This window comes from Gossypium arboreum, chromosome 13, assembly GCF_025698485.1.
Source record: "Gossypium arboreum isolate Shixiya-1 chromosome 13, ASM2569848v2, whole genome shotgun sequence".
NCBI lineage: Eukaryota > Viridiplantae > Streptophyta > Magnoliopsida > Malvales > Malvaceae > Gossypium > Gossypium arboreum.
In genome coordinates this window covers 110,125,401-110,197,489 of record NC_069082.1, presented here as the reverse complement: position 1 = coordinate 110,197,489, position 72,089 = coordinate 110,125,401, and the positions used below count along the sequence as shown (strand labels likewise).

The window sequence follows — 72,089 nt, the reverse complement described above, 5'->3', positions numbered from 1 at the left end:
ATATGTCAGGGATGCAATGGTTGCAAACCGTCGGATGGCGAGGTCGATGAATGTAGAAGTATATTCACGACGTAATGAAACGTTTCGTGTTACAGAGACCATCGGTCGTCAACCTGGTATACCACTTAGGTCCTACGGAGTTGATATCCGAAATAGACGGTGTGATTGTAGGAGGTTCCAGACACTTCATTATCCTTGTGCACATGTTGTAGCAGCTTGTGCTAAAGTCTCGCTCAATGTAGATCAATTTATCGATGAACTGTATACCTTCGAACGCACGTTGCGTGTATGGGAGAATGAGTTTCCCGTATTTCCTAACCTATCTACTTAGGAGGTTCTTCCGACGACATTCAAGCTTGTCCCAGATAAAAGGTTGCGTAGGAACCCAAAAAGTCGTCCGCAATCATCTAGAATCCGTAATGAAATGGACATTAGAGAGAAATCCGATAGGAAGTTGTGTGAAGTATGCAGATTACCAGGCCCGCTCCGAAACTACCATATTGGACAATCGTCACGATCAGATAGAAATTAAAATTTTGTTAATTACATGTTCGAAGAAAAAGTCCCGCCAAGTAGCATTAAATGGATTTTTTAAGCATTTTAAAATTGATTGTTTTTAATACTTCTTTTTTTTTTTTGCAATTATGTACTTCAACCCAAGCAAATCCAAAATTCGCCTTCGAAGTACATGTTTATATACAATTTACATACTTACTCCGGGTGAAGCATGACTATTTGTGTTCATACATACTTAACTCAGATTTATTATGTATTTCATTTACTATTATAATAACGTTATTCAACCGGGGGAATGATAACTATCCTTTGTAATTAAATGATAAAAAAACTCATTACATAAATAGTCATTACATAATTTGCCAAAAATAAATTAAATTGATAAATAAAATGCCAAAAAATTTATTACATAAAAAACGAAGTTATTTATATTACAAAACCCCCTAAAATTAATGGTTTGATGGTGTAGTTCTAGGGGTATATTGTTGTGGAGCCCGACGTTCACGTTGCGGACAACTATGACGATCAACGTTCTCTTCATCTATATGTGGGGGTGTGTGAAACATAGACGAAAAATCATATGTCTCAAACGCCATCGATGAACTTGAGCCGAGAGGAGTAGAATATGGAGGTGGATATGGGCCGGGAGGAGTAGAGTACGGCGGTGGATACTGCTCTGGAGGAGTTGAGTACATGGGTGGATACGAGCCGGAAGGAGTAGAGTACTGAGATAAATATGAACCGGGATGACTGGAGTACTGAGGTGGTAGTGGGCTAAAGATATCAAACTCTGAATGATATCCGTGGCCTGAAGAGCCCGAGAAATAGTCATCGCTCCCTAAATCTAGTTGATAAGAACTACCTCCAGAGTGTAGTTCTGGCTCTGGCTCCTGCTGTGGCTCCGGCTCTGGTGCATGATGCGGATCTGGAAGATGTTGCCCAATTCGTGTCGTATGCGGGGGGACTACCATCGACCGCCCACCAAACAAATATGGTTTCCCTATCTCACAGTACCACTGTAGGTACTGTAACGAGGGCTGAAGATCCAAGCCACGATCCATCTGAGGTACCCTCTCAAACTGGTTGTTCCACATCGTAACATATTCTTTATGCTCATCTCCCCAATCAAGCCCATGCCTCTCCCTCCTAGTCATCCCATGGATATCCCCCAATCGTACTGGTGGACTCGGGATATATTGAATGCAACCAAACTGCCGAAGTACTCGATCGCCATGATACCACTCCACTATCTGAAAATTAATAACGGGTACGCTAATGCACCATAAGTTTGAGTCGACGTGGGCAGACGAGGGAATAACCACCATAATTTCTAGAATAGAATACGGCATACAAATGAACTGCACAGTTAATCACATTTTTTATATTAAAGTAAGTCGAGTGAAATAAAATAATAAAATAAAATTGATATTGGAAAAACTTACCCCCTCTCCAGAATGATTCTCGATTATCAGGCGGTATATCGAAACCGTGTATGACCTTCCGATACCCGGATTTGTGCTCCATCTATGAAAAAAATTGTTAGAACAACATAATTCAAAAAAAAAAGTCAACTAATTGTTACAACGCATAAAAATTCATCACCTATTAACGAGTGGAAATATAAAAGATTGGTGACTAATTGATGCCAAGAATGGTATCCGGTAAAGTGCCCACGACTGCAACAGTATGAGGCATCCGCCTATGTCCATCGCAGAAGGATCTGTCGTCCGACAAAGTTCTCGATGCAACATGGCTAACACTGCGGACCCCCAACTGTATGAACGAGTGTTATGCAAATTAGATAATAGGGGTAAGTACATCAAGTGAACAGTACTGCCGTTTGATTCCGTCATAAGTACACCCCCTATAAAGTGCATAATGTAAGCTCGAACGGCCTGCATCACCTTCCGTTTATTGGCAGTACTCGACAAATACTCAAAATTGGCCTTTAGCCATGACAACCTCAAACTGGCAAATTTCCCCTCACTTGGCGAGCGTCCAAGTAATTCATATCAAAGGGTTGACGGCCTGGAGATTGAACTTACACCCGTGATCGCGTTCCTGTCGATGGGGAGCCCGAGCTGTACTGCAACATCTTCTAGAGTGATGGTGCACTCCCCGCACGGCAAATGAAATGTGTACGTCTCCGGACGCCATCGCTCGACTAAAGCGGAAATCAAGTCATATCGCAGATCAAAAGTCCGGATCAATGCTGCTGATCCAAACCCGGCTTGTGACAACCCGAATTAGGGCCTAATCGGAATAGTGGTTTCGTGACCACAAATCCGAGATAGAAATAATTGTTTTATAATTATTTTGGGGTTTATGATATGATTGCATGATTGTGTGAAAATTTCGTGATGAAATTCTATGCCTAAAGTGCTTAAATTGAAAGTAGGGACTAAATCGAATAAGTTGCAAAATTTGCATCCCGAAGTTTTAGTATGAAATTGTTTTGGAATATTAATTAGGAGGTCTTAAATAGCAATTTGACCAATTTTAAGTTCATGGACAAAATTAGGACATGGAAGGAATTTTGAAAGTTTAGTAAGGAGGGCATTTTGGTCATTTGGATATTAAATGAAATAAAATGGGAAAAATAACACAAAATTGGTCATCATCCTCCTTAGTTGCTGCCGAATTCTCCTCTCTCCATAGCTAGGGTTTCTTCAATTTTCAAGCTCCATAATCAAGAAAGACGCGGAATTGATCTCGAACGGGGGAAGGAAAAAGTTTTGGATTAAATTGCAAAATTTTCACATTTTGCACCAAGGTAAGTTTGTATGTAAATATTACAATAATTTCATGTACATTCTTATATTTCAGCCTATTATATGTATATACTAGCTGATGTTGAAGTATAAATCGACTATTGGAAGAATGGAAATAAATAATAGAGAGAGATCCGGTTGAACATTCTAAAAATCGAATAAAATAGATGGAGCGTAGCTAGGTCACATGTATGATGCCGAGTGCACATCATGTGTACAAGAAAGCTACGAGACACCCTGTAGTAGCTAGGTCACATGTGTGATACGAGATGTATCCCATGTAGACAAGAGAGCTACGTGAAAGATAAATGTAGCTGGGTGCATGCGTGATTCCAAGTGAAGGACACCATGTAGACAAGAGAGCTACGTGAAAGATAAATGTAGCTGGGTCGCATGCGTGATTCCAAGTGACGGACACCATGTAGACAAGAGAGCTACGAGACAAATCGGCTAGGTCGCATGAGTGGTACTAAGTGTTCACCATGTGTACAAGAGAGCCGAACTAAGCGAAGTATGATGGTGGGGTGTGTCTTTGAAACCATTAAATATCGAGGATTGATCCGAATTGTTCAACAGGATGGTTTTGTGGTGACATTGTGGTTTGGACCTATACTTATGGTGAATGAAATATGGTGAAAATGATTTGTGGTATATACCAATATAAGATAAAATGAGGTTAGCATAAAGAATTTGTGAAAGAGTGAAATTAGCATTAAAACTGTTTTTAGATGGTAGCAGTGACGTGATTTTGAAAAATCACCACAAATAGGAGGAATATAATTAGAGGTTGAATGAGATGTGAAATTAAAGTTTAATGAGTCTACTTTCATATAAAAGAAACAGAGCAAGCAAAGGAATTCTATATTTTGAGATATTTACAATTGTATGTGACTTGCTCAGGATGAATACGTGATCCCCTGTTCCAACTTTGAAAAATCATTAAAAATTGTACAAAGCAAATTAAGAAATGTAGTTTACATGCCTAAATTCCTTATTGAGACTATTTTTAAATGAAACAGACTTCAGGGTTGTTTGAATTGTGTACTGAGAGAAATTCAATTTGTAGTGAACAGAGGTCAGATCAGTCGAGCTGTGTAACAGGGAAACTTTAACTAATAAACTGTACTAATCGGCTGAACCAAAATTATAGGAAAAAATTAGCAAAAAGCTTGATGAGTCTAGATTCAGGGAAATTTTACGGATTTGAATTTCGAGTTTGGTAACTCGAGTTATGATTTATTTAGTGAATATGACGCAGCAGAGACAAATTAATCAAAGTGGAATGAATAGTGAAGTTAAAGTAGATGTACTTGAATTGTTGTGTAAACATGTTAGATTTTTTTAATTAGTATTTACATACTTACTTACTAAGCTATAAGCTTACTTTGTTTCTCTCTTTTGTCTTATAGTGTTCTCCGGCTTGCTCAGGAGTTAAGGATCGTGAAGATCTATCCGCACTATCCTACTTTAGGGTATTTGAACTAAACGTTTTGAATTATGGCATGTATAGTAGGCTTAGTTATTTTGTTACGTGTCATATTTGTCTAGGTTTAAAATATTAGTTACTGATTTTCGACCAGCTAATTTGTACAAACCATTAAAGTTGGCTAATATTGTTCAAGACATATTTATATTTCGATTATGTTTAATGGTAGGTATTATGTTCTGGTAATACCTTGTATCCTGTTCCGGCGACGATAACGGGTAAAGGGTGTTACATTTAGTGGTATCAGAGCTATGGTTTAGTCGGTTCTCGGACTAATAAAGTGTGTGTAAAAGTCTAGCTATACATGCCATAAAAATATTGTGATAGTGTGGTGACTCTGATTATTCTAAAGCGTGTTTTGTTTTAATATAGTAATGGATCCTGAAGGAAGCTGCGGTGATGATCTTTAGTAATGCGCCGGCTCCCTTTACAAGGGACCGCTTTGTGGAAAGTAGACCTGAGACATTGAGACAAGGAGATGAGGCTCGGGATGCCTTTCTCCAAATGATGAACAATTGGTATCTTGAATTTATTCGAGCAAATCCAAATGCTCAACCTCCTCCACCCCTCCTATACCTCGGGCGATTCTGTGTAGTCTGCTCAAGGTATAGATTTGGTAAGAATGAACAAGCCTCCGGTTGACAAGATTCGAAAACAAGGGGCTGAAGAGTTTAGAGCAAAGATCGATGATGATCCCGAGAAAGCGGAATTCGGCTTGAAAATTCTACCCGTGTATTTGATGAGCTCTCATGTACACCCGAGGAATGCTTAAAGTGTCTTGTATCACTTTTGAGAGATTGACTTACCACGGTGGAAGACTTTGGTTGCAGTGGTGCCAAAAGAAAAAGTTACTTGGGATTTCTTCCAGAAGAATTTAGAAAGAAATACATAAGTCGGCGATTCATTGATCAAAACGGAAGGAGTTCCTTGAATTGAAGCGGGGAAAATGTCATAGCGAGTATGAACGCGAATTTGTAAGACTCAACAAGTATGCCCGAGAATGTGTGTCCACCGAGGCCATTATGTGTAGAAGATTTGAAGATGGGCTGAATGAGGACATTAAAGTGCTTGTAGGAATTTTGGAGTTGAAAGAATTTGTAGTATTGGTTGATCGAGCTCTTAAAGCCAAGAATTGAACAAAGAAAGAAGAAAAGTGCTATTGAGGCCCGAGATGTCGAAAAAGACAGATAAGCAAGCCATTTCAATCTCAACCAAAGAGGTCCAAAGAGACAAACCCTCGAATGACAGTTTCAATTGGGGATTCACACGAGATCGTGGTAGTGCATATTCGGGTCTAAAGCTCAAGCTACTTGGTGGCAAGTGTGGGTAATGTGCGACCTAGAAAGCCCGAGTGTCGACAATGTGGCGAGCAACATTATGGTGAGTGTTGGGGACCGAGCGAGCTTGTTTCAAAGCGTTCTCGCGAGCATTTTATTAGAGATTGTCCGGAGAAAGTTAAAGAAGAAAGATTTCAGAGTGCTAGATGAATACCACCGCTAGTAGAGGTAGACCACCGAGAAATCTTGGAGGTGGGACTAGTAGTAAAGCTGTGATGAAAGATTTAACGGCAAGATCGGAAGCTAGAGCACTGCTAGAGCTTATGCTATACGTGCTCGAGAAGATGCATCATCTCCGATGTTATTATTGGTACATTTTCTCTATGATACTATTGTTATTGCATTGATTGATCCCGGTCCACTCATTCCTATATTTGCATGAATTTAGTATCCAATAAAAGTTGCTGTTGAATTTATGAGTTTACAATTAAAGTGTCGAACCCTTAGGCCAATATGTGCTAGTTGACAAGGTTTGCAAGAATTGCCCATTAATGATTCAAGGTCACTGTTTTCCGACCAACTTGATGTTGTTACCATTTGGTGAGTTTGACGTTATCTTGGGAATGGACTGGTTAACATTGTATGATGCTAAGGTAGATTGTAAACAAAAGACACTAGAATTGAAATGTGAAAATGGAGAAATTCTGTGGGTTGAAACAGATGAATCAAATAAATTGCCTATGGTGATTTCGCACATGTCTGCACAGAAATACATGAGAAAAGGGTGTGAAGCTTATCTGGCTTATGTAATGAATATTGAGTTGCCCCAACTGAAATTTGAATCGTCTTAGATAGTCTGTGAGTTTCGGATGTATTTCGGAGGAATTGCCTGGGTTGCCTCCGAATAGAGAGATAGATTTTGCTATTGATTTGTTGCCGGGCACTGCACCGATCTCGATTGCTCCATATAGAATGGCTCCGACTGAATTAAAAGAATTGAAGGCTCAGTTGCAGGAGTTAACAGACAAGGGATTTGTGAGACCGAGTTTCTCTCCACGGGTGCTCTGTATTATTCGTGAAGAAGAAGGATGGTTCAATGAGACTTTGCATTGATTACCGTCGGTTTAATAAGGTGACTATAAAGAACAAGTACCCATTGCCGAGGATTGATGATTTATTCGATCGTTAAAGGGGCCACAGTGTTTTCAAAGATTGATTTGAGGTCCGGTTACTACCATTGAGAGTTAAGGAGTCGATGTGTAAAAAGCGCCTTTAGGACAAGGTATGGACATTATGAGTTTCTTGTGATGCCTTTCGCTTAACAAATGCTCCACTATATTTATGGACTTAATGAATCGGATCTTCCGCCATATTTGGATAAGTTTGTAGTAGTGTTTATAGATGACATTTTAATTTATTCTCGAGATGAGTCTGAACATGCGAACACTTGAGAACTATATTGCAAATCTTGAGAGAAAAGAAACTGTTTGCCAAGTTTAGTAAAAGTGAGTTCGCTTCGTGAAGTCGGATTTTTGGGGCATATAGTCTCGGTGATGGTATTCGGTGGATCCAAGTAAGATTTCTGCGATCGTCGATTGAAACCGCCAAGAATGTATCCGAGGTTAGAAGCTTTTAGGCTTAGCCGGTATTATAGACGTTTTGTTGAAGGATTTTCGATGATTGCCTCTCCTATGACTAAGTTGTTGCAAAAGAATGTTAAATTTGAATGGATGATAAATGTCAACAAAGTTTTGAAAAATTGAAAGCACGATTGATTGAAGCACCAATTTTAGTACTGACCGAGTCGGAAAGGAGTTCGTAATTTATAGTGATGCATCATTGATGTGCCTTGGATGTGTGTTGATGCAAGAGGGTAAAGTGGTAGCTTATGCTTGAGACAGTTAAAACCGCATGAGAAGAACTATCCTACACATGATTTGGAACCGGCATTGTTGTTTTTGCCTTGAAGATTTGGCGACATTATTTGTACGGTGAAAATGCCGAATTTTTACTGATCACAAAAGTTTGAAGTACTTGATGAATCAAAAGGATCCGAATCTGCGGCAATGAAGATGGCTTGAATTATTAAAGGATTATGATCTAGTGATTGATTATCATCCGGAAAAGCAAATGTAGTTCTTGGCGCCTTGAGCGAAAATTTCTTTTACTTTGAGAGCCATGAACACGGGTTAGCATTGTCGATGATGGGTCAATCTTAGCGAAATGAGAGCTAAACCGTTATTTCTCCGATTAATTTGTGATGCTCAAAAGAATGATAGTGAGTTGCGGATCAAGAGAACTCAATGCGAATCGAGTTACGACTCGATTTTCGAGTTGGACCGGATGATTGTTTGATGTTTCGAGACAGGATATGTGTGCTTGAAAAACGATAAATTGATTCGTAAAATATTACATGAGGCGCACAATGGTCATTTATCAGTTCATCCTGGTAGCACAAAATGTATAATGATTTAAAGAAGTCAGTATTGGTGGCGGTATGAAAAGGACATTTCGAATTTGTAACCAAGTGTTTGATCATCAACAAGTAAAAGCTGAACATCAAGTGCCTTCGAGATTACTTCAACCAAGAATGGTGCACGAGTGGAAATGGGACAAGATTACCATGGATTTTGTAACCGGTTTGCCTTTAACTCCTAAAAAGAAGGATCTTGTTTGGGTAGTGGTTGATAGATTAACAAAGTCAGCCCACTTTATACCAATGACGTCTGATTACTCACTTGATAAATTAGCCAATTATATGTTGCTGAAATTGTGAAGTTGCACGGAGTACCTATGTCTATAATATCAGATAGAGATCCAAGATTTACCTCGAGATTTTGGAAAAAGTTACAAGAAGCTTTGGGTACAAAATTGAACTTTAGTACCGCATTTCATCCACAAACAGATGGTCAAACAGAAAGAGTAATCCAGGTACTCGAAGATATGCTTAGATGCTGTGTTTTAGAATTTGGAGGTAGTTGGGAGAAATATCTATCTTTGATTGAGTTTGCCTACAATAACAGTTATCAATCAAGTATACAAATGGCACCGTACGAAGCCTTGTATGGTCGTAAGTGTCGGACTCCTTTATATTGGACCGAGCTTAGTGAGAAACAGATTCATGGAGTTGATCTAGTTAAAGAAACCGAAGAGAAAATAAAAGTAATTCGGATTGCTTGAAAGTCGCTTGAGATCGACAAAAGTCATATGCTGATTTAAAAAGAAAAGAGATTGAATTTCGTGGGGTGATAAAGTGTTCTTGAAGGTGTCACCATGGAAAAGATTCGAGGTTTAGTCGAAAAGGCAAGTTGAGTCCGCGTTTTATTGGGCCGTCGAGGTTCTTGAGAGAATTGGACCGATGGCATATCGGTTGGCCTTACCGCAGAGTTAGAAAGAATTCATAACGTGTTTCATGTATCAATGTTGCGACGTTATCGTTCTGATCCTTCACATGTGATTTCTCCAACAGAAATTGAGATTCGATCGGATATGACCTATGAGGAGGAACCAATAAAGATTTTGGCTCGAGAGGTTAAACAGTTAAGAAATAAAAGTATAGCTTTAGTGAAAGTATTGTGGCACGGACATGGGATAGAAGAGGCTACGTGGGAACCCGAGGAAGCTATGAGGAAACAAAGACCCAAACCTCTTTCTGGTAAGATTTTCGGGGACGAAAATCTCAAAAGGGGGAAAATTGTGACAACCCGAATTAGGGCCTAATCGAATAGTGGTTTTGTGACCACAAATCCGAGATAGAAATAATTGTTTTATAATTATTTTGGGGTTTATGATATGATTGCATGATTGTGTGAAAATTTCGTGATGAAATTCTATGCCTAAAGTGCTTAAATTGAAAGTAGGGACTAAATCGAATAAGTTGCAAAATTTGCATCCCGAAGTTTTAGTATGAAATTGTTTTGGAATATTAATTAGGAGGTCTTAAATAGCAATTTGACCAATTTTAAGTTCATGGACAAAATTAGGAAATGGAAGGAATTTTGAAAGTTTAGTAAGGAGGGCATTTTGGTCATTTGGATATTAAATGAAATAAAATGGGAAAAATAACACAAAATTGGTCATCATCCTCCTTAGTTGCTGCCGAATTCTCCCTCTCTCCATAGCTAGGGTTTCTTCAATTTTCAAGCTCCATAATCAAGAAAGACGCGAATTGATCTCGAGCGGGGAAGGAAAAAGTTTTGGATTAAATTGCAAAATTTTCACATTTTGCACCAAGGTAAGTTTGTATATAAATATTACAATAATTTCATGTACATTCTTATATTTCAGCCTATTATATGTATATACTAGCTGATGTTGAAGTATAAATCGACTATTGGAAGAATGGAAATAAATAATAGAGAGAGATCCCAGTTGAACATTGGAAAAATCGAATAAAATAGATGGAGCGTAGCTAGGTCACATGTATGATGCCGAGTGCACATCATGTGTACAAGAAAGCTACGAGACATCCTGTAGTAGCTAGGTCACATGTGTGATACGAGATGTATCCCATGTAGACAAGAGAGCTACGTGAAAGATAAATGTAGCTGGGTCGCATGCGTGATTCCAAGTGAAGGACACCATGTAGACAAGAGAGCTACGTGAAAGATAAATGTAGCTGGGTCGCATGCGTGATTCCAAGTGACGGACACCATGTAGACAAGAGAGCTACGAGACAAATCGGCTAGGTCGCATGAGTGGTACTAAGTGTTCACCATGTGTACAAGAGAGCCGAACTAAACGAAGTATGATGGTGGGGCTGTGTGCTGAAACCATTAAATATCGAGGATTGATCCGAATTGTTCAACGGGATGGTTTTGTGGTGACATTGTGGTTTGGACCTATACTTATGGTGAATGAAATATGGTGAAAATGATTTGTGGTATATACCAATATAAGATAAAATGAGGTTAGCATAAAGAATTTGTGAAAGAGTGAAATTAGCATTAAAACTGTTTTTAGATGGTAGCAGTGACGGGATTTTGAAAAATCACCAAAAATAGGAGGAATATAATTAGAGGTTGAATGAGATGTGAAATTAAAGTTTAATGAGTCTACTTTCATATAAAAGAAACAGAGCAAGCAAAGGAATTCTATATTTTGAGATATTTACAATTGTATGTGACTTGCTCAGGATGAATACGTGATCCCCTGTTCCAACTTTGAAAAATCATTAAAATTGTACAAAGCAAATTAAGAAATATAGTTTACATGCCTAAATTCCTTATTGAGACTATTTTTAAATGAAACAGACTTCAGGGTTGTTTGAATTGTGTACTGAGAGAAATTCAATTTGTAGTGAACAGAGGTCAGATCAGTCGAGCTGTGTAACAGGGGAAACTTTAACTAATAAACTGTACTAATCGGCTGAACCAAAATTATAGAAAAAATTAGCAAAAAGCTTGATGAGTCTAGATTCAGGAAATTTTACGGATTTGAATTTCGAGTTTGGTAACTCGAGTTATGATTTATTTAGTGAATATGACGCAACAGAGACAGCTTAATCAAAGTGGAATGAATAGTGAAGTTAAAGTAGATGTACTTGAATTGTTGTGTAAACATGTTAGATTTTTTTAATTAGTATTTACATACTTACTTACTAAGCTATAAGCTTACTTTGTTTCTCTCTTTTGTCTTATAGTGTTCTCCGGCTTGCTCAGGAGTTAAGGATCGTGAAGATCTATCCGCACTATCCTACTTTAGGGTATTTGAACTAAACGTTTTGAATTATGGCATGTATAGTAGGCTTAGTTATTTTGTTACGTGTCATATTTGTCTAGGTTTAAAATATTAGTTACAGTACTCGACCAGCTAATTTGTACAAACCATTAAAGTTGGCTAATATTGTTCAAGACATATTTATATTTCGATTATGTTTAATGGTAGGTATTATGTTCTGGTAATACCTTGTATCCTGTTCCGGCGACGGTAACGGGTAAGGGGTGTTACACGGCTAACTCCAAGAACGGTATTAGTCGTTCATCTGGCTGAAACCCTATACTATTAACACGGCTTCTCAATACGCGGTACGACTCCTGACATTATTATATTATCGATATAATTAATACAATATAATTTAATTCAACAAATAACATGACTATGAAATAAAAATTTTATTACCATCTCCTTAATGGTACTTGATATGTGATTTGTATTATCAATCAAAGAACCCATTTGTTACAAATCTGCAATTAAAAAAATTGAATTCATTTTTTTATTTCAAAAGATACAATAAATTTTTCAAATTTTAGAAATAAACACAGTAAATATCTCATAATTTCTCATTTTTACCTACAATTTTTTTTATGTTAGATAACAATAATAATATAATTAAAAACATATAAACTATCTAAATATAAAAACATACTAATTAAAAAAAAGAACTAGAAACATACCTAATTAAAAGAACTTCCAAATAACCTATAGAATTATGTAACAACAAATTTAATCAACATTTTAATAAATCAATACAAATTATCAAATAAATATATAATAATATAAATCAATACAAATTATCAAATAAATATATAATAATATAAAATTACATTATATAAAAATTATATTAAAAATCACAAAACACTAAACTATAAACACTAACAATTTATAATCATATACTAACACAAAATAACTATAAAATTATTTTTTAAATACATTACTAAAAAAATCACAATACACTAATACACACTAAACCACTAAACACTAACAATATATAACCTAATCTTAAATTACTAATAAAATAGCTATAAAAATATTTTTAAAAATATATTACTAAAAAAATCACAATACACTAATACACTAATACACTAAACCACTAAACAAGAACAATTTATATAACCTAATCTCAAATTACTAATAAAATAGCTATAAAAATATTTTTTAAAATATATTACTAAAAAATTACAATACGCTAATATACTAAACCACTAAACACTAACAATTTATATAACCTAATCTTAAATTACTAATAAAATAGCTATAAAATTATTCTTTTAAAATATATTACTAAAAAATCACAATACACTAATACACTAAACTACTAAACACTAACAATTTATATAATCAAATCAACTATAAAATTATTTTTTAAAAAATATATTATTACTAAAAAATCACAATACACTAATACACTAAACACTAACAATTTGTAACATAATCCCATAAATTATTAACAAAACAAATAATTATAACAAAATACAAAAAAAACTAATAATTTATAACATAATCATAAACTACTAACAAAATAATTATACAATTTTTAAAAATTTTATATTACTAAAACTCACAAAACACCATAATTTTATAATAAATTACTAAAATAATACATTACCTTTTTTTTCTTCTTCTTCCTTCTTCTTCTCCTTCTCTTTTCTCTCCTTTCTTTCTTACAGTCGGTGGCTGCTTCAATATGGGGGGACCATGCTTATAAGGTCCCCATAAAATTTTTTTTTCTCATGAGTGATAAGACTCATGCATGAGAAAAATGGGCGACATCTGGGGAAGAAAGAAGAAGAGGGGTGTTGTGCCTACACATCGTGCACGACTACACCGACAAGCTCGACCCATTTCGGATATTTTTTACCCGTATAAAACTCGTATTTTTACATATATATTAATATAAATATTAAAAAAAGAATATAATAATAATTTTTTAAACGAAAAAATTTAATATTAAAAAAATTGGTTGTGCCTGTAAGGTAGGCACGACCTAAAAAAAATACTATTTTCGTAATTAATCTGGCTGACGACCTATTTTGGCGTATAAATTTTTTTTTATAATATTGAGGTAAAAACCAAATAAAAAACATTATTTTTAAAATACATCTATAATTAAATTCAAATAATTTTTTAATAATAGAATAATATTTTATATAGAGCCCGGCCCAAAAAAAAACTCAATTTCCAGATGGTATGCATTATTTTTTCTTCTGCTATTTATTTGTTAGGTATTTTTAAAAAAAATTAGTCCAGAATTTTAACAATTCGGTAGTTGATCTCTCCAAAACCAAAAGGAATGTCATCGGAAAATCGCTCGGCGACGCCGTCGCTGAGTAGTATTGAATCGGCAATCAAACTCATTGACGTCAAAAAGGACGAACTGAAGAGAGCGTTCGATGATCTCCAAGCCAACTCTCAGCGCCTCTCTTCTTTCTCTATCTCCTGGTCCGACCTCGACTCTCACTTCACCGCTCTTCAAAATTCCGTCACTCAACGCTTCCGCATCCTCCTGTCTCGCGAAGCCATTCACAACCCAATTGATCACGTCCCCACTCAACCACTCGCCTCTAAGCAGGGTGACCCATCTGCTCCACACCCGTTAACCGAACAAGACCCAGTTGACTCGGTGGTTAATCAGCCATTAACTCATCTTTTACCGTTGGATAGTGATAAACCATCGTCTTCAAATTCGTTGAGCGTGCAGTCCGATGGTTCGGTTCCGCCGTCAGGCAACATTGACTCGGTGGTGACTCGACCAGAACTGAAGAAATTTTGTGAGAGAATGGATGGCAAGGGGTTGAGGAAATACATAAACGACCACGTAAAAGAGCGGGAAGCTATCCGAATGGAGCTTCCCTGTGCACTGCAGAGTGCTGCGGACCCTGGGGCAATGGTTTTGGATGCAATGGAGGGGTTTTACGCTGAGAATTCGCAGTCTAAAGGTGAGAAAGACCCTGAATTTCTCGGATTAAGGAGGGTTTGTGTGGTTTTATTGGAGCAGTTAATGGAAACTGGTTTAAGTTTCAGTGAAGAAGTGAGGGAGAGAGCAAAGAAGTTAGCCTTAGAGTGGAAAGGCAAGGTTAGGTTGCGCAAAGATAACTCTTTGGAGACATCGGCGTTTTTGCATTTAGTGGCAACTTATAGTTTGGGAGCTATGTTTGATAAAGAGGAGCTTGTTGATTACTTCTTTACCATTGCTAAATTTCGTCAAGCTACCATGTTGTGTAGGTCAATTGGTTTAGGGGAGAAAGTTCATGGTAAGATCATTAGTTTCTTGATTGAATGCAATGCTTATCTTGTGCATTTGATTTTAGGGTTGAGTATTTTGCTTGTTTCCCATGTTTTATGTGCATATAAATTTCGTTAATTGGTCCGCGGCTGAGTGTTTTATCATGAATGCTTGATATAGATTATCAGGTGTGATAGAGCTTTTATGAATTGGAGTTTTCATGTATGGATTGATATGTCAAGCCTGGATATGTCTATCTGTTTAAGGTATATTATTCACGGAGAGCTATTGGTTTCTTGGTTGGATTTGATTCTTTTTACAATCACTTAGGCTTTTTTTTGGTTGGTTTTATGCTTCTTTTTCCACCATTTATGTGAACTTAAAGTTCTCTTACTGCATACCGGTGATCGGTTATTGGTTAGATTAATTTCTGTCTTCTCATTCCTGCATCATATTGGAAACATAGAACTTTGAAATTTTAGGGAGTTGTGTGATCTTTTGTCATTCTATTGTTGGATGCCTTAAATTTTGATGCAACTGCTTAGGAAATTATGGTACTTTTTCGCTATATTAGAAAGAAATTATATATTATTTGATAGAAGACTCACATTGATTAAAAGGTTTATGGTTAGAATGGTTTAGTCAGTAGTCACCGGCAAGAAGCAAGTGAAACACATAATAAACACAGTGCCTTCCTAAAAGATGAAAATTAGTTTCATGGGTAGATCTTCTTGTTCCATCAAATCAAGGTGTGCATGTGTAATTGTGTAGTATATTGTTCTCTTATTCAATAATCCGCTCAAGTTGTAATACAGGGTCATTGATCATATTTTTTCTAGAAGTTACATAATTTTCTGCCCCATTTGAGTTTTAGAAATCTCTCTCCCTCATACTAGTAGCTTCTGACGAAAACAGCCTTACCTTATGTTTTGCAGATTTGATTCAAAAACTTTTAGATAGTGGCAAACAGTTGCTTGCTGTGAGATTTATATTTGAGTTTGGGCTAGCTGAAAAATTCTCACCTGTGCCTCTTTTGGAAGAGTATATGAATGAGACAAAGAAGCTTGCTCAGCAAGTATGCCAGAATGGAAAGAATACTCTCAAGTCACAGGTAAACTTTCATTTCCCACAAACCTTTCCAAGTATGAGACTTGAGTATTCGATTTTTATTTTATTTTATACCAATTACATTTCCTCATGCAGAATGAGGCCGCTAGTAAAGAAATTGGTGCCTTGAAATCTGTCATTAAAATAATTGAAGAGCACAAGCTAGAAACTCAATATTCGCGGGAGCCCCTTCAGAAACGTATTGAGCAGCTTGAGAAGCAGCTGGCAAACAGAAAACCCCCTGCAACACCTGCTGCACCCAAGCCTCAGCAGCTGCAGGCCAGTCAGCCGGTGGCTCAGCAGGCGAAGAAGAAGAAGAAGCAGGCACAAGGAAAGCAGCAACAGAGTGGCAACAAGCGTCCTAAAACAACTGCTAGTGTTGTTCATGCAGCACCCTTATTGAGTGCTGCTGGTTCAACTTCTGCAGTTGCTCCATTCCAGCCGCGTGGTTTATTGCTGGATCATTCTGCTGCATATTTAAGCTCATCACCCATTCCTTTTGGCTTCCCAGGTCCCACTGCGGTTAATCCTTATGCCGGCCCATCAGCTGCAATGTATGGTTTGGCAGGAGCACCTATGGGTTTCCCTGTGAATCCAAACTCCTCTGCATCTCATTTATATAATTATGATAGGCTGCCTACTTACGGTGCATATGGTTTTCCACCACAATTCCATCCATCTTACCATCCAAAGTAGCTTGTGGCTTGGTATTACTAGGATATTTCTTATATTTGTTGACAGACTATTCTTGACAGGTTGAGGCTTCATTTATTGATAATTTTGCTAACTCGTCATCAGAAGGTTTATGTAAATTATGGTTTAGTTTTCAATCTAGAAAACTGTAGCACCCTTAATCTTGTTTATATGAAATAAAACAAGAAAGACAAGATTGCTTGGATTTGGAAATCATTTTTTGGTTGTACTGATGCAAATACATGTGCTTACCTCGCCCCGCCCGCCCCGGTTTTAAACTATTAGCCGTTCTAGCAATGTGGTTAACCATAGGAGGTTAGCCCATCCGGCTTTGTTTCTTTTCATCACTGAGTCAGCCTATCCTCACTATATTTACCATTTAACGCTGACCATATATGGGCTTTGTTTGATAACTGGTTATTTTGCTCAACAACATCTGGGCTTTTACAGTCCTAGCCTAGGTGATTAATGTTGAAGCTGATCAATATTTTTATTCCTCTCTGAGACAAGATTGTTCATTTATGAAACTTCTCCACTATAAACACTTCAAGGGAGGCTCTCCCGTCTTCTTTTCATGTTTAATGCTGACATTCATGTTCCTTTTGTCTGGTTTTCCACAGTACTCTGTAATCCCAAATATTCTTTTTAAATTTAGTTTTATATTGAAATAAACTCTTAATATACATCAATTTTATGTTAGATGACTTATTTGGGTATAATAATAGAACTATAAATGTATAAGGATTTATTTAAGAAAAATGAGATAATTTAGGATTCCTTTTAAAAATTTTTTTTTCTTTAGCTTTATGCATTTTACTCAATTTCCTTTGTCTCATTCTACAATGATTCAAGCTATAATCATGAATGCTGATAAGCTTTTGCAGAAACAAAGTCTATTTGGTACTTACAATAATGCTCATTTTTAACCTTTTTGAGACAATGTCACCGAATTCTTACTTTGGTCCCCATGATAATAATTATATGTCCTTAATGTTTTTATAGTAATGTTGTATTTTATTACAAGCAACAACATCATTTAAAAGAAGAAATGTGTTTTTGCAAACACCTAGATGCGATTGATTTATGCCGTAATTTGTAATTGTGATATTTAAATAAAATTTGAAGTTAAATTCCAATATCTATAATATATATTTAAAAAAACAGTTTTTCTTATAAAAAATTGTCTCGGATAAATTTTCAAAATATCAACTTAGTGTTATAGTTAAAAAGGTTGTCTTTTGCTCATGGCTTATCTAAGAGCCTAATATAAATAATTATAAACTAGATTTAGATGTATTAAAAAGGTAAAGGAGACTTCCATTTTGAAGCTCAATTTTTTCCCACTATTATTAAAGGAGTTGCTAGTTATCTCTAATTTTAGAAGGTTTTTACATTAAATTATAGAGCTTGAAGAAAAGGGTAAAAGAAACCTAATGGGGAAAGGTTAGATCTTTGTTAGATTTGGGGTTTGATTAATATAGTTTAACCAATTTAGTAATTTTCTTTTAATGTCACTTGTTTCACGTTTTATGTCCTCATATTTTCACTTCAAATTTTGTTATAGATAGTGGCTTTAGCATTTGTGAATTAATATATTAGGGTTTATTCATTCATCATCATGAATAATTTTAATTTTAGTGAAATAATATTATCTAATTATTAGAGTTGTTTTTAATAAGGTATAATATTTGATACATTGTCATTATATCGGGATTAACAAGTCTTTTATAAAGTATAGTAAAATATTAAAAATAAACATATAACAATTTTTGAAAGCTACTTGTAGAATAAAAATATACATTGTCAGTATACTAAATACTACCCTTTTAACAATAAACTAATTTTAATAATTAAGTAATACATTAGCAGGTTGTTAGTTTTTCTTTGTTTATTTTAATAAGTCTTAAAAGTATATCTACTACTACAGAGTCTTGACTCGTAAAGGAGTGAGATTAAAATTTTTATCATAAATTTAATATAGGTTGAAATCCTACCCTACAACTCCCATCTACTATGAGGATGAAAGGGACAAAAAAAATGGAAAACTATTTTTATAAAGAATTTTAAAAATAATTTTTCATATAGAAATAAAAAATTAAACATTTTTATTGAAAAGACTATATGTAAGAGGGTAGTTTTTTTTAAATTGCATTTTATGATTTTATATAAAATATACACCCTTATAAATATAATAATATAACTTAATTTATATATAAAAAAATTAATAATTTTTTACAGAATTACTATATAATTAGCTCCTAATGTCAGTTCAATAAAAATTTTAAATAAAAATATAGATATAAATCAATAGTTAAATTTTGAGCTAAACAATTTTTTCATTAATAAACAATTTTTGAATTTTAAATAAATTAATATGTATGAAATTACAAATGTATCCTATATAAGACATCAATGTCAAATTCTGTTGCGCTCTTGTGACAATCATCTCATACTTTAATGACTTGAACAATTTTGAAGCTTTAATTTTTAATTAAAGACAACTCAAAAAAAAAAATGTAAAAACTTAATTTACTTATATACCCCTCCCTCCTTTTTTTTCCCCTTCTAATTGACAAAAAAATCAAATCCATTTTGACTCTTTTTCTTTAGCTGCCTTGTTTTCCTCTTTGACAATGGAGGAACAAATACTAGCTTCTTCTTCAGCTGCTGCTGCTGCTGCTTCTGCTACTCAGCACGATCTATCGGCTTCAGCTGCTTCTAGTGGAGCTCGCTACAAGCTGGTGGCTCCGGCTAAGCTACCGATCTCAAGGTCGGCTTGTATTACGATCCCACCTGGGCTTAGTCCTTCTTCTTTCTTGGAGTCTCCTGTTCTTCTTTCAGATGTTAAGGTTAGACCTCCTTTTTTTTATGTCTTTTTGGGGTTGGATCGGTTTTGGGTTGTGTTTGTTTCCTGAGAAAATAGAGGAAAAGCTGGCTACTTTATAAAATTCACTGGTAAATTTAATTTCTTTTCTTTTTATTTTTCTTAAATAAAAAACCTAAGATTCCTTTTTTAATTGACTGAGGAAATCAACAATGTGAGCTTCGAAGTTTTGATTTTTATCTTTTGGAGTAGCCTTTTAGTGGGATTTTTTTTTTCTGTTTGGTTGGCTAGGTTTTTGAATGAAGTTATTGGATTTATTTTAAGCTAAAGAGATGCTTAAGAAAAACAAAAAAAAAGGTTACTTAATTTGCTCTTTTTTTTGGGGGGGGGGGGGATGTGGGGGTGTTCTTTAAAATGCTTGATTTTATATTTGAAGTGGTTGATGTTATTGGGACCTTAAAAGAAAAGAATAAAAAGATTCCGATGCTTTGATATTGCAATCATCAGATAAATTATGAGATATGGCAACTTAATGTCCATGGATTTGTATATTGTGGAAGGAGGAATAAAGCTTTTCTTTGTATATCTATCTATCTATCTATATATATATATATATATATATTTTGTAAGTATAAATCTTGATTGAACTTTTTTTTAAATACTGCTGTTTTTTTTACATAATGAATCTTCCTCTATTGGTCGTCGTTGAACTGGTTGTATAGGTGAGGACGTTCTAGAGAATTTTCCCGTTTTTGTAATGTAAGAATATAGAATAGATGCTGATGATGAAATGAATGGATTGATGCTTGTTTAAAATTAATTGTTTGATTTGGATCAAAGGATTGGTTTTTGTTTAATGTGTGGTGCAATGCAAGGAGGCAGTGAAATGAATGGGTGGAAAATGTAAAGTTGGTGAGTCAAGTTGAAGGGAAGAGACATGATTGCCTGTGACTCATTGGTCGGTTTTCTTTTTCTGCTATAAAGGAGGCTTCTTGAAGGGGTTGTAGATCACGTAAGGGTGGCTGCATAACCCAATTGAGGAGATCGGTTGGAGGTTTTACAAACTTGTTTTCCATATCAAGTGTAGGGTTTACTGGAAGTACATGAATATTTATTGAAAGAATTTTGCTTTTACTCACCTTTATTTGGTTTGTTTTGGAATCTTCTTCTTAAGTTCTATTTGGAACTAAGTAATCATGTTGGCATTAATTTGTTTAATCTTAGATCACTAGCTCAATTTGAGCTTTATATACTTGTTCATGATCATGAGAATAGTAACTTGAAATTTATCAGTTGTTGTTTGTCGGTGAATGAAAGTGAAGTAGTTTTGTAGAACTACACTGAATAATTTGTTGTTTGCTTTTTGTTCTTCCAGGCAGAGCCTTCACCGACTACTGGTTCTCTCATTAAGCCTCAGGCAGTGCATGGCTCTGTTAATTCTAGTACATATTCAGTGACTGCTGCGTGTTCTAATGCTTTTGATGAAAGAAATCCAAGCTGCTTTGAGTTTAGACCCCATCCTAGATCAAATCTGGTAATTTCCTTTCTTGTTTCGTTGCCCCCTGTAGTTAATGGGCAATCATTTCATATTTCTATATAGCCATAGTTATATGGTTAGGTGTTCATCTAGAATCCCGATTTCATGTGCCATTGGGAACTAATGTTTTAGGTAGCTGGTGAGAACACCTAAAATTAGCATCCTATTATCTCTTCTTTATCTTGATTTTTCATTACTGACATCGTTATCAATGTTCATTATGGCCTGCTGCTTGTATGGTCTATATCATCCTTGTCTAAAGGTTTTTGCTTATTCAAGGCACCTGCAGATTTAAACCATCTTAGAAGCGAACAATCTCTGCAGATCCAAGGTCAATTCCAGACTATATCATATAATTCATCAGCTTTGGTTAAGAGCGAGATGGCAGGCTCCTCAAATGAGTTGAGTCTCTCGGTACCATTTCATACAGCTACTTCTGTGGCTAGTGCTTCTGCTGAAATCGATGTAGACGAATTAAACCAGAGTGGGAACTCAAATAGTGGGATGCTGTCAGGGCAGACTGATCATAGAGTAAGTGGCTCATCCACGATATCAGATGATGGATACAACTGGAGAAAGTATGGACAGAAACATGTTAAAGGAAGTGAATTTCCACGCAGTTATTACAAATGTACACATCCTAATTGTGAAGTGAAAAAGCTATTTGAGCGATCTCATGATGGACAGATTACGGAGATAATATACAAAGGTACACATGATCATCCTAAACCTCAACCTAGCCGCCGGTATTCTTCTGGAAATACAATGTCTGTACAAGAGGAAAGATTTGACAAGGTGCCACCTTTGACTGGTAGAGATGGTAAGAAAAGCTACACATTTAGTTTTTCTATATGTTGATTACATCTTAAGTTATGAATTAATCTTTCATTTTTCCCCGTTTTAGACAAGTCATCCAACATGTATGGCCAGATGGCTCATAGTATTGAACCAAATAATACAGCAGATTCATCTCCGGTCACAGCTAATGATGATAATGTGGATGATGTTGATGATGATGATCCTTTCTCAAAGCGAAGGTATTGTTATTTTTCACAAGAAGGTTTAACTTTCTACTCTGTGGTTTTGTCTGCTTGCTAATTGATATTATCGAATATGAGCAGGAAGATGGATGGGGGGATTGATATCATTCCTGTGGTGAAGCCTATACGGGAACCACGTGTTGTTGTACAGACTTTGAGTGAAGTTGATATCCTTGATGATGGGTATCGATGGCGCAAGTATGGGCAAAAAGTAGTGAGAGGAAATCCTAATCCTAGGTATGTATCATTAAATGAAACATGATAGAATTAGAATGTTATAAATTGCAAATCTTACCATTTAATAAAGTCATGTTTCGACATATAGTTCTTAAAACACTATATTGGTCGGCATAAAATTCCGAAGTGCTTCGTCATAAATTAGAGAAGACAATGGATATATGTATGGATCTTCAATTCTCTTTATGCTAAGCGATATTTGTGTTTTGTTGTTTTGCTTATAGGTCCAATTCTTGCAGACTTAGAGGCACATACTTTAGGATCTTCTATTCAGTTTATGATACTGTTGACCGAATTCTTTGATTATGGTCTATTACATTATTTGATCATATTTTATTTTCTGCTTACTTTTTATGTAGGAGTTATTATAAGTGCACAAGTGCTGGTTGCCCTGTTAGAAAACACATTGAGAGGGCATCTCATGATCCGAAAGCAGTTATAACCACGTATGAGGGAAAACACAATCACGATGTCCCTACTGCAAAGACCAGTAGCCATGATATAGCCGGACCAGTAACTGTAAATGCACTATCAAGGATTAGATCAGAAGAAAATGATGCCATTAGCCTTGATCTTGGTGTTGGGATTAGCCCTGCTCCCGAGAATAGTTCGAACGAGCATCAGCAATTGCATTCTGAAGTGGTCCAAAGCCACCATCAGACTGGTGGTTCTAGTTTCAAACTACATCAAGTGACTCCAATGACAGCATACTATGGTGTTCCTAATGGTGGCATGAACCAGTATGGATCTAGAGAAGCTCCGAGTGAAGGTCTCACTGTTGACATTACACCACTAAATCATTCTTATGCATATTCCCAGACCATGGGAAGAATACTGACAGGTCCATAAATCTGTTAACAATGAAGGTGACAAGCAATAAAACATGAACAGTATTTCTTTTTTCCATCTTTTTGGCTGGTAAAAGAAAAGTAGAAATATTATTCTGAAAATATGTCTTGTTCTCACTCTCTCTCCCTATATATATAAATATTGGTTTACTGTCTGAGCTGATCTTGTTAACTGGCGTACAAACTACCTTCTGCTGCAAATCAGTCATTGTATTAACTTTGGTGTTTGTACTAATGTGGAACTGGTATATGTATTATTTTCTTACAGAGAAGTGTTGTAAAACAAGTTCTTGAAATAGAAATTGTAAGAAACATGTTTATCCATTTTGTCTTCAACTTCTTAGATAGATAACTTGTGATTTATACAATGTATACCTGTGTTTTTCTTGACCATTGCCTCTCAGATACCGTGCCTCAAATCAAATCTTTACTAGACATTTTGATGGATTATTTTTCAAACATTATCCAGAGAAAAAAAATGATTGCTGGAGGCTTGCTTGAGACATAGGCAAATGATTGACCAAACATGTGAAGAATCCAAGGTTAGATCTTGGACATAATGATTGTTGATTGAAGGGTGAGATTCAATTGCAGACAACTTGTTCTCGGTACTGGGGTATAAAAGTACAAAATAAGCTATAATTTCTCTTTGTTTGGAATGCATTAACAACTACTTTTGTTCTTGTTGCATGTGAATTGTGAACCATTTGAAAAGAACCTTTTAGAAGAACAAAAGAAAACATGCTTAGTATTTTGTCACATTCTAGACTAGAGTCAAATCTTTCATAAAGTGTCTAATTTGTTATCTCACTGGTATGGATGAATTTCTGGTTTGAAACTGCTTTACAGCACACTTCAAGAATTTTTTTTTTGTATTAAGTTTTACTCGAGATTTCCTTATTCATTCTCGACATATTTGAAGGTTTAATCTTCCAAATAGGTTGAAAAATTATATAAAGAGAATTATAGAAGTTGGTCGCTATGCTTATGATGGTAATATTTTGAATTGAACAGATATTTATAGTTTTTTATATTAGGTAGCCTTAGCTTGCAGTCTTGTTTTGAACTTGAGTAGGGTAGACACTATAAATGCACTGTTGATAGAATCCAAAACCCTTTAAAGTCTCCCATTTTGTCTTTGTTTTGGGCAGGGATGGTATAAGAATGTAGCCACGTTGTGACCCATATCTCCACTTGAACCCATCAATTTTTTACCATGTCTAAACAATACATCAAACTGACATGAGATTAAACTGCCACGTTTTTTGCAGGGACTGTGATTGGCAATGATTACAACGTATAGAATCTGTAACTTAGTTTAATCGGTTATTTCAGGGTTTGAATTTCAATGTCTGTAATTTATATATATTTTCAACCCTTCAATTTAAGGATATGATAGGCTGTTTAAACTTGTGAAAGTAAGGGTATTATCCGGATCCGAATAATATAATGTGGAACAAGTGTAAGTCAGAAAAAAGTGTCTCCCATTGCCTTCCCTTGACAAGTTGTAAAGTATCCATGTCAGAGAGAGGGAAAACAATGGGAGAAATGCTGGCAGTTTGGGTTTCTTTGAAGGAGAATGTCAACTGTGTAGCTAAGCTGAGTGATGTGGTTGGAAGACCAGAAAAAAACTGTGGGAATTCAAGAACCCAGAACCCAGAGAAAGAGCTTGTTCATCAACTCAGAAACCCCTTTCGAGAAGCACTTTTTAGACCAATCCATCCTAAAACTCAGTTTTGTGGTATGTCTTTTCTCTTCTTTTTGCTCACTTTTGCTTCACCCTGTGTTCCTTTAATGGCTTCCATCTTTTGTCTAAGTCTTCAACATGGTTTCTGGCTCTGCTATTAGAAATAGTTGCTACATATTCTGCATGCAATCTAACTCTGCAATGCAAGTTTTCTTTCCTATCAGAGCTCAATGTTGGTGACCCATCAAGGAACATAATTGAGTTGATTTTTCAAAGAGCGTCAATGGATCCCTCAAAGTCAAAGCCATCATGGAAGATCAAAAGGGTACTAAAAGTGAAGAACTCCATTGAAGTTCTCAAAAGGTTCGAGGATTACAGAGAAAAAGTTATCAAAAAAGCCAACCAACAACACGAGAGACATCCAAGGAGCACCATAGATGGAAACGAGCTGTTACTTTTCTATGGCACTACAATGGCTTGCTGCAGGAAGCCGAAACCGGTGCCGGAGCTCTGCAAAGACCCGAGCTGTCGAGCGTGCCGGATTATTCATTCCCGATTTGACATGGAATTCACTAGGAAAAATGGGGTTAGGTTGAGTACGAGTAGTGAAGAAGTGTGTGACAACATGGTATCTTTCAAGTTGAAGAAGTTGAAAAGGGCTGTAATTGTTTGCAGGGTGATTGCAGGGAGTATTGGCAATACCATCGATAGAACGCGTGAAGATTTTGATTCAATTGGACGTCTAGGGCCTCACTCCAACTTGGAGTATTTGGTTGTACCAAATCCCAGTGCTATACTTCCATGTTTCCTCATAGTTTTTAATTGAATTGCTAACATTTTCAGCCTAATTCAACCTCTTCTTTGTGTTTGATACTTGTATTTAACACATATATTCTGACATCATTCAAACACGTACATGAAAGAAGCATACTTCTCTCAAAACACTTAAGAGTCGAGTGATATAGATCGGTACATTTTATGTTTCCAAAGAAAAACATATGGTTAATTGTTAATGAAAATAAGTGCATGGAGCACTTCTATTAAGATTTAGATTGTATTTTGTCCTTTTTACTTAAAAAATGAGTAAATTGATCCTTATACATTAGATTAAAAAGTAAATTGCTTATTTTAAAATTTTCATCCAATTCTACTGTTAAAAATTGGTCACTATATCAAAATGAGCTGTATGTGGCACGCCACGTGCGATTTTCTAACTATTGTGTTAGCCAAGTTAGTTTTAACAGTAGAAGATGGAATTTTTAACGGAAAGTATTAGTTTGCTCTTTCATTTAATGTACAAGGGCTAATTTGACTATTTTTTTAATAAAAAGGGCAAAAAGCAATCTAATTTCTAGTACAAGTGCCATCATGGTATTTTTACCTTCTTTTTATATAAAACAAATGGTTAGATATTTTTAGTTTACTTGAAACTTAACATGCATAATTTAAATAAATAAAATATAAAATATTTATTACTAATATAGTATTTTGGATCGATATGACATAGATTCCGTGTCCATTCGAAAATTCATATTCATGACAAATATAATTTGTATATGCCACTTTTTGAAAGTTGGATTGAGACAACGGTTTACGATGTTGTGCTAACAGGGTAAAATTGAGTAAATTATTATACTAGAAAAACAACACTAGGTTTAATTCCCGGAAAAGATTGGAGGGATCGCAAATGATCCCTTTTAAAATCCAACATTCTAGACAAAATTTCCCTACAATGTAATTTAATAGCACAATATATCACTACACTTATACCTTACAAAATATTGAAAGAAAAATAAAAGCAATAAAGAACACCAGAAATTTAATGAGGTTTGAAAAATTATGCCTGTGTCTCCGGACACTACCAAATATATTTTATTACAAAAGATACAAGTGAAACATTATAAATAAGGAGAGGAAAAAAGTTACCTTATGAAGAATATGACAAGTTTGGGATGATTTAAAGACGGATAAACAACCCCTATTTATATAGTACAAAATCTCCACAACTTTTAATTTTTTAAACGTGAGATTGTGCTATTTTTAACAAATCTACACCTTAGCAACTTTCTACATCTTCAATCTCTTTGCAAAATAATATTTGTTAGTGTCTTCAAATTGCAACCTTCAATTTTTAACGTTGATCAAGTCCAAACATAGTTGGAACTCGCAGTCACAACCTTAGTCATCATATTGGTAAGATTTAGTAGTTGAAACTTTCTAGATCTTTACTACAGCTTCTTCTAGAATATTTCGTACAAAATGATACTAGACATCAATGTGCTTCGTCCTAGTATGCTAAACTTGATTCATTGCTAACCGAATAACACTTTGACTATCTCAATGTACTTTGATATATTTTTGCCTAATTTCTAGTTCACCAAGCAACTTTTAAAGCCAAATTTCCTTTTTTACAACCTCTGTGATTGCCATATACTTCACTTCTGTAGTAGATAAAGTAGTTGCTGAATGTAAAGTAGACTTCCAACTAACTAGTTCCTTTGCGAGAGTAAACACATAACCAATAGTTCATCATCATTTATCTAGATTACCAACATAGTCTAAATCACAACATCCAACCACACCATGATTATCTTCTTGCTCAAAAATCAATCCACTATCCACTATATGTTGGATATATTGCAAAATCTATTTTGCAACTTGACAATCCTCTTTTCTTGGATCATACATATACTTGCTCATGACCCCAACTACTTGTGAAAAGTCAGGTCTTATACATACCATAGCATACATTAAGCTATCAACAACATTTGCATATGGTATCTTTAACACATATTCTCGTTCAACATAATTCTTTAGCTAGATAGAGCCATTAAGCTTGAAATGAGGAGTCAGGAGAGTGCTAATAGGTTTTGACTTTTCATTCATGCCAAAATGCTTTAGCGATTTTCTTAGTTATTGTTTCCGAGTCAAACAAAGTCTTTTCAAATTTCTATCTCGAGTTATCTCCATGCCAAGAATCTTCTTTGCTTTCCCTAGATCATTCATCTCAAACTTTTTTTTCAATTATTTCTTTAGCTTGTCAGTCTCTACCTGACTTTTGGAAGTTATCAACATATCATCAACAGGAAGAAGAAAATATATGAGAGAACCATATTAAAGTTTGTGAAAATACTCACAATGATCATATTTGCTTCTAATGTACTTCTATTTTGTCATAAGCTTGTCAAATCGCTTGTACCACTATCTCGGATATTACTTTAAACCATACAATGATTTTTCAAGTGTACACACTAAATTTTTTTTCCAACATACTTGAATCCTTCTGGCTAAGTCATTTCTGGGGTGTTACATTTGATTGGTATCAGAGCTACAGTTTAGTCGATTCTAAGACTAACATAGCTCGTGTGAGTCTAGCTATACATGTCATATTATATACTGCGATAGTGTAATGACTTCTGACATTTGAAAATGTGCTTTCGTATAGTAAATGGATCCTGATAGAGCCGTAGCTGATGATGTCGAGAGTATAGCGCCTGCTACCGCGCAAGGGATAGCACTGGTTGATTCTCGACCGACTTCGAGTAACCAAGAGGGAGAGGCTAAACAAGCATTTTACCAAATGATGAACGACTGGTTTACTTAATATATCTGGACTAATCTGGCTACACAATAACCTCCACCCCTGATTAATCCTTCTCCGATACCTGCTATACCTCAAGTGAGTGATCCGTTGAGATTACATAAGCCTCCTGTTGATAAAATCAGAAAACATGAGGCTGAAGAATTCAGAGCTACTGATGATGATGATGATGAGCGAGCTGAATACTGGCTTGATAATACTATCCATGTGTTTGATGAGCTATCTTATACTCTGGATGAATGTTTGAAATGTGCCATATCTTTGCTACGATACACCGCAAATCACCGGTGCAATACACTAGTATCGGTGGTTTCGAAAGAGCGAGTGATGATCATTTTATGATTCACTAAACTAGACTACGATCACAACAAAGGCAAGCGCAACTATTGAATGGTAGTATAGTTATGGTGAGTCTAGAATATTGTATCCACAAGGACTAAAAGTACTAGTATTAACTATCTTTCTATTATTTAGCCTAAAATAAAAGGGATTTGTTTTAACCTAAAATTAACTAAACTAATTAACTAATGAATGCGACAGAGAGCGAATTGGGAAAAATACTTGAAGACAATACCTAGGAAAGAATCCACCTAGACTTCACTTATTAATCTGACTCTAAATCAAACGATTTATTCACTTGTCTTGATCCGTAGAAATCCCTAAATTATATTAATATCTCTTTCAAGACTAAGAACAACTGACTCTAGGTTGATTAATTGAAATCTCTTTCTAATTAAAACCCCTATCATTGCATTAACTCGATTTATGGATTCCCCTATTAGATTTGACTCTAATTTGACAGATTTATGTCATCCTATTTCTAGGATTGCATGCAACTCCACTTAATTATGCTAGATCTACTCTTAAACAGAAACTTTTGCTCCACTGAATAAGCACACTAAACTTGGAATAATATCCTGAAAATATTAAAACGAGGATTAAGAACACATAATCAAGAACAAGAACAAGTATTTATCGTGTAATTCAGATAATTAAATAATAAGATCCATCGTAGGTTTCATCCTCCTTAGGTATTTAGGGAGTTTAGTTCATTATATAAAAAGAAGACATCTCAAATTTAGAAAAACAACAAGACATGAAAAACCTAAATAAACTTCGAGAGAAATTTGAATGGAGATCTTCAATCTTGATGTGGATCTACTTCTGAGATGATTCCAACGGCTTCTTTCGAGTAATTTTGGCTCTCTGCTCTTCGTCCTCCCTTTAGGTCCTGTTTTAGTATGTATTTATAGACTTTAGAATGCTCAGAAACCCTAAAAATTGGTTTTTTCCATGTGTTTGGAAAACAGGGAGTGATATCAACACAGGCTGCCGCATGTGCTCAGCCCGTGTGGAATTCATCTTGGCCGTGTGGATCTTTCAATCAGCCCGTTTTGTCTGTTTTTGGCCCGTTTTCTGCTCCTTCTGTTCCCCTATGCTCTCCTGAGTATAAAATATGAAACTAAAGGATTAACAGCATCTAATTCACTAAATTATATGATAAATCATCCAAAAATATGCTAAGTATGGGATTAGAATGTGTTATTTTTATGGTTTATCAAATATCCCCACACTTCGGCGCTTGCTTGTCCTCAAGCAAAATTCTCAACTCACAATTAAAATTAAACTCTCTTAATTCATAAGTCTAATCAATAATGTCTTATCATAATTTCACAAATAATCATACATTGATAATTCAACTAAAAGAGCACTAAATGCACAAGCAATCCAAGTCTATCATTTTTAAAGTATGAACACATATGTAGTTCCCCTTATCTAAATAATTACCTTTAATCCAAAACTAACAAGAATTGACATCCTCACTAAAGATTCACTCAAAGCACTCAAAGGGTTTAAGGTTCAAAAATTAAGCACTCAAGAGTCAAACATGAAAAGTTATTACCATAGGCTTGCATAAAAATCAAATCTCCTCCACTATAAATGAGATGATACACAAATCAAAAGGTCTTTACAGGGTTGTAACAGGGCTTGGGCTAAAGGTGTGGATAAAGGCTGAAAAAAAAAAGGTTAGAATCGAGATCGAATTGATAAATTTCCTAACTAGAAAAATAAACTAACACTAAATAATTACATCAATCGAATTCATTAAAGATAATCATGAGCTTCTTCTCAGAATATGAAATTAACTACTTAATCTTAAAACAAAGAACTAATAATAATCAACATATATGTATTTTTTTCACTTTTTTTAAAAAAAAAGAACAATAAGAGAAAATTATACAACTAAAAAAAAAAACATAGTTAGACAATTAACCAAATTAAATCTCGACAAAAAGGGAGTCAATAAAATAGGAAAAATTTTTACTGAATCAAAAAGTATGATGTATGGGTTAATATTAAGGGTAAATTAAGAAACGGTTTGTTAGGCTCAAAGGGGTTCACTAAGGGTTAATTGTGAAGGTAGGCTTTTTATAGGGAAGTGGGTTAAAACCTAGGTGCCTTTATCATCTCAGTATATCAAATCAAAGGTATGGTCTCGACATGTATAATCGAAGTAAGTTCTAGAATAACAAATCAATATTGACATGCTCATAACCAATAATAAAGTGAGCAAGAAAAAATGCATGCTCTAAAGGCTCAAAATCTCACAAAAATTATGGCTTTTGATGTCAATCTTGCAAATTTCAAACTTCAAGGTAATACTTCAATTTAGGGAAACAACTTAAAAATTTTAATTCTTGAAAAATAGACTTGTCAAGCTTGATTCTATAGTATCTTAAAGTTTAAACCATCAATGCAAAAGTATCAATGAATTTTACCTAAAACATATCAATGAAAATCACAAATTAATAAGAGTTCATTCTAAAAGTAACATGAGAAAATTACTTAAACACAAGGCATAATTTAGGGATTTTCAAATAATCATATAAATAACCTCCCCATACTTAAGATGTACATTGTCCTCGATGTACAAACAAATATAGATCATAGTAGAGACAAAATATCATAAAATAGGGAGATAATTGAAACTGCCCTGAATGGTGGATGAATTTCCCAAAATAGTAAAAAGCAGAATTGTAGATAAATGTAGGGGTCGTGCAAAATTCTAAGCAACTGATAAGAAAATAGACACAATGCTGAAGAAGATTAAAGGGTTACTTGTTGAGAAACAAACATAATAATTAAAATAAAGTTCAAAATAGAAAAACAAAATAAACATAAAAATAAAATAAAAATAAAAATAAAAATAAAAATAAAAATAAAAATAAAGATAAATGGACTCAATGGTCCTCATCATCAGATGTGTGCGTCATCGGCGTTGGAGGAGTAATATGTAAATACAAACAGATCTACTGCAAAGTTGCATCAATATTGCCAAACCGCTTAGTATAGTACTGACAGAAACTCATGAACTCCTCATAGGACACTCCTCGAGGGCTAGCGGCAGAGGGAGCATGTCGGTGACTCAATGGTGGAGGCTGTGGTGGGTCCTCGTGATAGGGAGGAACATCATCAGTGAAGTCTTTTGAGTCATGCTGAATGTCAGATTGGACTAGTCTATATTGAGGAGGGTCCACTCCACGTCGCCGTTCAATCATCCTCATATGTATTATGCTCGAGATGCCTTGAGGGGACATCTGACCGACTAGGGTAAGTGTCGAGGACTGCTCCGGTGTGTCGAGTAAACCGAAGTGTCGACCAAGACGAGTCACATAAGGACCGAGAAAGATGGGGCCATTCTTATGGCGTTCAGTCTGATTGCGGCAAGCGAGTGCAATGAAATACGCCAAATCAAATACATGTCCGATAGTCATACTCCACAGAAAATATGCGTCATAAGTACTAACCACTCTGGTGCTCTCTCTCCGTCCTATCAAAGTGTGAGCTAGAAGGGTGTGAATATACCGTAGGGCCAGAGAGAGATGCGTCACCTTTGAGCGACTTGCGTCATAGTTAGTCAGGCCACCCGTGAGCTCAATCCAACATCGCGAAGGCGAGTAATGAATATGTTGATGAAGCTGAAGAAAGTCCTCGGTGCTCATGAACTCCTCTGTGTAAAGTTCCAAAGCAACATCGAACTCTGGGACACTCATGTGTCACACCAACCCACCAAGATGAAAGGTGATGGTGACGGGCTCGTCATGGACTGACATGACCTGTTAGACCAAAAATGTGGCGCCGAACTCTAAGGTGAGCTCCGAGTAAGTGGGCTCAATGATGGTGAAGAACTTATCCCACGGGGTTGTGGTAATAATCGAGCGCACATCCTCAGCCAAACGGACCTACTCTAGCGCGGCCCAATCAATGCAGTGACCCACACCGAGGGGTCGTACTCGATGAAGCTCGATGAAGCTGGTATAGTTCCTCTTGAGGGCCCTCCGAAAATAGAAAATAAGTACGGCGAGCCTCGGCAGATGTGCTAGAGGAGGAGGTCTTACCTGGGCCTTTTCGCTTTTTTGAAGTGGGAACGACGACTTTGGATTTGCCTTGAGTGTTCGTCATGAGAAATCTGCAATAAAAAGAAAATATTAAAATAGACAAACTAATCAAGATAGATGCATACTAATGAAGCTTCACAATTGGCTTAATAAATGTGAACATAATAAAACTAAGGAAATTCATGCTATGACCAATCAAAGAGCTGATATTGAGTAAATCTAAACATGAAGAAGCTTACTAGCAACCAAAACACAAATCAAAATAACTAAACTAAGGACAAGTATAATATTACTGAATAAAATAATATCAGATCAAACACAATATATATATTTATAAAAAAAATATGTCTAGCATGTCAAGAATAAATAAAAAAAATTCAATAGTGAATAAACAAAATTCATGCGGCATTAACTAAAAGCAGTCAAACTAATTAAAGAAATTACTAAATAAATAAATAAGTAAATAAAGGAAAATAATAATAATAACAATAATACTACTAATAATAAAAAGATTAATACTAATAAAAGTCAAGAAAATAATAAAGATATTAGGATAATGTGTAAAAAGGAAAGAAGAAAGACCGACGGCGGTAGGGAGGCTCAGAATGGTCAGAGGAGGCGCGGTCGAGCTGGGGAGGGTTACTAGTTGTGTTACTGGGGTGGCTGGTCGGGGGAAGGGAAGGTGAGGGTGCAAGGGGGAGGGGGCGGAGTAGGGTTTTAGTTGGGAGAAAGGAAAGAAAGGAAGGGAAGGGAAGTTTTGGAAGGTGAGGCTAACGGAGGGGGAGGGTGGTGGCTGGAATAAGGTGATTAAGTTTGAGGAGGCAGCTAGGGGAAAGGTTGGGGGAAGATGAAGACAAAAGTAAAAAGAAAATTAGAGATTGGTGGTTTTATGGGGACATAGTCGTGTAACAGTCCATGTTGGGCCACATGGCCGTATCACACGCTCGTGTGGCTCGAGATCCAGCCCATGTTTGTCAAGGAAAATATTAGCCCACTCGTCACATGATATTGGATACGCCCGTGTGTCTAGGCTGTGTGGTGCACACAACCGTATCGCATGACCGTGTGTTATGTTGTTCACTTCTCCCATGCCCGTGTGGTCTCTCACACACCTGTTGTCCGAACACACGACCATGTGCCTCACCCGTGGAGCTCTTTGACTTGTTTAAAATTTAAAAATTTAGCTCCAGTTTTCACAAGGCCTAGGACACGCCCGTGTGTCCAAGCTGTGTGGTCCACACGATCGTGTCGCACGCCCGTGTAGCCTCTTTTAGGCTGTGTCTCTGTCGATAGTTGGGAAAATTTAGCTCCAGGGTCAACACGGCTAAGGACACGCCTGTGTGTCCATGCCGTGTAGTCTACAAGGCCATGTCGCCAGGCCGTATAGGTCACTATAAGATTTTTTAAATTTTAAAAACTAAGTCCCAAAATCCACACGGCCTAGGACACGCCCGTGTGTCCAGGCTGTATGAGTTAAAAAACCTACATATAAATGTGAAAAATAGGTAAAAATAAACTAGTTAGTGGTATTAGTGCTTGGGTTTCCTCACGAGAAGCACTTATTTAAAGTCTAAGCTAGACTTACCTTGTATGCATGGTTAGGAGGTTCGAGGAGCTGGAGCCCCTCTCTATCATTTTTGAAATCCTCACCATTATAAAGTTTAAGTTGATGACCGTTTACCTTGAAAGTTTCGAATTCAGTATGTGTTACCTCGACTGTATCGTATGGGAAAACATTCAGTACCATGAAGGGAGTTACTCTGTCTGCATTAGACTTTAAAGTGAAAACTTGAAGGTCCATTTTATCCAACAATACTTGACCCCTGACCTTAAAGTGATTCAGCTCATTCTTAAATTCGACATGGTGTTGCTTCTGCTCCTCATTTCCAGAAGTCTGCCATTCATCTAGTTCATCTATCTGTAGCATTCGTCTTTTATGGATGGCTCCATTGTTAGTGCATGAACTAGAACGTGGCTCATTTATGCTTCTCGAAAGTGTTTTCTACAAAGAGGGTTAAACCACTTGATTAGTTTCATTGTCAGAATTTAGAAAATTACCTTCATCACTCGATGTCTGAACAGAATCACGAGCCTGAAGAGTGATTGTTTCATCACTTACACGAAGCATTAGATCACCTGTACCAACATCTATGATAGTTCTGGCAGTTGCTAAAAAGGGCCAACCTAGAATTAAAGGTAAGTCACTATCCTCATCCATGTCTAGAACAACAAAGTCGACTGGGAATATAAATTTATCAGTCTTAATGAGTACGTCCTCAACAATACCCCTAGGAAATCTAATAGTTTTGTCTACCAGATGAATACTCATCCTAGTTTGTTTAGGTTTCCCAAGACCTAGTCGTTTGAACATTTTATAGGGCATGACATTTATACTTGCCCCTAAATTGGCTAAAGCATTATCAATATTTAAACTACCAATTAAACAGGGAATAGTAAAACTCTCTAGATCTTTCAACTTGTTAGGTAGTTTTTTTTGTAGAATCGTTGAGCAAACTGCATTTAATTCCACATATGACGAATCATCTAACTTCTGTTTGTTTGCCAGAAGCTCTTTTAAAAATTTTATTGAGTTGAGCATCTGCGAAAGAGCTTCAATGAACGGTAAGTTAATAAGCAACTTTTTCAAAAGTTTAAGAAATTTACTGAATTGTTCATCTGTGCGTCTTTCTTTGTCGCATTAGGGTATGGCACGTGAGGTGTATATTCTCTGCTCACTGGTTTTTGTTTATTCTGGCTTTTATCCACCTTATCTTTACTTACCACGCCTTCTTTCCTTGGTTCTAGTTTAGAATCAACTGACCCTTCTTCATCTCAAACAGTAATCGCATAGAGTTGCTCTCTTGGGTTAGTCTCGGTGTTGCTAGGCAAGCTACCTTGTGGTCTTTCAGAGATCAGCTTAGCAAGCTGACCTATTTGATTCTCAAGCCCTTGAATCGGTTTTTGATGATTTTTAAGCATTGTTTCAGTGTTTTGGAAATGTGTTTCTAACATCGAGATGAATTTCGTTAGCATCTCCTTAAGGTTCGGCTTCTTTTTCTGCTGGTAAGGTGGTTGAAAGCTTGGAGGGGGTTGTGGTCTTTGATTGCCTTGACCACCCTAAGAGGAATTGGGTTGGTTCCTCTAACCTGCATTGTAAGTATTACTATAAGGGTTATTCTAAGGTCTAGAATTGTTACCCATATAATTGACTTGTTCATTTGTATTGCTAGGGTCATAGGCTAGGCATTCTGGATTATTCATTCCCCCTCCACTTGTGTCACACTGCATTGTCAGATGTACCTGCGTAGAGATACATAAACCATCAATCTTTTAATTGAAGAGCTCTACCTGGTTTGATAACATGGTGACCATGTCGAGGTTGAAAACATCAACGGCTTTTGTCGGTTGTCCTCACGACTTGCCACTGATAATTATTCAGTGACATGTCTTTAATGAACTCATAAGCCTCCTTAGGTGTTTTGTTATTTAAATTCCTACCAGCAGCTACATCGATCAACTGCCTAGTTGAAGGGTTCAAACCGTTGTAAAAAGTTTGAACATATAGCCATAAAGGTAATCCATGGTGATGACACATTCTCAATAAGTCCTTATACCTCTCCCACGTATCGTAAATAGTTTCTAAATTCATCTACACAAAAAAAGAGATATCATTCCTCAACTTTTCCGTTTTAGTTGGGGAAAATACTTTCGTAAAAACTTTTCTGTCATTTGTTCCCAAGTAGTGATGGAACCTCATGGTAACAATTTCAACCACTGTTTAGCTTTGTTCCTCAATGAAAAGGGAAATAACCGAATGCGAATGACATCATTAGAAACACCATTTATTTTGAAAATATCATAGAACGCCAAGAAGTTAGCCAAATGAGTATTTGGGTCTTCATCCTGCAAACCATCAAACTGAACAAACTGTTGAATCATTTGTTTAGTGCTAGGTTTCAGTTTAAAATTATTTGCAGCAATTGCAGGTATAACAATACTCGATTCAGCCCCAGCTAAATTAAGCTTAGCATAGTCGTACATAGTACGAGGAGCAGGATTCTGATTCACAGGATTTGCAGCAACCACAGGAGGTAGCGGATTATTCTGATCTTTAGCCATCTCCTAGGTATTATTGGTTTCTCCTCGTTCTCTTCCTCTATATACTGTAGACTTCGTCTTATTTCTCTACGATATCTACAAGCTATGCTTTCAATTTCACTGTCAAAAAGTAGAGGTCCTGACGGGTTTCTTTTAGTCATAAACTACAAGAATCTGCCAGAAGCAAACAAAAGGAAAGTTAGTAATTAAAAAAAAACTAAAATAAAAATAAAATACAATAAAATAAAAATGGCTCAATTAATAAAAATCAAGTGTTCTTAATATCTTAGTCCCCGAAAATGGTGCCAAAAACTTGATGATCATTTTATGATTCACTAAACTAGACTACGATCACGACAAAGGCAAACACACCTATCGAATGGTAGTATAACTATGGTGAGTCCAGAATATCGTATCCACAAAGACTAAAAGTACTAGTATTTACTATCTTTCTATTATTTAGCCTAAAATAAACATGATTTGTTTTAATCTAAAATTAACTAAACTAATTAACTAATGAATATGACAGAGAGCGAATTGGGAAAAACACTTGAAGAAAACTTATAAGGAGGACAATACCCAGGAAAGAATCCACCTAGACTTTACTTATTATTCTAACTCTGAATCAAATGATTTATTCACTTGTCTTGATCTTTAGAAATCCCTAAATTATGTTAATATCTTTCGAGACTAAGAAAAACTGACTCTAGGTTGATTAATTGAAATCTCTTTCTAATTAAAACCCCTATCGTCGCATTAACTCGATTTATGGATTCCCCTATTAGATTTGACTCTAATCCGGTAGATTTATGTCGTCCTATTTCTAGGATTGCATGCAACTCTGCTTAATTATGCTAGATCTACTCTTAAACAGGAACTTTTGCTCCACTGAATAAGTATATCGAACTTGGAATAATATCCTGAAAATATTAAAACAAGGATTAAGAACACGTAATCAAGAACAAAAACAAGTATTTATCGTGTAATTCAGATAATTAAATAATAAGATCCATCGTAGGTTTCATCCTCCCTAGGTATTTAGGGAGTTTAGTTCATTATATAAAAGGAAGACATCTCAAATTTAGAAAAACAACAAGACATGAAAAACCCAAATAAACTTCAAGAGAAATTTGAATGGAGATATTCAATCTTAACGTGGATCCTGCTTCTGAGATGATTCCAACGGCTTCCTTCGAGTAATTTTGGCTCTCTGCTCTCCGTCCTCCCTTTAGGTCCTCTTCTAGTATGTATTTATAGACTTTAGAATGCTCAAAAACCCTAAAAATTGGCTTTTTCCGCGTGTTTGGGAAACAGGGAGCGATATCGACATGGGCTACCACATGGGCGTGTGCTAACCTGTGTGGGTCACATGGGTATGTGCTCAGCCTGTGTGGAATTCGTCTTGGCTATGTGGATCTTTCAATCAGCTCGTTTTCTGCTCATTTTGTTCCTCTATGCTTTCTTAAGTATAAAACATGAAATTAAAGTATTAAGAGCATCTGATTCACTAAATTATATGATAAATTATCCAAAAATATCCTAAGTATGGGATTAGAATGTTTTATTTTTATGGTTTATCAACGGGTGACCTGGTAGTCATTTCAGACTGAGTTCCGTAAAGAATATATCAGTCAGAGATTTATCGACCAGAAGCACAAAGAATTTCTAGAATTAAAACAGGGTCACATGACTGTGATAGAATATGGGCGAAAATTTGTGAGACTCAGTCGATATGCCTAAGAGTGTGTTTCAACCGAAGCCATTATGTGTAAAAGATTCGAAGACAGGTTGAACGAAGACATTAAACTACTAGTTGGCATACTTGAAATAAAAGAGTTCGTTGTACTGGTTGAGCAAGTGTGCAAAGCTGAAGAGCTCGGGAAGGAGAAAATAAAAGCTGACTTTGAAGCTAGATATTTGTGTAAAAGATTGTCGGGTAAAAAATTTCAATCGATGTCAAAGAGATTCTGGGATGATTCTAGCCATTCAAAGGCTACTGCGGGTTATACTAGACTTGATCAAGATAGACCACCTGTGAGCTCGAGGGCTACCTTAGTAGCTAGTGTTGGTAATGTTAGATCGAATCAACCCAAGTGTAAACATTATGGTAAACGACATCTCGAAAGTTGTAGATTACATGATCGAGCCTGTTTTAAATGTGGATCAACGAATCATTTCGTTTGTGAATGCTTTGAGTTAGCTGAACAAAACACAGTACAGAATGCGAGACCGAGTAATATGTCAGCTCGAGGTAGACCACCCAGAAATACGGGTAATGTGTGTAGTAGTCAGAGAGGAACTAAAGACAAGGCAGTTCAATCTAAGGGTCGCGCACCTGCCAGAGCTTATCCCATACGTGCTCGTGAGGAGGCTTTATCCCCAGATGTTATTACTGGTACATTCACTCTCTATGATACTATTGTAATTGCATTAATTGATCCTAGCTCAACTCATTCTTATGTGTTTGAGACTTCAGTATCCAGTAAGATTTTGCCTGTTGAGTCTACTGAGTTTGTGATTTGAGTATCGAACCCCTTGGGCCGGTGTGTTCTGGTTGAAAAAGTGTGTAAGAATTGTCCTTTGATGATTCGAAATTCGTGTTTTTTGGCTGATTTGATGTTGTTGCCATTCAATGAGTTCGATATAATTCTGGGCATGGACTGGTTGACTTTGTACGATGCTGTCATAAATTGCAAAAGAAAGACTATTAATTTATGGTGCTAGAATGATGAGATTATTCGGATTGAATCTAATGACTTGAATGGTTTATCGGCAGTGATAACTTCGATGTTAGCTCAAAAGTATGTGAGAAAGGGTTGTGAAGCTTACTTTGCGTATGTGCTTGATAGTAAAATGGTTGAAAGAAAGATTGAATCAGTACTAGTTGTGTGCGAGTATCCGGATGTGTTTCTGAAGAATTGCTAGGTTTGCCACCTATCCGAGAAGTAGAATTTGGTATTGAGTTAATGCCAGGGACGACTCCGATATCGATAGCTCCGTACAGAATGGCACCTGTTGAATTAAAAGAATTGAAAGCTCAGTTGCAAGAGATGACAAATAGAGGTTTCGCGCAACCGAGTTTCTCTCCTTGGGGTGCACCAGTTTTATTTGTGAAAAAGAAAGATGAAACTATGAGAATTTGTATCGACTATAGACAACTCAATAAGGTGACTATAAAGAATAAATATCCGTTGCCCCGGATTGATGACCTGTTCAATCAGCTGAAAGGGGCTACAGTGTTTTCAAAGATAGATTTGAGATCAGGCTACTATCAGTTGTGAGTTAAAGACTCTGATGTGCCAAAGACTGCTTTCCGAACGAGGTACGGACACTATAAGTTTTTGGTTATGCCTTTCAGACTCACTAATGCACCTGCTGTTTTCATTGATTTGATGAAAAGAAATTTTAGATAGTATTTGGATCAATTTGTGGTTGTGTTCATAGATGACATTTTGATCTATTCTCGTGATGCAACCGAGCATGCTGAACATCTAATACTTGTGCTATAGACTTTGCGAGATAAACAGTTGTATGCAAAGTTCAGTAAATGCGAGTTCTGGTTATGCGAAGTCAATTTTCTGGGACATGTTGTATCACATCAGGTATTCGGGGTACTAACATTTTTAAATGTAATGCCCCAAATCCCGAAAACCCCTGTTAAATTAGTTTTGTGTGCTGCAGCATGAAAGTATGTTTGATTTAGTGGTTTAGTGCTCTGCGGGTGTCTGAGAAGTCATGGGGTCAAGCCATGGCTAGAGCAAAATTTTTGTTCTTATTGAATAAACCCTTGTTTTTTGCTAGTAGGCTTCTTAAATTTATGTGGGTAAAACATGCCATGAAAAGCCTACTAGTCTAGTGGCATATGGCATGTTGCTATGCCAAGGGACTAGGGTTCGAGTCTTATTGCAAGTAGGGAGTGTTCTTTTTGCAAACTGCCGTGTGGGTGGTTGGATGGCATTGGGACTCTAGTGGTTGGACAGTTGAGGGGAGTTAGGGATCAAGTAGGAAAATTTGAAGAATAGTTGAGGGAGTTTGAATCGGTCAAGTGAGGAAAAAGAGGAGAGATTTGGGGAGAGATAGGGGACTGGATCAAGGAGTGGGGGAGAGGTAGTAGTTGGCCGAATGTGGGACTCTCCATTTTGTAAATTAGATCATAGGACCTCTTTTCCCATAGTGCTGAAATTGTGCTCTAGTTGCTCTCTATTTCGATAACTTTTACCCTTTTTGTTCTTTTCTTCCTTTTGAATATTTTTGTTTTGTAGCCAAATAGTACTTTTCGGGGTTGATCTATTTTGGTTTTACTTTGTGACAGTGTGCTTGGTTGGTCGACTTTCTTCTCCTTCTCAATTCTTTCTCCTATTCTTTTGTCTAGGTCTAATCCCCCTTGCCTCTGTAGCCGAACTTTGCTTTGATTCCATCGTTCTCTTTCCCTCCTTCATTTGCTGACCCTCATCTCTCTCTCGATTCTATCCTCATTTCCCTTTCATTCAATCGGTTTCTGTTGGCTATATATAGGTTGGTAAGTCTCTGCGTCTCTGTTTTGTTCGGCTTTGTTCCTTTTTTTCTTTAATACTGATTCTTATCTTCTTCTTTTCTTGATTATGGTGTTCTTTTAGGTTTAAGTAACCCTCGAGGAGTAAGGGAGTTCTCTAGCATTACAGATACGATTGGAACCTTTTTGCTTATTCTTGATCGAAGGTAATATTATTCGTCGTGATTGATCCGAACTAAATTATGTTGGCTTGGGTTGGTATTGGCTGAATGCCTTTTTTCTCATTTTGGGATTTGTATTTTCTATAGGCTAATATATGTGGATTCAAACTGCAAGTTTAATCAACATGAATAATGAATCTATTTAATGTGCAGATAGCCATCAAGGAAGTTGTTAGCAATATTTATCAGCGTTTTGGGTGGACTGAAACCACACTCATTCAATCAAGGCGAGTATCGGTGTGTCTTTTTGATGAGTGTTTAAGAAGGTGTTTAATCTTGTTGATCATAGGACTAATCGAGGGTCTTGTTTGAATATAGGTTGGTGTCATGGACTTCGACATGTTTCGTAAGTAGGTGTGTGTAACACTGTTTTTAGATGTAAAACGACAAAGGCTGAAAAGTCAAAAAGCTGAAAAGGTGAAAAGCCAAAATGTGGGTTATCGACACCACATGGGCGTGTGGCCGCTGGCAGGCCGTGTAACCAAACACGACCGTGTGGTCAACGAGAGGGCCATGAGCGCTTTTATGGGCCGAAATGACACAAGGCCATTTTGGGATGAGCTGGGCTAAATGGGCCCAATAGGCATGCGGGCCACACGGAAAGATTCACACAGAAGTGTGGTACTGTTGGGCTAGGCTATGTGAACTGCACGGCTGAGGCCATTTTGGGTTATGTGGGCCATACGAACGTGTGGGCCTACCTGGGCCATAATAGGGGCCATGGGCCCATTATCACTGGTTGACTGTTAAAGGTTGCACGGGTCGCCCAAGACGACTGTGGACCTATTGTTGGGCTGGTAAGTGTACCCAGACCCTTATTTTTGTAAATGACTGATTTACCCCTACGCGATATATGACTGTGTGAGTATGCCATATTTACTGTACATTCATTTATATTATGCTGCATTGCATAGGGTGGGACATACGATTTTGGAGGAAGTGTACTGAATGACTATAAGCCTATTACTGGCAGCTCTGCTGCAAATATTGTTTTAGTACCGAAATCGGTACGACTTGGTGTGTAGGGTTGGGTGGGTCGATTTTATCCCCACATGGTGTGTAAGGATGGTACGAAGATAGTGTGTAGTAGTTGGATTGGGTAGGATTCTTTGTTTGCATCTTTGTCTCGAGATGGGCTAAGACCCGCATCTCTCATTATTGAAATGGGCTCAAGCCCGGTATCGACATCGATACTAATATGAAAAAGGGCTAAGGCCCTAATCGAAACTAACGGCCTAGGCCATTATGCGTTACTCGATTGTTATTTTGGGATTTCACACATTGAGTTTTCATAAACTCACCCATCTCATTATCTCAGGTGAAATCCCGTGCTTAGACGGATCGAGGCGATGGAGGACTCGAAGGTGGCCACTCGACGTAGTTAATTTATTTAATATACTATAATTTAGATTTTTTTATTCGGTATTGGGTTTTCGCTTTGTAATAAGGCCTTTTAAAGTTTATTTTTGGGGAATTTAATTACTTTGATTTTTACCTGTTAGTAATAGGACTTGTATTTTCAAGTGTTAGGATCGACCCAAGTAAGCAACGAAAAAGAAAAATAGCAGAATAAATTGAGAAATTGAACACACAAATTTAACGTGGAAAAACCTCTCCAAAGAGGATAAAAAACCACGAGAAAAGATAATTTTACTATAATGGCAAAAGAACGAAGAGTACAAAAGATGGAGATAAAGACTAAACCCCAAAACCCGAAAACAAAGAACCCTCAAAACGTAAACACAAAATTCTCTAAATGTGTTATGAGTTCTAATCTCTAATGGGTGTATTTTTCTAAGGTTGTAAAAGTGCCTAGTTATAGGCTAAATTCATAGGTCAAATAATAATAAAATAATCTAAACTAATCAGTGTTTGATTGAAACAAGTAAACAGAGTTTAACTAAAAGATTATTTTTCAAATTTGACTGAAAATAGGAGTCATATTTAACATCAAGAAAGCATAAACCAATGTTTTTTTTCTGAAATCATCACGCTTACGCCATACGTTTTAAAAGCTTCCGCTACAAACACTGTTTTAAAACTTGAGAAACTAGTATAATTAATGTTTTGCTTAAATAACTTGAGTTTTCACAAGGAACTAGCCATCCTAACCTTTTATTTAGAATCTAAAGAAGTTTTTACAAAAAATGGATTTCTAACAATTTGTGTTTTGGAAAAACACTCTAATGTCACATCACAGATTCAGCCATAACGTCTAGGTCGGGTTTGGAGTGCTTCATTAAATCTGTAAACACTGGTGGTTCATCCACAACTTACTGACAGTTTATTTGCAATCTTTTTTTTTTGAAAACTATTGTGGTTTACCCACTATTTTTACTGGCAGTTCATCTGCAATTACTGGTGGTTTATCCATAATGCGATGTGTAAGGATAGATGAGTTTTGGAGAAATCTTACTATGATGTGCAGCTAAGTATAGTTCGGAATTTTTTTGTTAAACATGAATTGCATTGACATTCACAACCATGCTAAAAGAAACTGTTAAATTTTGTGTTGCTATATGGTGTGTTTGTTTTGAGAACTATTATCTTGTATGCTTTATCTATTGTTTTGCACTAATATTCTTGTGTATAGACTCACACCGAGCTTCTTATGCTGAGCTCCCTTAATTTCCGTCCTTACAGATAAGCCACGAGGTTAGGATGCAGACTTGCCATTTTGAGGGCTTGTCTCAGATAGTTTTTCCTAAAAGTATTTTAGTCATATTACTTATAATTTCTGTTTTTTCGGAAATGTATTATTTTAATTGAACTGTGGAATGGAATTTTAATTTCAGGTTTATTTGGCATGCATGTCGTTTTAGGATGCTGAAACATGGAATTTGAGTTAATTTTGCATGCAAATTAGGTTTTCACTAAAACTATGTTAAATATTACTTTTCGTTGCGATAGTATGTATATGAGATTTTAAAAAGGTAAATAATTTGGAAAATAAATTTTACAATGTAAACATTAAAATCAATCAATTTTTATGAAAATGGTAACTTTTAGTGAAAAAGGATAACACGCTAAGCTTTCCTTCAAAAATTGGAAAATGTTTTAAATGATTTTTTTAGAAACTCCAGTAATTTTACTTGACCATTTCAGTGGCCAATGTAACCTTCAGAATCTGGTCGTAATGTCTAGGCCGGGTTAGGGAGTTCATAAATTAATTTAAATTAATTTTCAAACTTTAATTATTTAAATTAAATAATAATTCAGAAAACTTAAATTAATTCTCAGGTCATTTACATACTAACTGAGAAACCACATTCATTTCCGAATGTAACCCATTTATCTAACTTTATCATGTTTGTTCAATTGATTCTTCATGCAATTCATTTCTAGTTTCAATGAGCTAACGGATTGACCAATTGGACATATGTAATTAGGGCTCAAATGAATTATAATTAAGTTCCAAATTTTCACCTATTAATTATAAACTCATTTAATCACAAAGTCATTCCACTATAGTATCGTGACTGAGGTCTCCCTAATACATTATGAAAGTTACACTATCAATGCTCGTCTAATGACCTTGTCATAAGTGTGTTACCCTCATAGGGTATCCTTAATCTCTTTGGAATAAATCTGGTCTCCTAATATGATCCTATTGTATCTCATGGTAACCATTACATCTTCCATCATGAAAAATAAATTACTATCATATAATACTTAAGTCATTCATTACAAAAAAAGACGGCCCGTGGCCGCATTTACATTTCATCTGTCATGTAATGCTAGTGAGAGGATTTCATTACCCATGTCTTGGGCTATGAATTCCACTATTGTAAACGATGCTACCTACTACAAAAGTCGTATACCAATACATTAGCTTTCAGTTCCTTATTTATTTGACCTCGGGCTTTAGTTACATCAAAGTATACGATTCACGCGTACATAGTCCATCATCCACTCAAGATTAAGGTATGCCATACTATGAACATCACAAGTGAATAAATCCATAAATGTATTTAGGATTTTTTCGACTTGGGTCTTGTTCAATGTGCTGTTAGTCAAGTCAGTCAGATCTATATCTCTATCTTCTAGGATTCATCCGCTTCGATGCCCAAGACAAATTATCTCCCTAATCGGACTTGATAGGCGACATATTAGCCTTTCAATCCGTTTGCTCATTTTTTTTAGACTAAGAACATGTTTAGGTTCATCTACAAATCTGAACACGTAATACCCTTAGTATTAGATAAAAATTAGACAACCAATGAGCCAATATTTGCTTCCATTTTGATTTGCATGCAAAAACCATTAAGGACAATATACTAAAGATATTAATGTCACTCATGAATGATTTTATTAACCAATCTATTCGAAAAAAGTACAATTGTACATAGACGAAAACACTACACTTAAAGCACTAGATCAAATAAATAGAACCTAAAAGAAAGTGACATTGATACATGCCTTCTAGCCTCCATTAATTTCTCATAAATTTATTTTATTCCCACACACCAACAATCCATAATACCTTTTTTGTTCAATGATTTGAACCTTTTTTTAGGTCACATCTACTTCCATTAACCTTGCATCATTATTAAATTGGGTTGGAAAGTTTGGTGTTTCTCCATGTCCAAAAAGACAGTTTCTTGTTAAGACATCACCTAATTATTATTTTCGTCAAAAAATTAGATATTTGTACCTTTATTACAAATATAACACCTAATCAATAATCCTTTCCAAATTTTCATGCTGAAGATTTTACATCTACACATTCTAAAAGTAGTACAAATAATAACTTGAATGCTAGGGTGAACCTAGATGGCCTATTTGATGACTTGTTTGAAGCATGAGGCCTTTTAAAGAATAACCAAAACTTCACTTGGCTAGAGATTTCTAATACAAAGAAAAGACACTTTTCTCTAAAATTGAGCTACCTTGTAGTGACAATTAACAAAAAAATTAAACTTAACCTCTTGGAGAGGAGGTTACACCTTGTTTAAGAAAACTTATTCTTCTTCTGTATCATAAGAAAGCTCTGTGGTCAAATGGGTCAAGTAAGGAAGAGTTAAAAGGGAAAGGTTTTAAAATTAGGAAACGAAAACATCCTTTAATGTTAATTAAAAAAAATTAAAGCCATTGTTGAAATCCTACCCGACTATTGAATGCGATGAAAGTGCCACCATGAATGAATATGTGCATTTTGTCAATTATGATGTAGTGGATGTGTAATACCCCTAACCCGTATCCGTCGCTGGAATAGGGTTACAAGACATTATCTGATAATACTCATCATTCACAAACTTTTATGCATTCATAATCTAAATCCATTCAACTCATTCATATTGTCCCTTATAAGGTCCTATGACCTTAAAAAAATGCTTAAAATAGGTTCAGGACTAAACCAATAACATTTGTAAACTTTAGAAAACTTATAAAATTTTCAATCATTTAAGGGGCACACATCTGTGTGAACAGGCACACAGCCACCAGACACACTCGTGTCATAGACCATGTGAAAACAGGGCATACATATTGACTTGCACCACAAGGCCGTGTGAAATCTAGAGAGGTTACTGACTTGGGTCACATAGTCAGCCACACACCCGTGTGCCAACCCGTGTGCCACACACAGCCAGTAGATATGCCCGTGTGTCTAGGCCATGCCAAACTTGTAGGGTATACTGACTTAATTCGAAAGGGTACCCCACGGGACACACGGCCATATAGCATGACCTTGAGTCGCACAGGGTTGAGACACACACCTATGTCTCTGCCCGTGTAGACAAAAATAGCTATTTACAAAGCCAATTTGCCACCCTTTTCTCAAGCACACCTAGCAACCAATATGGTACCATTTCAATACATTTATAGGTAGCCAAAACATGCCAATAGATACACATTTCATGCCATTTATAAATCATTCTCATAACTACTCAAATCCATTACCAAAACATATGACGACTTATACATCATGAATTACTTACCAAACACCTAATTCAAGCCAACTTAATTGGCCATACACACCAACATTTACATCATTTCACAAGCTAATACAAATGGCTAATATCATAACTCAAAACTTATCATCAAACTACTAGCCTATACATGTCATATACCATAATTAAAAAGCTTCAAAAGTACCAACAAGATGATCGATAGTGTGATGATGTTTCCCGATGATCACCGAGTCCGAGCTAGCTTTGATAATCTATAAAATAGGGAAAGAACACACAAAGTAAGCTTTAAAAGCTTAGTAAGCCATATACAAATAAAGCCATCATATGAATATTTGCATATCAATTCAAATATGCTAAGCATAGCTAAGCACATACAAGTTCGCAAACCTTTCCCATTGTACACATATTCAATATCATAATTGAATTCATCAAATACTTCCCTTTTTAATACTCGCATGAATCTCGTACATACCTAAGTCACTTAACTTATTCATACATTCTTTCTCGACTTGACTTTTCCTGTTGAACCATTTGGAATCGTTAAGGATACTCAACAATCACATATAGCTCGTACAATGCCATATCCCAGATATGTTCTTACATGTTATCACATATCGATGCCATTGTCCCAGACATGGTCTTACACGAAATAGATTAACGATGCCAATGTCCCAGACATGGTCTTACACATAATCACAATACAATGCCAATGTCCTAGACATGGTCTTACATGTAATCACATCTCGATAACCTAATGTTATGACATTTGTATCCTATACTATTCCTAAGGTTTTTCCGGGACTTTCGGATGTCGTAACTTTGTTGATTCTTAGTCGTAACTTTGTCGATTCTTACTCGTATATGCTCGTTCAACATTCAAATAAATTCAATGAAAATTAAACATTTATAATTCAATTTAAAGACATTTATTTGCATATGAACTTACCTCGTAGTCGGAATAGAGGGACTGGATCGACTATTCGATAACATTCGATTTTCTCCGATCTAAATCTGATTTCTTTCTTTCTTGATCTATATACATTCAAAACTAACTATTTTATTCATCGACACATTCAATTTAATCCACAAACACATATTTGGGCATTTTTACACTTTATTCTCTAAAGTTCCACATTTTTACAATTTAGTACTTATTTCATAAAAACACAAATTACACCAAATTTTGAAAAAACTCATGCTTGGACAAATTTACTATAGGTTCCTAGCAGCCCATAACTTTCATTTATTTCACATTTCAACCCCGCAATTTACAAATTTCACAATTTAATCTTATTTAAGAATTTTCATCAAAAATCACTTTACAAAAAATGAAAATCAATCAACAATTATTCGTTTTCCATCATCAACATTCAAAAACATCAAGCTATCATCAATTGAAACTCATAAATTCATCCAGAAATTCAAAAATTAGGGTACGATCTAGCTAGAACACGAAGCAACGATCACAAAAACATAGAAATCGTCAAAAATCGAGCTCAAAACATACCTTAATCAAGAACAACAATGGCCAAGCCTTCAAAGATCCCAAAACCCTTATTTTTTGTCTTATTTCGGTTCAGAAAGATGACAATTAAGCATCAAATTGTTTTTATTTTAATTAATATAACTCAATTACAAAATGACATAATTACCCTTAATAATTAAACATTAAAATTCCACTAACTATAGGCATAATTGTCCATCCGTCAATCAAATGGCTTCATAACATCATAAGGACCTCACATTTAATCAATCATAGCAATTAAACACCTTTATTAATTAGGATGCAAATTTTTCATTTTACGTGATTTTGTCCTTTTATCAAATTAAGCACTCAAACGCTAAAATTAGCTCACGAAATTGTCACAGATACGTAATCACATGCTGTAAACACCAAAAATAATATTAAAATAATTTCTTGACCTTGAATTTGTGGTTCTGAAACCATTGTTCTGATTTAGCTAAAACCAGGTTGTTACAGGATGAGTTTGATTGCGTGCAATACTAAGGTCAATTAGTACTACTTTCCCTTTTATTTTATTATCACCTTTAAAGTATTTGATTAAAATTGTTAGAGGGTATGAAAACCCCTGTTTTGATTGATTTATTAATGACTGTTGTCGCGAGCATGACATGGATATTTTAGCTTTTTTTAGACTAGAATTAGTAGGAAACAAGTTTGATCAAGTGATTTAGAACTTTGGATTTCCATTCTCATATCATGTTTTAGCTTGTGGCTTTGTGGGTGGAATATGAATATGCTGGAAAGCTTCTGTTGTAACGCCCCAATTTTCGGGAATTCTGTGAATGTTGGCATAGGTTTAATTATGTTAGTGGGCCTCTAGAAGGCCCAAGCTTAAGATAGAACCTGACAATTTTAGTTAATTTTTGTTCCATAAGAAAAAGAGGGTGAAATTATGAAATAGAACCTACGTGAAAATGTTTGAAAATGCTATAGGCTAAATTGAAGTGGCCAAATAAATAGGAGTGCAAAATAGGAGGATTTGCATGACAAACCTCCTATTTTACATGAAGTGGCCAGCCATCATGTTGTTGTAGACAATATGAGCACTTGATATCCATAATTCATGGTACAAATTGATAATAGGTTAGGTAAATGTTCCATGATAATGGATTAGGTAAATTGTAACACCCCGTACCCGAGACCGTCGCCGGAGTCGGACACGAGGGGTTAACGAGCTAAATCCACTTATTGCACCGACCAATTTAACATTTCCAGACAAGCTGGATAACTGCGTCACTGTCGCCTTAAAAATCATATCTCGAGTTTCAAAACTCAAAAACTGATTCTGTAAATTTTTCATGAAACTAGACTCATAATTCCATCTACACAATTTTTTATAGAATTTTTGGTTGAGCCAATTAGTACAGTTTATTAGTTAAAATCACCCCTATTTCAGGGTTCGACTACACTGACCTTTGCGCATTACGACTTGGATATCTTCTTGTACAGGACTCCAACACTTATGCCGTTTGTTTCTAAAGAAACTAGACTTACAAAGAAATCTGTACATATAGAGCATAACTTCTAATTCTCTCTGGTTAATTTATAGTGAATTTTCAAAGTCGGAACAGGGGATCCAGAAACTGTTCTGGCCCTGTTTCGCGAAAACTTGAATATCTCTTAAAATCCGACTCATATGACCATTTCGTTTCTTCCATATGAAAGAAGATTCATCAAGGTTCAATTACATAATTTATTAACTATTTAATTTCATTCCTACTATTTTTAGTGATTTTTCCATCCACGTCACTGCAGCTAACAGCATCTGTTTTTAAGGTAGGCTTTACCTATTTCATAGTTCCCATGATTCAACTAGCCCTTTTACATAAATAGCACAAGATGGGATCATGACTAACCATCCCAATGGCTAATCGTTTCCATACATTTCCATGCCTCTTAATGAACAACATACAGTGATTATAATTCCATGCCCAAAGTATACTTAAGCCATTTTCGCATGGCTATCCAAATTTACACAAATCGAAAGGTACATGACCTACAACAAAAGGGTAGTCCTATACATGCCATTTCAAATTCAACCAAAATTATACCAAAAGGGGGCTTCGATAGTGTGGGAGACTTCGACTTCCAAAAATCCCGAGTCCGATAGCTGACGAGCCAAAATCTACGAAACAGAGAAACAAAGAAACGGAGTAAGCAATTTATGCTTAGTAAGTTTTGAGTCATGAATTTACACACAACCAAAGTATAGCATTCAAGTAGCTAAACAAATAATTCATATGCACAATTTCTCAATGACATGCTTACTTCACAATACCAACTCTTATATTCATACACAAATATCGACTTAGCCAAAGGCCGGTAGCTCATTTATCAACGGAGCGAATACTAATATGTAAGGGCTCAAATAGTGCAAAGCACATACGGAACATACCTCCTTGTTGGGATTTTTCACAAGCGTATTAACTGAAATTTTTACAGCAAGTTCATTCATTCACGAATTACGTACCTTCAGAGTTTAACCGGATATAGCTACTCATTCAAAAGCCTTCGGGACATAGCTCGGTTATAGTAACCCGCACAAATGCCTTCGGGACTTAACCCGGATATCACAACTCACACAATTGCCTTCGGGCTTAGCCCGGATATCACAACTCGCACAATTGCCTTCGGGCTTAGCCCGGATTTATTCACTAGCACAAATGCCTTCGGGACTTAGCCCGGTTATCACACGAACATTCATACACATCTCAACAAATCATGACACATCTCTGTTTCAATTTCATAACAAAAATTCATACACATATCACTTAACAAGCAATGCCATTTTCGGCTCAATGGCCACATACAAAGGGCACGATTTTGATTTGCTTATAACATAGTCTAATCGAATCAAAATCTAAGTTTTGATGCTCGAAAACTTACCTCGGATGTTGTCGAGCACTTTCAACGGCTATTCAATCACCTTTTCCTTTCCTTTATTGGATCTAGTTCCCCTTTGCTCTTGAGCTTAATATTAACAAATAAATTGATTTAATCATTTTGAATATCAAAGGGGAATTCAAGGTACTTAGCCCTTATATATATTAGGCATTAGAGTCATGTATGTATGAAATCACGAATCAATTTCAATATATTAGCCAATATTCTTCTTAGCCGAATTTTCTAAATCGAGATAAAGCCATCAATATGCTTGCCCATGGCCGAATATACACATCAACCTATGTACTCATTCATGTGGCCGAATATACATGTATACACTAGTACTCAAATACTAACAATTGCACTTCACCTTAATAGCTAGCTTAGCAAACCTTGATTTAACATATAATTGTTCATAACACAATTTTAGCATACTCTCCATTCCATCAATTCCAAAACACATACATTACTCAATGATGTTCAAAATTATATTCAGCCTTAGCACACAACTTGCTAGCCGATTCTTCTCCATCTAACAACTAAGGCACATATGAGCTCATTTGTTAGACTCTACTTCATCTAACAACAACCATATTATACTAAAATTTCTTCTAAGGTCGAATTCATGTACCATCTTTAATACTCATACCAAGATTTTATTTTAAATAATTTACACACACCATTTACCTAACATCATTTAACTAAACACTTTAACAATTTCTGCTTTGACTATACACACATTCGGCAACTACCCATACACACACAAGCCGATTTTTCCCTATCATCCACACCATTTGCATGAACATTTAACTAACTCAAACTTCACCCATCCACCATTACTCATTAAATCACAAGACCACAATCATTTTCCTCAATTTCTTCCATGGCCGATTACCCAATATCACCACACAATCAAGATTTGACATGGCTAAGTAGGAAATTTTAGTAGCTAGCTTAAAGTATGCTAACCTTTCAAGAACCAACATGAACTCACTTACCTTAATTCAAGCTCAAGGGTGACCAAACCTTCTCTTGCTTTCTTCTTCAATTCGGCCAAACATGTTCAAAGATGAACACTTTTTTTTTTGTTTTTCTTTGTTCAATTCACGGCAAATGGGGGGGGGGGAAGGCATCCACACACATTTTTTTTGCTATCATCATTTTCCTTTTTCCATTTCTTTATTACTAGCTTTTATTTTATTGTTTCCTACATACCTCACTAACATAACATGTTTGAGACATGTTTCCACCCATAGCATGGCCGGCCACCATTTATCAAAAGTTGGATATTTGACATGCAAGTCCAAACTTTTTGTGACATGCATTATTTAGTCACTTCAACATTTGCCTAACACATTTCTAAATCTTCTCACATAAGTCCTATTTACCAAAATTCACCTATAATTAAACAAAATTCAAAAAGGAAATTTTCACACATGGATATTCACATATTTTAGACAATAAATACCATGTTCAAATAATTTGGTGACTCGGTTTAGCGGTCCCGAAATCGCTTTCCGACTAGGGTCACTTTAGGGCTATCACATAAATATTCCATGATAATGGGTTAGGTAAATGTTCCATGATAATGGTTTAGGTAAATGTTCCATGATGGGCATTTCATGTCTTTTGTATTAAAGAATTAAATGGATGAAATATGAAATTTTATTAAAAGAAAAAGGGGTGAAAAGAATGAAGTTTTGTCCATCTTTGTTCATCATAGCCGAAAGTTAGAGAAGAGAAAGGAGAGGAGAAAGCTCTTGAATGTTCGGTCACTTGGGGAAGAAAATTGAAGGTAAGTTCTTGTTACCTTGCTTCTATTTTGAGGTTCATGAGTTCTTCTTGATTCTACCTTAACTCTTGAAGCATATTTTGGTTTTTAGTTGTGTTGTGAGCATTTAGTCATGAATTAAAATGAAGGAAATGGTTGTTGTTTCATGTTCTTTTGATGAAAAATGGAAGATAGGTGAAGTTGAGCCAAACAAATGAGCATGCATGTGCCTTAGATGCTAAAGGGAAAAATCGGCTAACATGTTGTGCTTTAAAATGATGAAATGGAGATTATACTTAAGTAAAATCATAGATATGTGATGATTGATTGGTGATATACATGTTTAAATAACATGCATGCAAGGTATGTGTGAAAGAGTGATTTGGTAATAAATCTGCTTGGGACAGCAGCAGTAACGTGACTTTGGAAAATCACCATAAATTGTGAGAGATGAATTAGAAGCTGAATAAATTATGTAATTAAAGCTTATTGAGTCTAGTTTCAAATGAAATAAACAAGAACATATTTTGAATTCTGTACAATGAGAAATTTTATTCGTAATGAAGAGTGGTCAGATTAGTCAAATAGTGAAACATGGGAAACTTTGAGAAACATCTGGTATTGATTGGCTAAACCAAAAATTCTGAAAATTTTATGGATAGAAGATATATGAGTCTATTTTTAGGGAAAATTAACAGCACTTGATTTGGAGTTTCGTAGCTCTAGTTATAAATGATTTAGTGACTGTTGCTCAGAAAGATAGCTTGCAGTGAAATTATGATTATGTGGTAAACACTGACAAAAATTTGTTAATGAGTTGCTTATTGATTTCTTATAAGCTTACTCGATCTGTAGGTGTGGTTGGCGAGAATATTGTAAGGGGTTAATATGTAGTTCAGATTTGAATAGTTAGATTAACGTGTTAGTAATCCAGTTGTAGGCGTTCGTGTGTGGATCTCACAAGATATCGTCGCAAAAGCAGTGTGTAACTAACACCCTCTTATAGACCGGATCGGCACAAGTCGAAAAGCCAAATGCCAAAAAGTGGTATTTTGAGATCTTGCGAGTGTGTGAATGCTCATGAGATTAATAGTTTGATGTATATTGTAAATTAAAGTGATAAGACCGCAGAGTGCGATTCATGCATTTCGATATTTTTGGGCTTAATGGGCCAAAACGGATAATGGGCCAACGGCCCAAATAGGTAAGAAAACGCGTAAGTGTTTTCGATCGTACGTAAATGGCTATGTTATGTATGAAAACCTTAAGAATAGTTAAATTACTTGAATACCCTATGTATGCAAAATTACCATTATACCCTAGGGTTACTTTTGACCAAAAGCATGACGATCCGATTCGTATGATGTATGCCATGATTATATATCATTGCATGGGGACTTGGGTTATACTATGGAGGAAGCGCCCGGTGGCTATGCCACAATTATTCGATCCGTGGCTCGCCACATATATTCGCCCCGGTGGCTATGCCACAATTATCTGATCCGTGGCTCGCCACATATATTCTGCTCGTGGCTTTGCCACAATATTCAGATCTGGTGACTCACACAATATCTCGCGCTTTATTGCGATTTACGTGGTGTGTAGCGGTTGGATGGGTCGAGTAGTCTCCCACATGGTGTAAGGCTGGTACGGGTGTTATGGATGAATCTGGTTGGGTTTCGCATAAACATGTAATATATGTTCTGCTCATTATGGGCCTATGGGCTTTATTCAATTACATTCGGGCTAAGGGCAACTTATTCTATTTCGTGGTTTGAGCCGATATAGGCTATGGTTGGGTTAATTTACACACGAGTTTCCCCAAACTCACCCCTTTTATTTTCATCCACGCAGTAATCCCCAACCATAATGGGCTTGAGTCGTGAGGAAATTCGGAGTGGCCACCCGCTCGAAAGTTTGATTTTCTTCCGTGAATCGACATCCTTTTATTTACGTTTGAAGTTTTGGGTTTTTAAATGTAATAAGGCCGCTTAATTATTTTTTATGGTTTTAATATGTATTACTAAGATAGTATTACTTATTTTAACTGTTGAAATTGGATAGTTTTAGGACGCGTTTTCAAAAAAAAAAAAACAAAATTGATTTCAAAATAACACGACAACAAGCAAAGCTTCCGCAATGAAAGTATTTTCCAAAATTAATCACTTTTCCTAAAATGACTTAATCAAATCGGTTTCCTAGAAATATCCATGACGTTAAGGTGTGGCAATGGCGGTATGCATGTCAGGATTGGATCCGAAGGAGCTTGGTATTAAGCAAATCCGATGGACTCACCACCTCTTTTCCTGGTTTCCTACCCGGTGCATGACTTCTATTCACTTTAACCTATAATGAAATTATCTTTTAAAACACTAAGTAAGTTTTTCTGGATCAACAATATAAAATGTTTTGAACGCTTTGATATGGCATGTCGGATCCAGTCATAACGTCTGGGCCGAGTTTAGGGTGTTACATTTAGTGGTATCAGAGCCTAGGTTGCAACAACTTGGCTATGGAATGGATTTAAAAAAAAACAAAAATTTTCAAAAACAAAAAAATTTTATAAAGATTGCGAAAAATGCGATTTTCAAAATTTAGATCTTTAGAAGGTGACATTCCGAATCTCCGGCCCAAGCCTGTAAGTATTACTTTGAACTCTTCTGAATATTTTTTTGACTTATCTGTCTGTACTGAAATCCTGCTAGGATACTCTAGATAGGATGATACTGAAATTATAGGAAAATCTAATAAGAGATCGAATCGAAGCTAGACTTTGATTCTCGAAAACAAACTCGAACTCTTCGTCGATTCATAAAACATCTGTAATAAACACTGGAATATTAATTGATGCATAAAAATTCGTAATCAAAATAATACGATATAAGTACAAGAGGTCGTAGACGGAGCTGAGGAAGTGCTCGAGCGAGATCTTCGTCTTCGAGATAGATGCCGGCGGTGGATGCACCGGTACCACTGACAACAGGGGTAGAGTCTCATGACCGCGGTGCCGGGGATGATGCCCTGTCACAGGCAATGCTTCGTGTTTTGGAAAGGGCTACCGGGGCAAGTGCGGGTAATGGAGTTCGGGGATCTATTTCTGAATGACTTCTGGCTAACGGAGCGGAGATCTTTAGGGGCGTGTCTGGTATAGCCTCGAATGTGGCAGAATATTGGTTGGAGGCCACGAGCGGATTATGGATGACTTGGACCGCTCGAGGAGATTGTGAGTGGGGTATCTGTACTAAGTCCTTTGGGTCACTTTCGGTTAGGGTAGACAAACCGTATAGGGATGTACCCTTAGAAACTCAAGGTAGGATTTTCCTAGAGATCTGATGGAGTTACTGTTCGGAGAGTTTGATCTCATTTTGGGAATGGACTGGCTTGTTAAGCATAAGGCGACCCTGGATTGTGCTGCTAAACGAATGGTGTTAAGGACCAAAAAGGATGAGGAGGTTATGGTGATAGGTGAGCGAAGGGATTATTTGTCCAATGTGGTGTCGGCTTTAAGAGCCAAAAAATGGATTCGGAAAGGTTGTGGGCCTATTTGGCATTTGTAATTCATTCAGAAGAGGAGGGATTGATAGTGGATAAGGTTAGGACCGTAAAGGAGTTCCAAGATGTTTTTCCGGAGGAGCTTCCAGGATTGCCTCCGAACCGAGAAGTTGACTTTGGAATAGATTTATTGCCTGGAACGGCGCCCGTGTCCATCGCACCGTATAGGATGACATCGAAGGAGTTAGTGGAGTTAAAGGCTCAAATTCAAGAGTTGTTGGATAGGGGCTTCATTAGGCCAAGCGTGTCTCCATGGGGAGCACCGGTGCTATTCGTGAAAAAGAAGGATGGTACGATGCGGATGTGCATTGATTATCGCCAGTTGAACAAACTGACGATTAAGAATAAGTATCAACTGCCAAGGATTGATAATCTGTTTGACCAGCTTAGAGGAGCTTTTGTATTTTCCAATATCGACCTTCGATCTGGATATCATCAGTTAAGGGTCAAGGAGGCAGATATCCATAAGACAGCATTCAGGATTCAGTATGGTCATTACGAGTTTCTGGTTATGCCATTTGGACTAACGAATGCTCCTGCAGCGTTTATGGATCTGATGAATCGTGTGTTCCAACCATTTTTAGATCAGTTCGTAGTCGTCTTTATTGACTATATCCTGGTATATTCTGAAACTGAAGCGAAACATGATGAATATCTCCGTATAGTACTGCGAGTGTTAAGGGAGAAGGAACTCTTTGCGAAGTTCAGCAAGTGTGAATTTTGGTTAAGGGAGGTAACCTTCTTAGGACATGTGGTCTTTGCCGAAGGGATTAAGGTGGACCCTCGAAAGATTGAAGCAATTTTGGAGTGGAAGCCACCTAGGACGGTGTCGAAAATTCGACGTTTTCTAGGGTTGGCAGGATACTACAGAAGTTTTGTGGAAGGTTTTTCTGTGATGGCAGCACCTCTGACAAAACTCATAAGGAAAGGGGTACCGTTTGTATGGACTGAGACCCAGCAGGAGGCTTTTGAGAAGTTGAAGAAAGTTCTGATTCAAGCACCTGTGTTAATTCAGCCAGAGTCTGGGAAGGATTTTACTGTGTACAGTGACGCATCACATGTAGGCTTGGGCTGCGTGTTAATGTAGGAGGGTAAGGTAGTTGCATATGCATCACAACAGCTTAAATCTCACGAAGGGAACTATCTTACTCATGATTTGGAGTTTGCGGCAGTGATATTTGCACTTAAGATTTGGAGACATTACTTGTACAGGGAGAGGTGTATTATATACACAGACCACAAGGGTCTTAAGTATTTGTTGACTCAGAAGGAGCTGAACCTTAGGCAAAGGAAATGGATTGAGTTGCTTAAGGATTATGACTATTCGATCGAGTATCACCAGGCAAGGCTAATGTGGTAGCCGATGCTCTAAGTCGTAGAATCAGATTCGATCCGAAAGCAATATTTGCTTGTCTCGAGTCTCAGATGATGATAGAAGTCTGTTGGCTGAGTTGCAAGTGAGGCCAACCTGGGTGGATCAGATTAAGGAAAAGCAGTTGAACGATGAGTCTTTGGTCGCTCGTTTTCAACAAGTTAAGGAAGGGGAAACTTCTGAGTTTGGGTTAAATGGCGAAGGAGTTCTGTGTTTTCGAGGAAGAATTTGTGTTCCGAAGGACTCTGATTTGAGGCAGACAATATTAAAGGAAGCTCATAGAGGACTTTGTGCTATGCATCCTGGAGGGAACAAGTTGTATCACGACTTACGAGAATTGTACTGGTGGCCTGGACTTAAACGATAAGTAACGGAGTTTGTAGGGAAATGTCTGACATGCCAACAAGTGAAAGCTGAGCATCAATTACCCTCTGGACTGTTACAGTCAGTGAAGATACCACTTTGGAAGTGGGAGAGGGTAACCATGGACTTTGTGAGTGGGCTGCCCTTGACACCATCAAAGAAAGACTCGGTGTGGGTGATTGTGGATAGGTTGACCAAATCAGCCCATTTCATACCTGTACGTACTGACTTTTTGCTTCAAAAGTTAGCCAAGTGTATGTGGCAGAGATTGTACGACTTCATGGAGTCTCAGTTTCGATTGTCTTTGACCGGGATCCCAGATTTACATCTCGGTTTTGGCAAAAGTTGCATGAGGCATTAGGGACGCGATTGAATTTTAGTACGGCTTTCCATCCCCAGACTGATGGTCAATCGGAAAGGGTTATTCAGATTCTAGAGGACATGTTGAGAGGATGCGTGATTGACTTTTGAGGTAGTTGGGAGGATTACTTGCCGTTAGCAGAATTTGCGTACAATAACAGTTACCAGGCAAGTATTCGAATGGCACCATATGAAGCACTGTATGGACAAAGGTGCCGTACACCTAGTTGTTGGACTGAACTAGGAGAGCGACAAGTTCTTGGACCAGAGTTGGTAGCTGATACTGAGGATAAGGTCAGAATAATTAGAGACCGGTTAAGAGAAGCATCTGATAGGCAAAAGTCGTATACAAATTTGAAGCGTAAGGAGATTGAGTACTCAGTAGGTGATATGGTTTTCTTAAAGGTTTCTCCTTGGAAGAAAATATTAAGGTTTGGTAAGAAGGGCAAGTTGAGTCCGCGGTTCATTGGGCCTTATCGGGTTTTGAAGCGAGTAGGCCCAATGGCTTATCAATTGGAATTGCCTCCAGAGTTAGATAGGATTCACGATGTTTTTCACGTCTCCATGTTAATGCGTTATCGTTCTGACTCTACTCATGTCGTGCCAGTTGCAGAAATTGAAGTTCAGACTGATTGAACCTTTGAGGAGGAGCCTGTGCAAATATTGGCTCGAGATGTTAAAGTTCTCAGAAGGAAATCTGTCCCGTTAGTGAAAGTACTTTGACGTAATCATGGAAGGGAAGAAGCTACTTGGGAATCAGAAGAGACTATGCGTCAACAATACCCTCAACTAGTTGGATCAGGTAAATTTCGAGGACGAAATTTCTTTAAGGAGGGTAGAGTTGTAACGCCCCAATTTTCGGGAATTCTGTGAATGTTGGCATAGGTTTAATTATGTTAGTGGGCCTCTAGAAGGCCCAAGCTTAAGATAGAACCCGACAATTTTAGTTAATTTTTGTTCCATAAGAAAAAGGGGGTGAAATTATGAAATAGAACCTATGTGAAAATGTTTGAAAATGCTATAGGCTAAGTTAAAGTGGCCAAATAAATAGGAGTGCAAAATAGGAGGATTTGCATGACAAACCTTCCATTTTACATGAAGTGGCCAGCCATCATGTTGTTGTAGACAATATGAGCACTTGATATCCATAATTCATGGTACAAATTGATAATGGGTTAGGTAAATGTTCCATGATAATGGATTAGGTAAATATTCCATGATAATGGGTTAGGTAAATGTTCCATGATAATGGTTTAGGTAAATGTTCCATGATGGGCATTTCATGTCTTTTGTATTAAAGAATTAAATGGATGAAATATGAAATTTTATTAAAAGAAAAGGGGTGAAAAGAACAAAGTTTTGTCCATCTTTGTTCATCATAGCCGAAAGTTAGAGAAGAGAAAGGAGAGGAGAAAGCTCTTGAGTGTTCAGTCACTTGGGGAAGAAAATTGAAGGTAAGTTCTTAGTACCTTGCTTCTATTTTGAGGTTCATGAGTTCTTCTTGATTCTACCTTAACTCATGAAGCATATTTTGGTTTTTAGTTGTGTTGTGAGCATTTAGTCATGAATTAAAATGAAGGAAATGGTTGTTGTTTCATGTTCTTTTGATGAAAAATGGAAGATAGGTGAAGTTGAGCCAAACAAATGAGCATGCATGTGCCTTAGATGCTAAAGGGAAAAATCAGCCAACATGTTGTGCTTTAAAATGATGAAATGGAGATTATACTTAAGTAAAATCATAGATATGTGATGATTGATTGGTGATATACATGTTTAAATAACATGCATGCAAGGTATGTGTGAAAGAGTGATTTGGTAATAAATCTACTTGGGACAGCAGTAGTAACGTGACTTTGGAAAATCACCATAAATTGTGAGAGATGAATTAGAAGCTGAATAAATTATGTAATTAAATCTTATTGAGTCTAGTTTAAAATGAAATAAATAAGAACATATTTTGAATTCTGTACAATGAGGAATTTGATTCGTAATGAAGAGTGGTCAGATTAGTCAAACAGTGAAACATGGGAAAATTTGAGAAAAATCTGGTATTGATTGGCTAAACCAAAAATTCTAAAAATTTTATGGATAGAAGATATATGAGTCTATTTTCAGGGAAAATTAACGGCACTTGATTTGGAGTTTCGTAGCTCCAGTTATAAATGATTTAGTGACTGTTGCTCAGGAAGACAGCTTGCAGTGAAATTATGATTATGTGGTAAATACTGACAAAAATTTGTTAATGAGTTGCTTATTCATTTCTTATAAGCTTACTCTGATCTGTAGGTGTGGTTGGCCGAATATTGTAAGGGGTTAATATGTAGTTCGTATTTGAATAGTTAGATTAACATGTTAGTAATCCAATTGTAGGGGGTTCGTGTGTGGATCTCGTCAGCATATCGTCGCAAACAGGTGTGTAACTAACACCCTCTTATAGACTAGATCTGTAATGGCCTAAATTCAAGGTTATCGGAACAATGGTTTTGTAACCATAGATCCGATTTAAAGAAAAATTTATTTTAATATTTTTGCTTGAAAATTTATATGATAGGAAAATCGTATGAAAATATTGATAGGAAAATTTTATCGATTTAGTGATTAGTTAGAAAAAGAAATTATTGAAGAAATTGGGTAAAATAAGGTATCGGGACCTCTATCTCAGAAACCGAGTCAAAAATAATTTTATAAATATTTATGAAATGTTATTAATGTGGTATTAAAATTTCGTTAGGAAATTTTAATGTTTGGGTAGTCAATTAAATGAAAAGGACCAATTGTAATAGGTGTAAAAGTTGCTAGAGTGATTAAATAGCTTATTAGTCTGATGAGAAAGGATTTAAAAGGCAATTAGACCCAAAAGTTATTTGGGCTGGCCGGCAAGGGTATGCAATCAGCAGAAAAATTGATAAATTAAGGGTAAAATTGGAATATTGCAAAATTAACTAAATAAAACTAGGACTAAATAGGAAATATCTAGATTTCTCTTCATTTCTCTTCAATTCCAGCAGCTAAAAACGCCATAGGAGGGTTCTCTAAGCTGGTATTTCATAATTTTTGCACCAAATCCAGAAGATTCAAATACGAAGCTAGATCGAGGAAAGGAAAAAGTTTGGGATTAGTAGATTTTTACCGCTTACAAACAAGTATCAAGGTAAGTTCGTAACTTGAATTATATTCTTAAATGCTTGAGATTGTATGTTATTGATGTGAATATGATTTGAATGTTCATTATATGGAAATTTATGAAACATTGATATATTTGATAAAATGGGAAGAAATCCCGCTTGAATGAAAGGAAAATTCGATGGATCTCTCGAAAAGGAATTGACGGTAAAAGGATCTAGCCCGAACGGGTGATCCTATCTGATATAGCCCTCCCAAGAATATGTGTAAAATGGATTTAGCTCGGACGGTAATCCAATTAGGGTCTGAATTTAGCCTCGACTGGTAATTCAGATCCAAGCTCATTAGAGTAATTGTCGCTGCGGGATTTAGCTCGACCGGTAATCCCGACAATACTCTATGAGTTTATATTGCGTGATTTAGCTCGACCGGTAATCCCGCCGCAAGGTTGAGGTTCAAGGGAGTGTGCTCTCTGAAATGGAAATGTCACATGAATATGAATTGACGGACTCGAATTGTACACTAAAAGTGTACCTCAAAATCCATTGAAATTCGATAAATTCAACGGGATAAATATGAAAAATAATAAGGAATGAAAATCATGGTATTGATGAGTACATCAATCATGGTATATATATATATTATTGATACATGGAAATTATTGTACTAACTTGAATGTTGAGTTTGTGCATGTTAGGGTAATAATGCATTGAATGGATATATGAATGTTTATTATATTGTATTGAAAATATTAGGTAAGTATAATTCTTGTTACATGAGCTTACTAAGCACAAAGTGCTTACCCGCTTCCTTTTTCCCTGCTTTTGTAGTGTTAAGAGCTCGGAGGTCGGATTTGGTGGAGACACATCACATCGTCAACCTCGTGGATTTCGGTATATAAAGAAACTTTATTTTGGAAATCAATGGCATGTATAAGCTAACAAAGTAAATGTTAACGTGAAATGAATGTAAAGTTAGCCATTAGTATGGTTAACAAACCCGGTTATAGATATGTGATGACGTTATTTTATATAAATGCATGAATCTATCATGAAAATATGTTGAATTGATTTGGTTGATGTGGATTGGTCTCGATTTAATATTACAGGAAGGTTAGATATTTATAAAAGGGCTATATTGAATATAAAAAAATTAATTGTAAACTCGGTAATGCCTCGTACCTATTCCAAGAATGAATACGGGTAGGGTATTACATTTATTGGTATCGAGCTACGGTTTAGCGGTTCTAGGACCGATGTAGCAAATACTGAGATTAGTGTACATGCCATTTAAATTATTATTGATAGTGTGATATCTCCCACCATTTAAAATGTGTTTTTCTTATAGTAATGTCATCCGACCGAGCTCAATCTGAGGAAGCCGGGAGTCATGCTCCGCTTCAAAGACAAAGAGAAGAAACTAGCGTAGAAGGCCCGAGACAGAGGGTCGAGGGAGGAGGCAAAAGCACCTTCTTTCAAATGATGAATGAATGGTTTAATCAATACTTAAGAACTAACCTCAGAGTGCAAGAAGTTCAAGTTCCTCTCCTCTGCTTTTACCGGTTCCCGAGATCCCATAAGGTGCAGTCTTGAATCACGTAAAAGGAAAGCTCCAGAGATAAAATTTGAAAATATGGGGTAAGAATTTCGAGCAGCAGCTTGATGATGATTCGAATGAGCTGAATTCTGGTTAGAAAATACTACTTGGGTTCTGGAAGAATTATCTTGTACACCGTAAGAATGTCCAAATGTGCCGCCTCACCGCTAAAAGATACAACTTACCATTGGTGGAATACTAAAGCTTCAGTTGTTCCGAAAGAAGAAATTACATGGGAATTCTTTCGCATCGAGTTCGAAAAAAATATATCACCAGAGGTTCCTTGACCGTAAAAGAAAAGAATTTCTTGAGCTAAAACAGGCAATAGATCAAGATCTGAATATGAAAGAGAATTTGTTTGATTGAGTAAATATGCTCGAGAATGGGTACAATCGGTTGAAATGTGTAAACGATTCAAGAAGGGTTGAATGAAGACATTAAGTTACTTGATCGAATTCTTGAAATTCGAGAGTTTGCTACATTGGCGAGAGAGCTTATAAAGCGTAAGAATTGAGCAAAGAAAAGAAACAGTGAGAGGGAAGCTCGAATTTTAGTAAAAGACCGATGGAAAAATCCCGCTTTCGCTTCAAAGAAATTGAAGAAATATCGATCGTTCTACTTCACCATTGGGTATTCGGGCAAAGAGCGAGGTTCTCAACGCACTAATCCAAGGCCTTCTACTCCATCAGTGACCAGTGTTGGCAGTGTTGGCACTCCTAAACCGAGATGCCAGTACTGTAATAAAGCTCATTTTGGTGAATGTCGATTTAAGAGTGGGGCTTGTTACCGATGTGGTTCTTTTGACCATTTCCTCAGAGATTGTCCAGAAAGGGTTGAAAAAGAAGTTGAACATATATCGAAGCCGAGTAATCTAGTTTCGAGGGGCAGACCACCTCGACCATCCGGTAATGTCAGTGGTAGTTGAGGAGCTACAAAAGATACTATAGGTAGGCCTGAGGTACGAGCACCTGCTAGGACATATGGCATTCGTGCCAGAGAAGATGCTTCAGCACCCGATGTTATTACTGGTACATTTTCTTTACTTGATAATCGATATTATCGCATTGATTGATCCCGGTTCTACGCATTCATATATATGTGTTAAACTTGCAATTGTTAAAAATTTATCTGTTGAACCTACTGAATTTGTGGTTAAAGTCTCAAACCCCCTGGGCCAGTCTGTGTTAGTGGATAAAATTTGTAAAAATTGTCCACTGATGGTAAGAGGTTATTGTTTCCCGGCTAATTTGATGTTACTGCCATTTGATGAATTTGACGTGATATTGGGTATGGATTGGTTAACCCAAAGATGATGCGGTAGTAAATTGTAAACAAAAATATATTGTGTTAAAATGTAAGAATGGTGAGTTGCTCCGGGTGAAATCTGATCAGACAGAGGGGTTATCTGATATGATTTCAGTAATGGCAGCACAGAGGTATGTCAAAAAGGGGTATGATGCTTACTTGGCTTATGTACTCGACACCAAGGTATCTGAGTCAAAGATACAGAAGCGCCCAGTGGTATGTGAATTTTCCGATGTGTTTCGGAAGAATTACCGGATTGCCACCGAAAGAGAAGTGGAATTTTCTATAGATTTGATTCCGAACTACTCCGATCTCCATAGCTCGCATCGGATGGCTCCTATAGAATTAAAAGAGTTAAAGACACAATTGCAAGAGCTTGTTGATGGGGGTTTTGTTCGACCGAGTCATTCACCTTGGGGTGCTCCGGTTCTGCTTTGTGAAAAAGAAAGATGGGTCTTTGAGATTGTGTATCGACTACCGGCACTTAATAAAGTAACCATAAAGAATAAGTACCGTTACCCGGATTGATGATTTATTTGATCGGTTGAAAGGTGCTACTATGTTTTCAAAGATTGATCTTCAATCGAGTTATTATCGCCACTGGTAAAGGAGTCGATGTGCCAAAAACAGCCTTTAGAACCGTGTACGGGCATTATGAGTTTCTAGTTATGCCGTTTGGGCTAACTAATGCACCCGCAGATTCATGGATTTGATGAACCGGATATTTAGACCGTATTTAGACAGATTTGTAGTAGTATTCATTGATGATATTTTGGTTTATTCTCGGGATGAAGAAGAACATGCGAACATTTGAGAATTGTGTTGCAAATTCTACGAGAGAAGCGGTTGTATGCTAAATTCAAGAAATGTGAATTTTGGCTTCGAGAAGTGAGTTTTCTTGGACACATTGTATCTGCCGAAGGCATCGGGTAGATCCAAGTAAAATCTCACTATTGTCAATTGGAGTCCACCGAAGAATGTATCTGAAGTTAGAAGTTTCTTGGGTTTAGCTGGTTATTATCGGAGATTTGTACAGGGATTCTCCATGATAGCTTCTCCAATGACTCGATTATTGCAGAAAGATGTAAAGTTCGAGTGGGCTGATGAATGTCAACAAAGTTTCAACCGATTGAAAGACCTATTAACGAAAGCACTGTATTAGTGCAAATGAACCGGTAAGGAATTTGTTATTTACAAGTGATGCCTCATTAAATGGTTTAGGTTGTGTTTTGATGCAAGAAGGTAAAGTAATAGCCTATGCTTCAAGACAACTTAAACCACATGAAAGAAATTACCCAAGACATGATCTTGAATTAGTTGCTATTGTATTTATACCAAGATATGGCGGCATTACTTGTATGGTGAGAAATGTCATATTTATACCGATCATAAAAGCTTGAAATATTTGATGACACGAAAGATTTGAATTTGAGACAGTAGCAGTGGCTTGAACTAATAAAGGACTATGATTTGATTATTGATTACCATCCGGTAAGGCTAATGTTGTAGCTGATGCTTTGAGCCGAAAATCTCTGTTTGCTTTACGAGCTATGAATACCCGGTTATCATTGACTGATGATGGTTCAATCCTAGCTGAATTGAGAGCTAAACCGACATTTTTACAACAAATATGTGAAGCTCAGAAGAATAATGAGAAGTTACAGGATAAACGGGCACAGTGTGAGTCAGGTAATGATTCTAAATTTCAGATTGGTTCTGATGATTGTTTATTATTCAGAGGTAGGGTATGTGTACCTCAGAATTCAGAGCTCATACAGAAGATTCTATGCGAGGCCTACAGTAGTACTATGTCTGTACATCCGGGGAGTAATAAAATGTATAATGATCTGAAAAAGATGTACTGGTGGTCGGGAATGAAACGTGATATCTCTGAGTTTGTATCAAGGTGTTTAATATGTCAACAAGTTAAAGTTGAACATCGTACCTTCGGGTTACTTGACCAATTACTATACCGAATGGAAATGGGAAAGAATCACTATGGATTTTGTATCGGGCTACCTTTGTCTCGAGGAAAAAATGCTATTTGGGTGATTGTAGACCGATTGACAAAGTCTCGCTCACTTTATTCCTAATGCGTATGGATTATTCTTTAGATAAACTAGTTGAACTGTATATATCCGAGATTGTCGTGTTACATGGAGTGCCTGCTCCATTATATCGATAGAGATCCCCGATTTACGCCTCGCTTCGGGACAAATTGCAAGAAGCCTTGGGTACTCGGTTGTATTTCAAAGATCGCATTTCATCCTCGATGATGGTCAATCTGAAGTGTAATTCAAGTATTGGAAGATATGCTCCGATGTTGTATACTAGAGTTTGAAGGTAATTGGGAGAGGTATCTACCTTTGATTGAATTTGCTTACAATAACAGCTTATCGCCTAGTATTAAAATGGCTCCGTATGAAGCTTTGTATGGTAGAAAATGTAGAACACCGTTATATTGGATGAGCTCAATGAAAGGAAGATACATGGGGTTGATTTGATTCGGAAATGAAGAAAAGTAAAGGTTATTCGAGATAGTCTAAAAGCGACTTCCGATCGTCAAAAATCATATGCCGACCTTAAGCGAAAAGAGATTAAATTTCAAGTCGGTGACAAGGTATTTCGAAAGTGTCTCCTTGGAAGAAAGTTCTTCGATTCGGTCGAAAGGGTAAATTGAGTCCAAGATTTATCGGCCCTATGAAATCATAGAAAGAATTGGACCGGTCGCTTATCGATTGGCATTACCACCGAACTTGATAGAATCCATAATGTTTTTAATGTATCTATGTTACGACGATATCGATCGATCCTTCACATGTTATTTCTCCGATGATGTAGAGATTCAACCGGATATGACTTACGGTGAAGAACCGGTCAAGATATTGGCACGGAGACAAAAGAGCTTAGAAATAAAAAGATAAATTTGGTGAAAGTATTGTGGCAAAAGCACGGATTGAGGAAGCAACATGGGAACCGGAGGAGGCAATGAGGAAACAATACCCAAACCTCTTTATCGGTAAGATTTTCGAGGACGAAAATCCTTAAAAGGGGGAGAGTTGTAATGGCCTAAATTAAGGTTATCGAACAATGGTTTCAGAACCATAGATCCGATTTAAAGAAAAATTTATTTTAATATTTTTGCTTGAAAATTTATATGATAGGAAAATCGTATGAAAATATTGATAGGAAAATTTTATCGATTTAGTGATTAGTTAGAAAAAGAAATTATTGAAGAAATTGGGTAAAATAAGGTATCGGGACCTCTATCTCGTAAAACCGAGTCAAAAATAATTTTATAAATATTTATGAAATGTTATTAATGTGGTATTAAAATTTCGTTAGGAAATTTTAATGTTTGGGTAGTCAATTAAATGAAAAGGACTGAATTGTAATAGGTGTAAAAGTTGCTAGAGTGATTAAATAGCTTATTAGTCTGATGAGAAAGGATTTAAAAGGCAATTAGACCCAAAAGTTATTTGGGCTGGCGGCAAGGGTATGCAATCAGAGAAAAATTGATAAATTAAGGGTAAAATTGGAATATTGCAAAATTAACTAAATAAAACTAGGACTAAATAGGAAATATCTAGATTTCTCTTCATTTCTCTTCAATTCCAGCAGCTAAAAACGCCATAGGAGGGTTCTCTAAGCTGGTATTTCATAATTTTTGCACCAAATCCAGAAGATTCAAATACGAAGCTAGATCGAGGAAAGGAAAAAGTTTGGGATTAGTAGATTTTTACTGTTTACAAACAAGTATCAAGGTAAGTTCGTGTAACTTGAATTATATTCTTAAATGCTTGAGATTGTATGTTATTGATGTGAATATGATTTGAATGTTCATTATATGGAAATTTATGAAACATTGATATATTTGATAAAATGGGAAGAAATCCCGTTTGAATGAAAGGAAAATTCGATGGATCTCTGAAAAGGAATTGACGGTAAAAAGGATCTAGCCCGAACGGGTGATCCTATCCTGATATAGCCCTCCCGAAGAATATGTGTAAAATGGATTTAGCTCGGACGGGTAATCCGAATTAGGGTCTGAATTTAGCCTGGACTGGTAATTCAGATCCAAGCTCATTAGAGTAATTGTCGTTGCGAGATTTAGCCTCGACCGTAATCCCGACAATACTCTATGAGTTTATATTGCGGATTTAGCTCGGACCGGTAATCCCGCCGCAAGGTTGAGGTTCATGAGTGTGCTCTCTAAATGGAAATGTGCGCACATGAATATGAATTGACGGACTTAATTGTACACTAAAAGTGTACCTCGAAAATCCATTGAAATTCGATAAATTCAACGGGATAAATATGAAAAATAATAAGGGAATGAAAATCATGGTATTGATGAGTACATCAATCATGGTATATATATATATTATTGATACATGGAAATTATTGTACTAACTTGAATGTTGAGTTTGTGCATGTTAGGGTAATAATGCATTGAATGGATATATGAATGTTTATTATATTGTATTGAAAATATTAGGTAAGTATAATTCTTGTTACATGAGCTTACTAAGCACAAAGTGCTTACCCCGTTTCCTTTTTCCCTGTTTTGTAGTGTTAAGAGCTCGGAGGTCGGATTTGGTGGAGACACATCACATCGTCAACCTCGGGATTTCTGGTATATAAAGAAACTTTATTTTGGAAATCAATGGCATGTATAAGCTAACAAAGTAAATGTTAACGTGAAATGAATGTAAAGTTAGCCATTAGTATGGTTAACAAACACAGTTATAGATATGTGATGACGTTATTTTATATAAATGCATGAATCTATCATGAAAATATGTTGAATTGATTTGGTTGATGTGGATTGGTCTCGATTTAATATTACAGGAAGGTTAGATATTTATAAAAGGGCTATATTGAATATAAAAAAATTAATTCAGAACTCCTAGTAATGCCTCGTACCTATTCCTAAGAATGAATACGGGTAGGGGTATTACAAGATCGGCACAAGCCGAAAAGCCGAAATGCCGAAAAGCCAGTATTTTGAGATCTTGCAAGTGTGTGAATGCTCATGAGATTAATAGTTTGATGTATATGGTAAATTAAAGTGATAAGATTGCAGAGTGCGCGATTCTGTGCATTACGATATTTTTGGGCTTAATGGGCCAAAAACGGGATAATGGGCCAACGGGCCCAAATTGGTAAGAAAACGCGGTAAGTGTTTCCGATCGTACGTAAATGGCTATGTTATGTATGAAAACCTTAAGAATAGTTAAATTACTTGAATACCCCTATGTACGCAAAATTACCATTATACCCCTAGGGTTACTTTTGACTGAAAAACATGACGATCTGATTCTGTATGATGTATGCCATGATTATATATCTGTTGCATGGGGACTTGGGTTATACTATGGAGGAAGCGCCCGGTGGCTATGCCACAATTATTCGATCCGGTGGCTCGCCACATATATCTGCCCCGTGGCTATGCCACAATTATCTGATCTGGTGGCTCTGCCACATATATCTGCTCCGTGGCCCCGCCACAATATTCAGATCTGTGACTCGTCACAATATCTGGTAGCCTCGCTGCGATTTCTGTGGTGTGTAGCAGTTGGGTGGGTCGAGTAGTCTCCCCACATGGTGTAAGGCTAGTACGGGGGTGTTATGGATGAATCAAGGTTGGGTTTTTGCATAAACATGTAATATCTGTTCTATTCTGTTATGGGCCTATGGGCTTTATTCTGAATTTTGTTCTGGGCTAAGGGCAACTTATTCTATTTTTGTGGTTTGAGCTGATATAGGCTATGGTTGGGTTAATTTACACACTGAATTTCCCCAAACTCACCCCTTTTATTTTCATCCACGCAGGTAATCCCCAACCATAGTGGGCTTGGAGCTGTGAGGGAATTCGGAGTGGCCACCCGTTCTGAAAGTTTGATTTTCTTCTGGTGAACTGGACATCCTTTTATTTACGTTTGAAGTTTTGGGTTTTTAAATGTAATAAGGCCGCTTAATTATTTTTGATGGTTTTAATATGTATTACTAAGATAGGTATTACTTATTTTAACTGTTGAAATTGGATAGTTTTAGGGCGTGTTTTCAAAAAAAAAAAACAACAATTGATTTCAAAATAACACGACAACAAGCAAAGCTTCCGCAATGAAAGTATTTTCCAAAATTAATCACTTTTCCTAAAAATGACTTAATCAAATCGGTTTCCTAGAAATATCCATGACGTTAAGGTGTGGCAATGGAGGTATGCATGTCTAGGATTGGATCCGAAGGGAGCTTGGTACTTAAACAGTCCGATGGACTCACCACCTCTTTTCCGGTTTCCTACGTGGTGCACAACTTCCATTCACTTTAACCTATAATGAAATTATCTTTTAAAACACTAAGTAAGTTTTTCTGGATCAACAATATAAAATGTTTTGAACGCTTCGATGTGGCATGTCGGATCCGGTCATAACGTTTGGGCCGGGTTTAGGGTGTTACATATGTCTCTATGGAAATTGGAAAGGAATACTTTAAGGGAGGGAGACATGCAAATTAGGCCTGGATATTCAGATTTGGCATGGTGA

The 72,089-nt window shown here is 36.4% G+C and overlaps 3 protein-coding genes, 1 long non-coding RNA gene and 1 other non-coding gene across 6 annotated transcripts; all 5 read left to right on the top strand.

Moving 5' to 3' along the window:
- Positions 1 to 13,931: 13,931 nt before the first annotated feature.
- On the top strand, positions 13,932 to 17,007 carry LOC108461489 (FRIGIDA-like protein 1). The gene is made up of 3 exons (XM_017761345.2): positions 13,932 to 15,022; positions 15,930 to 16,105; positions 16,198 to 17,007. Exons 1-3 carry the CDS (start codon positions 14,062 to 14,064, stop codon positions 16,795 to 16,797), a joined length of 1,737 nt encoding a protein of 578 aa, XP_017616834.2. The 5' UTR covers positions 13,932 to 14,061; the 3' UTR covers positions 16,798 to 17,007.
- Positions 17,008 to 19,345: 2,338 nt separating this feature from the next.
- LOC108464191 (probable WRKY transcription factor 20) lies at positions 19,346 to 23,604 on the top strand. 2 transcript variants are annotated; one of them, XM_053024241.1, is made up of 7 exons: positions 19,534 to 19,643; positions 20,501 to 20,701; positions 20,994 to 21,152; positions 21,435 to 21,975; positions 22,060 to 22,192; positions 22,277 to 22,432; positions 22,792 to 23,604. In XM_053024241.1, the coding sequence occupies exons 4-7, from the start codon at positions 21,537 to 21,539 to the stop codon at positions 23,279 to 23,281; spliced, it is 1,218 nt and encodes a 405-aa protein (XP_052880201.1). In that variant the 5' UTR covers positions 19,534 to 19,643; positions 20,501 to 20,701; positions 20,994 to 21,152; positions 21,435 to 21,536; the 3' UTR covers positions 23,282 to 23,604. The 2 variants fall into 2 exon arrangements, with proteins under 2 accessions (XP_017619835.1, XP_052880201.1); XM_017764346.2 differs by lacking the exon at positions 20,501 to 20,701 and having other exon boundaries at positions 19,346 to 19,643.
- Positions 23,605 to 24,497: 893 nt separating this feature from the next.
- On the top strand, positions 24,498 to 26,011 carry LOC108464192 (uncharacterized). The gene is made up of 2 exons (XM_017764347.2): positions 24,498 to 25,021; positions 25,192 to 26,011. The coding sequence occupies exons 1-2, from the start codon at positions 24,730 to 24,732 to the stop codon at positions 25,791 to 25,793; spliced, it is 894 nt and encodes a 297-aa protein (XP_017619836.1). The 5' UTR covers positions 24,498 to 24,729; the 3' UTR covers positions 25,794 to 26,011.
- Positions 26,012 to 36,543: 10,532 nt separating this feature from the next.
- On the top strand, positions 36,544 to 36,650 carry LOC128287578 (small nucleolar RNA R71). Its single transcript, XR_008278278.1, has one exon. It is a non-coding gene; the product is annotated as a small nucleolar RNA R71 (small nucleolar RNA).
- A 25,169-nt stretch (positions 36,651 to 61,819) lies between these two features.
- Positions 61,820 to 71,569, top strand: LOC128286422 (uncharacterized). The gene is made up of 2 exons (XR_008276977.1): positions 61,820 to 61,929; positions 71,377 to 71,569. It is a non-coding gene; the product is annotated as an uncharacterized LOC128286422 (long non-coding RNA).
- The last annotated feature ends 520 nt before the right edge of the window (positions 71,570 to 72,089 follow it).

Excerpts from the sequence above, each read along its gene's own strand:
- LOC108461489 (XM_017761345.2), top strand. The coding sequence starts at position 14,062 with ATGTCATCGGAAAATCGCTCGGCGACGCCGTCGCTGAGTAGTATTGAA. Across the intron at positions 15,023-15,929 it reads TTTAGGGGAGAAAGTTCATG|ATTTGATTCAAAAACTTTTA; the intron begins GTAAGATCATTA and ends TATGTTTTGCAG. Across the intron at positions 16,106-16,197 it reads AGAATACTCTCAAGTCACAG|AATGAGGCCGCTAGTAAAGA; the intron begins GTAAACTTTCAT and ends TTCCTCATGCAG.
- LOC108464191 (XM_017764346.2), top strand. The coding sequence starts at position 19,428 with ATGGAGGAACAAATACTAGCTTCTTCTTCAGCTGCTGCTGCTGCTGCT. Across the intron at positions 19,644-20,993 it reads TTCTTCTTTCAGATGTTAAG|GCAGAGCCTTCACCGACTAC; the intron begins GTTAGACCTCCT and ends TTGTTCTTCCAG. Across the intron at positions 21,153-21,434 it reads CCCATCCTAGATCAAATCTG|GCACCTGCAGATTTAAACCA; the intron begins GTAATTTCCTTT and ends TGCTTATTCAAG.
- LOC108464192 (XM_017764347.2), top strand. The coding sequence starts at position 24,730 with ATGTGGAACAAGTGTAAGTCAGAAAAAAGTGTCTCCCATTGCCTTCCC. Across the intron at positions 25,022-25,191 it reads TCCTAAAACTCAGTTTTGTG|AGCTCAATGTTGGTGACCCA; the intron begins GTATGTCTTTTC and ends CTTTCCTATCAG.